Source organism: Vicugna pacos, chromosome X (genome assembly GCF_048564905.1).
Source record: "Vicugna pacos chromosome X, VicPac4, whole genome shotgun sequence".
NCBI classification, from domain to species: Eukaryota; Metazoa; Chordata; class Mammalia; order Artiodactyla; family Camelidae; genus Vicugna; species Vicugna pacos.
Window position 1 is genome coordinate 83,384,659 of NC_133023.1, and position 72,089 is coordinate 83,456,747.

Consider the following 72,089-nt stretch of genomic DNA (forward strand, 5'->3'; position numbering starts at 1 on the left):
TTTTAATTAGAATTTAATTAAATCTCTAAGTGAATTTAGGGAGACTTGACACCATTGCTTATTAAGTTTTCCTATACATGATCATATTTTGTCCCTCCATTAACTTAGGTTTTCTTTAATGTCATTCAAAAAAGATTTCCATTTTTCTGCATATAGGTCTTACACATCATTTATAAGATTTATTCCCGGGTGTCTTTTAGTTTTTGTTGCTATCATAAGCTCTAACTGTTGCACTATTGATTTTTTTTATATTGCTCTTACATCCTCAAACCTTCTTATTTGTTTCAACAGTTTGCACAGTCTCTTGTATTTTCTATGTAGATAATCATGCCATCTGTTAATAATATTTGTATTATATTATTGAATACTTTTTATTTATTTTCTTTTTCTTACTATACTGACTGGGACCCACAGTACAAGTGTTAGTTTTGCTCCTTTATTCTATTAGTGGTGATTTAGTAGATTTCTCTTATCTTAAAACATTCATATTACTGAGGTAAATGCAATTTGGCCATAATGTATTTTTTCCATAATGTATTTTTAATACATTCTTATTTCTGATTGTCAGTAGATTTTTATGGATTTTTGCATATATATTCATAAGTGAAGTTAGCCTGTAATTTTCCTTTCTCATAATAGCCTCGCCCAGCTTGGCATCAAGGTTATGCTAGCCTTATAAAATGAGTTGGAGAGCATTTACTGCAACAGTTTATACAGTATTGAGATGATCTGCTCCTTGAACGTTTGTTGGAACTCACCCATACAACCAACTATCTAGTGGGTATATGGTGAGTGAAGTATTGCGAGTTTGCTGGTTCGTTGGTAGACTTCAACCACTGTTTTGATGTCATTAATAACCATAAGCCTGCTCCATTTTCCCATTGCTTCCTGAGTCAACTATGGTAAATTGTAGTTTTATATGAAATTATCCATTTCATTCAAATTTTCAGATTTACTGGCATAAAGATGTTCATAAAGTTCTTTTATTGTTGTTTCAATATCTTATCTACTGTATCAGTTATGTTACATTTCTTTCATTTTTATTATTTGTGCCTTCTCTCCTTTCTCCAGAGAGTTGTCTGTTTTATTCATCTAGCTAGAGCATTGTGTGTTTTATTCATCTTTTTCAAACAACCAGGTGTTTATTTCTTTTCTCTGATTTGTGAATGCATTTACAGGATAGACTTAAAAAGGTTAAATCACATTTAATTCTCCATTTAATGAATAACATTTCTTAAAATAAAATTACATGAGAAGAAATACAAACTTTAACAATAATAATTATCTGTTATCATAACAGTTAAGTCTATGAGATCAAGCCTATCCTGGCATATCTAGTATGTATATTTGTCATCTTTATATTCATATAAAAATAGTATTTTATTTTGTTATTCCTCTTGATGTGGCTTGCTGTTCTGTTTCAATAATTTCTGCTCTTACCTTTTTGTAATTCTCTCCCTCTACTTTCTTCGTGTTTTATTTCTAACTTCTTGAGTTATTTTTTAGCCTTTCAATATAAGAACTTAAAGCTATATATTTTCCTTTTGGTACCACCTTTATTGTACCCTCACAAGCTCTGATATCTCTTATTTTCATTGTTACTCAGTTCTAAATATTTTCTAGTTTCCAGTACAATTTTTTCTTTGACCCATGTGATATGGGATTATAAATATCCAAGTATATGTGGCTTTAAAATTATCCTCTTGTTTATTATTTCTAATATAATTTTACTGTGATCAGAGACTATGATTTCCATAATAAATATTCTTTGCTATTTGTTATTTGGTTTGCAAGTTAATGATCAATTTTTTCAACTATTATATCTGTGCTTGAAAAGAATATGTATTACCAATTGATAAAATGTAAGGTTCCATATATGTGCAGTAGAGAAAGCCTCTTAATTGTGATTTCAAATCTTTTATACACTACTAATTTCTTGTCTGCATAATCTCTCAAATATGAAGAGAAGTATGCTGAAGTCTCCCCTATTTGTGTGTATTTCTCCTTTTCTTCTTGTAATTTTGTCCATTTTTGCTTTTTTACAATAATATAATTAGATACACGCAAGTTTTGAATTTTTATATCTTCCTGATGAATTGTTTCTTTCATCAAAATGTAGTGACCATATTTATGCCTAATAATGTTTGCTACATTAAAGTTTATTTTGTCTGATATTAACATCACACCAATTTTCTTTTGGTTATATTTTCTGGGCATATTCTCTTCTGTCTTTTTACTTTCAAACTTTCTGTGTCCTTATATTTTAGGTATATTTCTTATAAATAGCATAGCTGGATCTTTAAAAATGCAATTTGTCAATATATGTTGCTTAACTTGTAAGTTTCATCTGTTTACACTTGCCATTACTAGTTTATTGAATTTCTTTCTACCACTTGAATCTGTGCTTTCTCTTTACCCTATTTTTTCTTTTTTTCTTTATTTGCTATTTATTTGTGCTTAGAGTATTAGTATTATTTTTAATCTATGGCTAGGTTTGTGGGGAGGTTAAGCAGAGGGGTATCTGCTTTTACAGGAATCATTTTAATCTCCTTTTACATTTTGTAAGGGTTAGTTTAATTAAAACAAGATCATATTATTTATGAACTCACTTAATTCAACATAGTAAATGATAAAACCTTGCAATACACTAGAACTAAATGAACCTCTTGCACTCCTAACTCTGTCTCAGTATCTCCTTCCCAGAGGACCTGAACTGACACAACTGGTACTAGAATTGGTCTGAGAAAGCAGAGGTAAGTTGGGTCTTTGGGACTGATCACTTACTAGGCGAAATGGAATGAGGACCTCATCCCAGGTAGCATGTGGGCCAAGGATAGTTTCTGGCACAAGATGGTGGTCCAGTTGCTAAAACTTTCACTTGGTAGTGAGTGGGGAGAATGTTCTGGTGAAAGAAAATGCCCCAGTAGATGCAATGAAAAGAAGATGTGAATAACATTGTTTACAAGGACAGTGGGACTGTCTGACTGTTATTAAATTGCATTGACACCCTACAGAGGAATTATAAAACTGCTGAAGGCAATTAACAGCAAAAAACTGTAAAAGCCACAATGCCTCTTTGGTAGCTCACAAAGAGATCCTTATCTTCTTCAATGGGAGAGCCGAAAAACCTAAAGGCCAAACTCAGAACTTAATCATTAGAGTCACCAAGCTTCAAAGATGACTGAATGCCTATCCAAAGCAGACCTGCTATGCCAAGGCCAGGGCTCTAGATGGGAAAACCCAGGATCCTGGCCAATGGCATAGGAACATCTACGTGGGTGCCTCCAAACATTTTTGGCTCCCCAGACTGCTCTGAATCCTCAGAGCCTGCAAAGATAAACCACCCTTCCCTATTAAGGGATAGCATTTACCTCACTTCTTTAGGGAAGACGATACAAAGGCCTCTCCCTTATAAGACAACAAGATCTGCCTTCACCTCTCTTCCTGGTTATCAGGCCAGTAACTAGGGTATAACCCAGCCAGGGATGTACTGGGCTTGGTAAGAAAGAAAAGGGTCTACATACACCAAAAGACCTGCCAGATCAAGCCAACATACACTGGAAGAAGCCAGCGAAATCCCATGAATTGGTTACAAGGATTTTTGAGCAATGAGTCCAGAATTTAAGACTGAATAACGGAGAGTTTATTGACTGAGGGTATTCTCTCAGGATACAGGTCTTAACAGCTCAGCAAGGACCCTAGGGGCAGGTACAAACCCACTGTTACGGTGGCTCCTAGAAGCTGCAGGGAGTGGTAACCCACACTGAGTGAGGTTAGAATGCCTGAATTGCCACAGCAGAGAGTAAAGAAAGGAATTCAAAGACTCAGAGAAGTGAGCATGCTGGAGTAGATATGTCACTTGAGGCCAGAAGATCCACCAGAGAAGGATGTTGCACAGGAAGACTCAGGAAACACACCATTCACCAAAGCCAAAAGGAATGCACTGGTGAGATGGGTGCCAGCATCACCAAGAAGTTCCAAGGTGGCTCTTCTCAGCAGGCCAGGAGAGATGGTAGGAGAGGCAATCACAGAGTTGGGTTCATTAATAGAGGCCAAAGTAATAATGACCAGGTGGCTATGTTTAACTGCCCAAAGCCATGAGGCCACAATGATCATAATGACTGGCAACATCCAAGGAACAGCCAAGAGGGCCTGACCCTCAGGGAGTCAAGAGGACTAATAGAGTATGGTGCCTCTAGTAGCAAAGAGATGCACAGCCAATAAGGATATTATTTAATTACATATTTTTTTCAGAGCAGCAATAGAAAAAAGGCTGAAGGTTAACATCCCAACAAAAAGCCATGATGCCCTGCCCAGTTCCTAGACCTGAGTCAGTTTTCAGACCCAGAACCCATTGACTGCAGAAGTGGCTAGGCCTCCAGGAGAAAGAAACTGCATCACCATAGCAATTACATATCATAATAATAGTTCCAGTCCTTCCCCAAAAGAACCTATGGCCCTTTACTTGGGTGACTGTATGCTGGGTAAAGGGGAAACATATAGAGGACTACTGGACATTGATATCCAGAGACCCAAAGTGTCTCTCTAGTAAGGGACTCCAGGTAATAAATAGGGATGTAGAACACCGAATTGGATAAAAGATAGTTTATAAATATAGGAGTAATCTCCTGGTATACAAGATTTAACACCCTGGCAGGGACCCTGAAAGATGGTACAAACATACCTAGAAGGTTGGATCCTAGAAGTATGGAAAACATGTTGGTTGATATTAACTTTGGGTAGAAATGCCTGAATTGCCATGACAGATGATGCTTAGAAGGCTCAGGGAGGCGGGTATGCTGGAATGGGTCTCTTATGTGAGGCCAGAATACCAACTGGAGGATTATACTATACAGAGCAGCTTAGGGAACACACTGATCACCAAGGCCATGTGGAATGTGCTGGTGAGAGGAGCACCAGCATCACTAAGAAGTTCATGTGACTCTCCTCTGCAGGGCAGTAGGAGGGGCAGCCACAGACCTGGAAAGGAATTCATAGGCTCAGAGAACTAGCAATAGGGATGATAGGGCCTATTCCATCCAAGAATGATCAGAAATTCATTCTCATAGAAATGGACATATATTCTGGGTGTGGTTTTGCCTTTCCTGCCCACAGAACCTCAGCCAGTACCACACTATCCAGGGACTTAAGGAGTATCTGATTGTGCACACCATGGAATCTGACACAACATAGCAGCTGACCAGAGACCTGCTTCAAAGCAAAGGAAATGTGGGAGTGTGCCCGTGACCATAGGCCCCCCCAGCACATCACTTTCCACACCATTCAGAAGTAGCCACCCTAATAAAGCAATGAAATTGTCTGCTGAAGGTGCAGCTGAAGCACCAGCTCAGAAGCAATACTCTGCAAGGATGTGGTACCATCCTCCAGGACACAATATAAAATGCTAAATCAGAGACCTCTATATGGCACCAGCTCCCTCAGAGGAAAAATATATGGGTGCAGGAATCAAAAAGTGGAAGCAGGAGTGACCCAATATACAGTTATTCCCAATAACCTACTAGTAGGGAGATATTGTGCTTTTGATCCCCTATAATTTTGAGCTCTGCAGTGTAAGAGGTATTTGTCCCCAAAGAGGGAACACCCTTGCCAAGGGCACAGCAAGAATTTCACTGAACTATAAGCTGCCACCAGTACACTTTGGAGGCTAGAGGGATGGGAAATAGGAATCAAAAATACTCTTTTATAAGGTACCTGTACTACATATGAAGCAGTATAGTATTATTTGAAGGTGGACTTAGATTAGTTAAAAAATGTATATTATAAACACTAGGGCAACAATTACAATTGGTATACCAAGAGAGTAAGCAAAGTGGAATCATATAAAAAGCTCAATTAAAACTGTGGAAGACAGAAAAAGAGGATGGGGAGGAAACAGAGAACAAATGCAACAAATAGGATACAGTTACAAAGATGACAGATAATAATCTAACTATATCAATAATTACTTTAAATGCGAATGCTCTAAATGCACCAATTAAAAGACAGAAATTGTCAGAGTGCATGAAAAATAAAACTCAACTATATCTTGTCTATAAGAAACTCACTGTAAATATAAAAACACAGGTAGGTTAAAAATAAAAAGGATAGACACAAATATACGAAGAAAACACTGACCAAAAGAAACTTGGAATAGCTACATTTCTATCAGATAAAGTAGGCTTCAGAATAAGGAATACTATCAAGAATAGAGAGGCACATTGCATAATGATAAAGTGGTCAATTCCTCAAAAGGACATAACAATCCTAAATATATATGCACCTAACAACAGAGCATCAAAATAAGGTAAAAATTGATAAAACTGGAAGAAGAAATACACATACTCACTATCAGAACTGGAGGCTTCAATATCCTTTCGTCAGTAATTGATAGATTGAGCAGGCAGAAAATCAATTTGAATATAGACTGGATAGTGGAGGAGGGAGAAGATAAGAAGCAGTGGAAGCTCTGAGACCAACTGCAGCAAAGTGAAGTTCTTCCCACTAACCTCTTCTATGTTTACCATCAGAAAGAGAGGCTCATAGGAACACCATACAGGTTTGGAGAAGTGAATCCATGTAGCACAAAGGAAGGAATGGGTAGGCATAGAGGTGCATGGCTTAGATCTCCCTTCAAGAAATAATCTGCCATATATCTGTAATGATCAAAGTTGGCTGCCAGCCTCCAGCTGCAACACCTTCCAAGATCAGCTGCAGCATTCTTGAAGAAACCATGCTTTTCCTTGGAAGATTCCAGTCAATGATCAATCATAGTGGCAATATTAGGGCCTGGCCATTTCTGTCCAACCTAGGACTCTAACAGGCAGTCTTTCTTTCAGAACTCCCCACTGGGTTGACCAGGACTTTGTCACATCTGCTTTGCAGCCTAAGGCACCAATGCCCAATTCCCCTTCCTCCCCCAACCCTTTCACATGTGTCAGATCTGCATTATGATCTAAGGGTTTTCCTTGCCCAATCTTGCTCCCTCCCCTTTTATCTTTCACAGGAATTATCCCCAATCAATATCTTGCATTCCTAACTCCATATTAACATCTGCTTCCTGGAGAACCCAAATTAGCACAATTAGTCACTCACCACTGCCATCCACTTTGAGAAATTCTGCAAAAGACACTTAATCAAGCATTTCAAGAGTCTCTTCATTATCATCAAAATGTTTTCAGCAAGCTCCCTCAGTTGAATTCACAACTAGGTAACTCAGACAATGAAAACCATTTAATACCTCGAACTCACAACCTCCATCAAAGCATATGTGCTACAGCTACAGTTTTTGTAATCATTGCATTCAGTTTCTCTTGCATGGTACCACACTGATGAAGCTTGTCATAAAAGCATAAATTTGGGTTGTTCAAAATCAATCCAAACCAAATTTATGATCATTCAAACTGAAGGGTTTTTTTCCCCTAGAAAGACACAGATTCTTCTTGAAACTCAAATATTCAAGTGATGATTTCTCCTTATGAAAGAGTGACTTTCTTGAGCTAAAGAAGTTATTTATAGTCTTTTCCCATCTCTTCATAAAGCTGAGAAAAAAATCCTTAACATAACTGACAAGCAATTAAGTGCTTCTCTTAAATCTTCATGTATTATAGCTCAGGTGGAGAGGGCTTTCCTGTGGATAACAGTGTAAAGATATGTTAGTCAGGGTACATTAGACTCAGCTGTGGTAACAAAAAAAAAACCTGAAATTTCACTGGCTTCTTAACACACAGGTTTATTTCTCACTCATACAAAGTCCTATGAGATGGTTCTTGTCTGAACAACTCTCCTAGATAGATTTCCTCCAAGTGGTGAACTCAGGGATCCAGGTTCCTTGCATTGTGCTCTGCCATTTCAAGTCCTTGGCTTCCAGCTGTGCCAATAGCAGAGCATTTCAGCATAAAAAATTATGAGCGCTATTGTATGGGCCAGGCTTGGACGTAGCAGTTATCAATCCTATCCACATTCTATTGGCCAGAACAAAACCATATGGCCCCATTTAGCTAAAAGGAAAGCCAAGGGGAAATAAAGAGGAGCACATGGATATTGATGTACAGTTTCTGCCATAATAGACTTTGCTTTTTGTGTAACAGCTTGAATACTTGAAACAAGCCCTCAAGTTGGATTTGCTACAGTTTTAACACCCTTCGTACTCTATCCTTATACATCACTTCCAGTCTAAATTACTCTCATGAAGTCCTTCCCTATCTTTGTTAGTTGCATCACTATCCAGCCATTTAATCAAGTCCAAAATTTAGAAGTTATCCTTGCTTCCTTTACATGAAAACTAGAAAAAAGAGAGCCATAGCCCAATGCAGGGGTAATTTCAAAGCAGCTTCCACGAATATTACAGTCTTTAGAAGGCATATTCCTATAACCCAAAGATAGATTGATTGCATTAACCAGTAAACAGTATCCTAAATTTCCCTAACTTCTCATTGTAGTGTGATAGCCCATCAAGACTCCCCTAAAGGGGGTCATGTCAAGATGGCAGAGTAGATCGACTCACAGCTCACCCTCTCCCACAAATATACCAAGAATTACATCTACAAATTCACTGAATCGCACAGAACACCTAGTGAACTCTGGTAGTGTCTCTCACTTCGAAACACAGGAGGATTCTCACAAAATCCAGTAAGAGAAAAGAAGAAAAAATCAGTGCAGGACCAGTCCTACAGGGAGGGAGCAGCAAAGGAAGAAAGGCACCCTCACACTGGGACCCCTCCTCTCCAGCCAGGAGGTCAGCAGGGAGAGAAGTGGAACTTCCAAGGCTCAGAGGAGAAAGTGGCAGCTGCTTGGCAGACAGAACTAAGATAAACTGGCACGAAGGATCCTGCAGTCCCCAGCCCTAGATGCAGGCTGGTAGGGACAAGCCGGGACTGGCTGCTGGAGATCGGTGAGGAGCCTGGGGAGAGGTATGGAGTCCACTGCACAGAGGCAGCCTCAGGGGTGGTGTGAGCTCTGGCTGGGGGTGTGTGTGGAACAGAAATATCTGGGACCCCCATAAAAAACTGCTGGTGTGAATGGTAGGGGAGGGGCACAATGCTGCCACGCCATAGCCCCATCTCAGCTTGGCTCCATTGTTGGTGTGTTGAGAGAAGAGAAGTGGGGCCCTGCTGCGTGAAGGCAGGGCTGAAAGCTGAATCCTTACCCAGTGGCCCTGCAACTTCACAGGTGGGACTAAGATTTGTTTATAGCCCCAGGCAGAGAGGGTGGATTTCCCCTCTCTGGACTATTTGTGGACCCGTGCCTCTGGGACAAACAGGCAGTGAGCTGAGTTCTGGTGCATGGCGGGGGCAAGTACAGGTATTTACAACAGGCCTGCACACCTTACTGTATACAGAGGTGGGGCTGGGGCCTGCATTGACCCTATGGAGTACCATGGATTCAGGTGTATGACTGCATGCTCGCTACAGCGGGTCCTAATGCCTGACATTGGTGGATCTGCACTAGTGGTTCCTGGGGCCCAGAACCTGGGGACACCAGAGTGGGTGGCCAACATTCCTGCAGCTAAGGCGAGGACAAGGTAGTACCAACAAAGAGTATTTTCTAAGCCCACATAACAAGTGACAGACAACACAACAGAGGGCAGCTCCCAGTGGACATCTCCTGCGGAGGTACACTCAGTGACACTTCTTCCCAGCTGAAGCACTCCAACCCTGCCCACCACACACCACAGCTCAGAAACGGGCCTAGACGCCTCTATTCCAGCAACAGGGGAGCATACCTGGCCTCTATCAAGGCTGTGACAACCACAGAACAAAACAGGAGGACCTGTTCAACAACAGTCAGGGCAGGCTCTGATCACCACACCAACCACATCCCCAATCAAAGGGATGACAGCCAACACACATGGAAGAAAGACGTGGCAACCATCCATTCTAAGCACAGCCCTCACAACAAAACTATTAGATGCACACAGTCTACACAGGAATGCTCCCACTTTAAATAAAAACAAACAAAAATAAAACAGCCCTTCAAGACCACAGTAGATCACTGATACTCCTAAATCCATAAAGCCAGAGAAATATAAGTAAAATGAAGAAGCAGAGGAAGCACTCTCAATTAAAAGAACAAGAGAAGTCCCCTGAAAGAACAATGACATAGACCTTGACAGTCTACTAGATCATGACTTCAAAAAGGGGGTGATAAAAGCACTGAAGGAAATAAGAGACTATGAATGGAGACAGAGAATACTATGAAAAGGAGAGAGAAACCATAAAGAGGAGCCAATTAAAAACTGAAAACTCAGTGGCTGAGGTAAGAGCCGAGCTAAAGTCAGTCAAAAGCAGACCAGATATTGCAGAGGAACGAATAAGTAACTTTGAAGACAGGATAACAGAAGTCACCCAATCAGAACAGCAGACAGAAAAGCAAGTAAAAACCAATGAAAGCAATAAAGGGACCTATGGGATAATATAAAGTGTGCCAACCTATGCATACAAGGGGTTCCAGAAGAAGAAGAAAGAAAGGGGGACTGAAAAGGTATTTGAAGAAATCATGACCGAAACTTTCCAAACCTAAAGAAGGAAACAGATATCCAAGTCAGGAAGCACAGAGGGTCCCAAACAAGAAGAACTCAAACAGACCTACACCAAGACATATTATAATTAAGATGGCCAAAGTTAAAGATAAAGAAATGATTCTAAAGGCCGCAAGAGAAAAACAAAGAGTTAGTTACAAGAGAACCCCCATAAGGCTTTCAGCTGATTTCTCTACACAAACACTGCTGGCCAGAAGGGAGCAGCAAGATATATCCAAAGTCCTGAATGAGAAAAGGCTGCAACCTAGGATACTCTCCCTGGTAAGACTATCCTTTAGGGTAGAAGGAGAGATAAAGAATTTCACAGATAAGCAAAAACTAAAAGAATTCAGCAATACTAAACCTATCCTAAAAGAAATATTGAAAGCTCTACTCTAAATAGAAAAGAAGCAGGAAGATATAGAAACGAGAAAACCATAATTGGAAATGTGATAACTACAGTAAGTTGCAAGAGAATAAACATGAAGACGTAAAAAAGTAAAAGAAAGACATCAAAATCATAAAAGATGGGAGAGGGGAGCAAGAAAATACAGATTTTTTTCCTCTCTCTTCTTTTTTTTTTCTGTTTCTTTTTTTGTCTTCATTCTTTTTAGGATGTGTTTGAGCCTAATGACTACCAGTCTAAAACAAACAGATATAGTAAGAGGTTAACATACTTGAAAAACAAGGTAACTGCAAATCAAAAGCATATAATAAAAATATAAATAAAAAATTAAATTAAATTAAAATTAAAAAAATTAAAAAAACAAACAAACAAAGCATATAAAAGAGTCACAAAAACCAAAAAGAAACCAAGCTAATATGAAAGAAAATTATCAAACCAGAAAAATACCATACGATATCACTTATATGTGGAATGTAAAAAAAAGACAAATGAACTTATTTACAAAACAGAAATAGACTCACAGACAGAAAACAAACTTACAGTTACCAGGTGGGAAGGGATAAATTGGGAGTTTGAGATCTGCAGATACTAACTAATATATATAAAATAGATAAACAACCAGTTCATACTGCATAGCACATGGAACTGTATTTCAATATCTTGTAGTAACTTATGGTGAAAAAGTATATGAAAATGAATATATGTATGTTCATGTATGACTAAAGCATTATTCAGTACACCAGAAATTGATACATTGTAAACTGACTTTATTTCAATAAAAATATTTTTAAAAATTCCCCTAAAGGGAAGAGGGTGCCCAGTATTCCGGTCTGCTTAGCAGTCATATTTCTCACAATCAATTAAGAAACAGACATTCTCATGCATATACCAGTATGTTATGAGTTGGATCATTCATTTATTCATATAGTCAACAAATATTTAGTGACTGCCTACTAGGCTACTATGTGCCATGGCACTGTTCCAAGTGCCAGAAGTATAGAAGTATACAAAATAGACAAAACCTCTGACCTCATGAAGCTTATGTTCTAGCGGGCTAAAGAAAGACAGATTTTTAAGAAAAACATAGGATATGTCAGATAGTGATAAATTCTATAGAGAAACATAGAGAAAGCATGGAAGGGGGCAATGATGAGAGTAGAAAGGGCTATTACAAGGAAATTCCAATAATGTAAATGAGAGACAATAAATTTTAAAGAGAAAAATGAGTGTTAAGCACAACTATAAGATTTTTGGCCTGAGTTACTGGGAAAAAAAAAAGCAATTCCATTTACTGACACAGGGAAGACTAGGGGAGAAGTAGACTTGGTGGAAGATCAGGGTTTTGGTTTGAGCCACATTGGGCTTGAGATGCCCAATAGATGTCTAAGTGAAGCTATTAAGGAGGCATCTGGGTATGACTGGGGAGGATTCCAGGCTGGAGATTTGAGAGTCATCAGGACATAGATGGTATTTAAAGCCACAAGACTAGATGAGATCACCACAGAAATCAGTTTAAATAGAGAAGAGGCTCAAGGACTGAGCTTGGAGCACTCCAATATTTAGAGGGTGTAGAGATGAGGAAGAACCAGTAAAGGAGACTGAGAAGTAGTTATTAGAGTCAGCTCCCCAAATCAGCTCATGGCAGGGTACACTGATAAAGCTGAATTTCTGGATCCACAAAGCTGAGGAGCAAATAGCAGGGGCCCCCACCAGGGTACTACTGACCAGTGAAATCTGGCTAGTCAGCCAGCTTTTCCCTTTGACATCTTTGAAATACGACAAACCTCGTGCAAATTAAATGCAAAATAGCAGCAGCATGGCAGTATTGTGGTAGATAGGACTAGTCTCTGGTTGGGGACACTAAACACCAAAACCATGCATGCCACATGTGCAGGAAGAGCTCAACCCTGTGCCCCTTCCAACCAGGCCCTCAGGCCAATCTTGGAGAACATCCACAAGAGACACAGAACCATTCCCAGTGCCCCAACAGCAAACGGCTACATGGCTCACTGCCGCCAGCGGCTGCTACGTTCATCACTGCTGTCAACACCAGCTGATGGAGAAGTAAAGGAACACTTACCACTACATCAGCTAGACCTTACAGCGGCTATGGTGAGGATGAGGATTAAGCTAGGGTTAGGGTTGGGTTAAGGTTAGAACTTTCAGTCTGTGATGCGCTAAGTCCCAATAGTCTTGAACCTCTCCTTGGGATGTGCCCTCCACATCCTACTATAACTGACACCGTGGCTGTCTGCTGACCCCTCTAAAGCACGGGCTGTTTATTCTCTCATCTCCTCACAGCTAAGTGCCTTAGAGCATGCCAAGAGATGGAGCTAGAGCTCTCTTGGCTCCCCAAGGCCGCTTTCTGATCTTTGCTCCTCCCCACTCTTGAGAAATCTCCGGCTCCTCCTTGGCCTCCACCATCCTGTTATTTCATCCTCTCCCCATCCTGATGGTGGTCTTCTGTCACCCTCCTGGTCACTGCCCTCATTTATGAAGGCTTTAGTTCTACTATCTGTACTCTTAGTCCCAACTTGTCCCAACATTCTCAGTGATTTCAACATTCACAAGGTCAACCACCCAGCACCCTGGCCTCTTGTTTCCTTAGTCTGCCCATTGCCAGTGATCGCTGCCACTTTGCAAAGCACTTCACAACACGGTGCACCAGTATGGAGCCCTGTATCTTGAAGGTCCATATACATCAATGCATTCTTTTCATTCACACATCAACACATGATTTCCAGAAGCTGACAAACCTTTAATACAGGAAGTATATAAAGGCACATATAATTTTTATTAGGAATTAGGCCAATGCTTCATTCTTTTCTGTTTTGTTTTCCATTGAACTCACCATAGGTCAGTGTCTACAAATGGGATTTTAAAGTTTAACAGTGGATGAAAACAAACCCTCAACAATACAAAACTACACACGCACAAGGTTATACATTGCAACATTGCTTATAATTGTAAAGTATTGGATATAACCTAAATGTTCATTCCCAGCTGTGTGGGAGAATAAACTATGGTACATCCATACAGTAGAATACTATGTGGCTGTAAAAAAAAGAGTAAGAACAATATCAACCAACTGAGTTGGAGTAACTCCCAGGATATAGTATACAGTGAAAAAAGCAAAGTATCAAAGTTACATCTATAGAATATTACCTTTTATTTAATAAAAGGAGATATTTTCATATAAGCACCTGTACATGAATGCTCACAGCAGCTTTATTCATAAGTGCCAAAAACTGGAATCAGCCCAAACATCCACCAATGGATGTACAGCTAACCAAATCGTGGTACATCCGTACAACGGAATATGACTGAGCAATAAAAAGGAAGAAGCTACTGATGAACACAACAACATGGGTGACTCTCAAAGGCATCAAGCCGAGTGAAAGAGCCTGTCTCAAAAGGTTACACGTTATATGTTTCCATTTATATGACATTCTTCAAGGTCACAATTGTAAGAACAGGCAATAGATCACTGGTTGCCAGAGCTGGGGGTGGAGGAGGCCTTGATGACAAAGGGGCAGCACATGAGAATTCTGGGGGCTGATGGAGCAGCTCTGTATCCTGATTGTGGGGCTGGTCACCCAGATCTATACATGTGTTAAAACACATATAACTAACTCTACACCAAAACAAGGTCATTTTACTATATGTACATAAATTGCAAAAAGTGTAGAGGTGAAGCTGCTGAATAAAATGTGATGAGGTTAGTCCTAGGTCTTTAGATAGGTATTAGAGATGTATCATTTCATCACCTGGACCATCTCTTAGTGTTGTAAAAATACCAGCAGCAAAGAAACTAAAATTATTGTGTGACTACTATGAAAAACCATTGAAATTTGGATTACCATGGCCAGGTAATGGGAGCAAATGAAATTCCATTATGTGAAATATGTCTCCCCAACATAGTTCCTGATACAGAGTTAAGTATTCAATAAACATTTATGGATGCATAAATGAGTGAGTGAATGAATGAATGAAAAGGCTCACACATTTTGATATGAAACTTTCCTGCTTCAACATCATCAAAAATTTTAAAGCAGAACGGAAGGACATTCAAGCATCGCTTCAAGATAAATATAGTGCACCAAAGGAGAATAATGCAAAAGCTGTGGAAGCCACCCTTTCTAGTGTTATATTTAACTGCAAAGGTTAGAGCTGCTGAAGTCATTGTTGACGCACTTGCCAAAACTGCAGCTAAAGACGTGGTGAAAATGATGATTGGGGAAAAGTGTCTCTGGCAAATATCAGAGTTCACTTTAGGATTACAGATGTGAATAGAAATTTAAAATGGCAAATATTCAACTTCTGACAAGGCTGATATTATTCACTGAGAACTAAGGAATCCACCAATCTTGTGAACCTAGTCTTTTGTTATTTATCCTATATGACCTAAATAAATAATTTCATGAAGATATTATGTTCTGCTAATCTTTTCCAACTTCTAGAATTGAAAAAGAGATTTCTTTCTTTCCTTCCTTGCTTTCTTCCTTCTTTTCCCCCTTTCTTCCTTCCATCCTTCTTCCTTCATTCATCTAACTAATGATTACTGAGCACTACGTGCCCATCAGTGTTCCAAGCATAGGGGCACAGATGTGAAAAGAGACAAGATCCCTTCCCTCATGGATCTTATATTCTGGTAGCTGGAAGGAGATGATAAACCAACAAAAGAAAAAGAGCAGATAGGGATAAATGCTACACAGAGAACTGCAATGGGGTGATGTGATAGAGTGAATGAGGGCTGTGTAGACTGGGTGGTCAGGACAGCCCTCTGGCAGAATACAACATTTAAGCTGAGCTCAGAATGACAGGAAAGAACCACCTTTGCAAATATCTGAGGAAAAAACTTTCCAAGCAGAGGGAAAAACTAGAGCAGTGATTCTCAAAAGGAATGGCACTGCCTCCTAGAGGGCATTTAGGGAACTGGGGGGAGGGATGTGGCAGCGGTTGGGGTACTCTACCAGCATTTAATGGGCAGGGTCAGGGATGCTGTGTATCTGCAATGAACAAGACTGTCCTGAATCCCTCATGGCTTTCAAAGATCCCACCAGACATCCATGTCAGTGGAAAAGCTGTTTATAATTATCAGAGTTGAAAACTCTGCTTAACTCATCAAGAAAAAAAGGGAGAGGGCCCAAATCAATAAAATCAGAAATGAAAAAGGGGGGGGAGGGTATAGCTCAAGTAGGAGAGTGCATGCTTAGCATGCACAAGGTCCTGGGTTCAATCCCGAGTACCTACACTGAAAAACCAAATAAATAAATAAAACTACTTCCTCCTGCAAAAAAAAAAAAAAGAATGCTTTAAAACAAAAAGAAAGAAATGAAAAAGGAGAAGTTACAACCAACACCACCAAAATACAAGGGGTCAAGGAGGCTACTATGAGCAACTATACACCAACCAAAAGGACAACATAGAAGAAATGGACAATTTCTTAGAAAGGTACAATTTGCCAAGACTGAACCAGGAAGAAATAGAAAATATGAATAGACCAATTACCAGTACTGAAATCAAATCAGTAATTTAAAAATTCCCAACAAAGAAAATTCCAGGATGAGATGGCTTCACAGGTGAATTCTATAAGACATTTAGAGAAACATTAACCCCTATCCTTCTGAAACTATTCCAAAAAATTGCAGAGGAAGGAACACTTACAAACTCATTCTATATGGCCACCATCTCCCTGATACCAAAACCAGACAAAGATATCACAAAAAAAAGAAAAAGAAAATTACAGGCCAGTATCACTGATGAACATAGATGCAAAAATCCTCAACAAAATACTAGAAAATTGACTCCAAAAACTATATGATCACCTCAATAGATGCAAAAAAAAGCTCTTGATAAAATTCAACATCCACTTATGATAAAAACTACCAGAGAGTGAGCATAGAGGGAACATACCTCAACATAATAAAGGCCATATATGAAAAACCCACAGCTACATCATACTCAATGGTGAAAAGCTGAAAGCATTTCCTCTAAGATCAGAAACAGTATAAGGATGCCCACTCTCACCACTTTCATTCAACATAGTTTTGGAAGTCCTAGGCATAGCAATCAGAAAACAAAAATAAATAAAAGGAATCAAAATTGGAAAAGAAGTAAAACTGTCACTGTTTGCAGATGACATGATACTATACATAGAAAATCCTAAAGATGCTAACAGAACACTACTAGAGCTCATCAATGAATTTGGTAAAGTTGCAGGATACAAAATTAATATACAGAAATCAGCTGCATTTCTATACATTAACCATGAAATATTAGAAAAATAAATTAAAGAAGCAATCCCATCAAAAAGAATAAAATACCTAGAAATAAACCTACCTAAGGAGGCAAAGGATCTGTACTCTGAAAACCATGAGGCACTGATGAAAGAAATTTAAGATGATACAAACAGATGGAAAGATATACCATGTTCTTGGATTGGAAGAATCAATATTGTTAAAATGGCCATATTACCCAAGGGAATATACAGACTTAATGCAATCCCTATCAAGTCACCAATGACATTTTTCACAAAGCTGGAACAAAAAAATGTTAAAATTTGTATGGAAACACAAAAGAACTCCAATAGCCAAAACAATCTTGAGAATAACAAACAGGGCTGAGGGAATCATGTGCCCTGACTTCAGACTATACTACAAAGCTACAGGAATCAAAACAGTATGGTACTGACACAAAAACAGACACATAGATCAATGGAACAGGATAGAAAGTCCAGAAATAAACTCATGCACTTATGGTCAATTAATCTATGACAAAGGAGGCAACAATATACAATGGAGAAAAGACAGTCTCTTCAATAAGTGGTGCTGGGAAAACTGGACAGCTACAAGTAAAAGAATGAAATTACAACATTCTCTAACACCATATACAAAAATAAACTTAAAGACCTAAATGTAAGACTGGATACTATAAAACTCCTAGAGGAAAATGTAGGCAGAACACTGTTTGACATAAACTACAGTGGTATTTTTTTCAAACCAGCTCCTAGAGTAATGGAAATAAAAGCAAAACTAAACAAATTGGACCTCATTAAACTTAAAAGTTTTTGCACAGCTAAGGATATCATAAACAAAATGAAAAAACAACCTACAGAATGGGAAAAAATATTTGCAAATGATGTGACCAATAAGGAACTAATTTCCAAAATATACAAACCGCTCGTACAGCTTAAAATGAGAAAAAAAAAAAGCAACCCAATCAAAAAATGGACAAAAGACCTAAACAGACATTTCTTCAAAAAAGACATCCAGATGGCCAACAGGTACATGAAAAGATGCTCAATATCACTAATTATTAGAGAAATGCAAATCAAAACTACAATGAGATATCACCTCACACCAGTCAGAATGGCCATCATTAAAAAGTCTACAAATAATAAATGCTGGAGAGGGTGTGGAGAAAAAGGAACCCTCAAATACTGTTGGTAGAAATGTAAACTGGTGCAGCCACTGTGGAAAACAGTGTGGAGGTTCCTTAAAAAAATAAAAATACACTTACCGTATGATCCAGCAATCTCACTCCCGGGCATATATCCAGAGGAAACTATAATTTGAAAAGACATATGCACCCCAGTGTTCATAGCAGCACTATTTACAACAGCCAAGACATGGAAACAACCTAAATGTCCATCAACAGATGACTGGATAAGGACACACACACAGACACACACACACACACACACACACATATACAATGAAATATTACTCAGACATAAAAAAGAATGAAATAATGCCATTTGCAGCAACATAAATGGACACAGAGATTATTATATTATGTGAAATAAGTCAGACAGAGAAAAACAAATATCATATGACTTCATTTATATGTGGAACTTAAAAAAAAAGAAAAGATACAAATTTTATTTACAAACCAGAAGTAGACTCACAGACATAGAAAACAAACTGTGGTTACCAGGGTGAAAGCAGGGGAGGAAAGGACAGATTAGGAGTTTGGGATTAATAGATATACATTACTATATACAAAACAGATAAACAATAAGGACCTACTATATAGCACAAAGAACTATATTCAATTTCTTGTAATGAGCTGTAATGGAAAAGAATCTGAAAAAAAAATATATATATATATATATATATATATATATATATATATATATATATATATACACATATATATATGTATATATATAACTGAATCACTTTGCTCTACACCTGAAACTAACATTGTAAATCGACTACACTTCAGTAAAAAATAAGAATTTTTTAAAAAAGGAAAGAAAACTCTGCTTAACTCATAAAGACAAAATATTTTTCGCACAGTGTTTATGTATGTGGAATTTCCCAGGAATGCAATTACCATGTAAATAGAAAGCAGATTGTATTTTGTTTCATTCAGAACCTCACCAAGAGTTGTTCAACATTTCAAAACCAATACCTCCCTGATAGCAAAGTAAATGTCACTGAAAACACTGCCCCTAATGGGAATGCCTTGGAGAAAATCCACGGTGGAGGAGAGATTTCTTTAAATTGATAATACACACCCCTGTTAAAAAGAAAAGAGGGAGAAAGCAAACAGTACAAAAGCGCACACAGGCAAAAGTCAGTCTCCCTTCCACCTCTGTTCTCATCTCTCCCAGTTTTTATCCCTAGAAATAATCCAATTATCAGGGTCTTTTTAATCCTTCCAGAGGAATTATCTCCTTTTTGTTTAGAAGGAAGTGAGGGAGGGAGGGGAAAAATCCATATAAATGAATATTTGTTTGAGCATGGAAAAAAAAAGATGAGGAAGGGTACACATGTGTGCCTGCATGCACACATACACACACACATCAAGCTCTTAATGTTGACTGCTCTAATGTTACCTCAGAACATGTGCAGGGGGAACTTAACCTTCTTTAATACACTTCTGTACTGTTTTTCTCGGTACAACAGGTATACACTACTTTTGCAATTTACAAAATTCCTTAAGGTTAAAGAATAAAATACAAATTAAGAGAGCAGGAATCAACCAATATTGGCATAAATACAGCAAGATAAATTATAATCTTAGAAACATCAGTAAGGTGGTGGAAAGGGATAAACTGGGGGTGAATATGAAAAGGAATAGGTGTATGTATAAATGTATAAGTGAATCACTATGTAGTACACCAGAAATAAACACAACATTGTAAATCGACTATACTTCAGTAAAAAAACAAAAGAAACATCAGCAAGTTAAACTAAGATAATGAGCTGAGAGAAGATTTCACTCAGTGAGACGAGAAACAAAAAAATGAGAATTGGAGAATCAAAAACTGTTGGCACCCCCCAGGGCCTGACTAGGGGGACAGGAGGCTGCCTACTGGCTTGAATCAGCCAGCCACCCTTTCTCCTCATGTTAGAATACTACTTGTAAGATTATTTTATTATTTTATTACTGCCTGTTTCCCTTTTTTTTTTCTTTTTTAGTTATCACACATTTATTTTTAACACAGTATCCCGATTTCACATTATGTGCCTTTCCCAAAGTTGGAGATCCTTAACTTACTATGTTCATCACAGACTCTTCAACAAGTGTGAAAAAGAGGCAAGGAGGTTATCTTGATTCTACAAGTCACAATCCAAATACAGGACACCCTCGGGGACTGATTTATGTTTAAGATCAATCTACATAATGTTGCCAGTGCTTAGCAAATGAATGAGACTGTAGCTGAGTAAAATATTAACACACCTTGTTATGTTAGCACATTATCATGAAAAGACAAAAGGCAGCAAATCAAAATTTTGCTGCGACTCATTTTACTGTTTGATGTACGTGTGTGTACCTGTTGTGAAAAATTGTACACTTTTACTTTAGAGGTTAAAATAGACCATCAACTCACGATCTCTCCTGGTCCCCAGCTATGAAGACCAAAATGGTTTGTCTTGCCTGTGGCTCACTTAAACATCTTATTCGTGCTGGGAAAAAAAAAAAAAGGATGGCAGTGCTAAAAAAGCAAAGGATATACTCTGTTCTCAAGGTGGGTGCAGCTGAATCTCTCACACAAGTTGCCTTAAAACAAAACAAAACCAATGGAGCCAATCTCCATACAATATAGTTATTATATCAACTGTTCCATTCCCAGGGCAGAGCTCCTGGATGGAGCTTTAGAATCTGGTCCTGTGGTCCAACAGAGTGCTTTAGAACACAGCTGGCACCTGAAGTTTCCCTTACTGTAGTCTCCAAATTCCAATTCCAACCCTCTTAAAAGCCAGTGTCCTCTGGTCCTCAGAGTCATAAACCTACTTTCTCCAACCTCCCACAGCTGTGAAATTAGCTTAAGCAAGACAGGAGAATTCACAAAACAAGAAATATAAGCATCCCCAGTGGCTGAGAGCCGAGCAAGGCTTCTGTAACTAGAACAGGTCCTCTCTGTCTAAACCCTGCAACGCCTTTTAGAAGAGATTCTTTTATCATCATGTCTATTAGTAAATGTAGAAAATAACTGTATAAACCTAAAAGCAACTGTGTACCTGGGATGTCTTACACTAACAGACTGCTGGACTGCCTTTTCATTATTATTATTGATATGGCTTTTTAAAAAGTGAAAACAGGAAGAAATTTGGAACTTTTTCAACTTATCAAAACCATTCTTAAACTCTGGCCAAGTCACTCCTAGCCCTTCTTTGCCTTTGTTGTCCTCTTAGCTAACAGAACCACTGAATATGTCCCTACTCGAGTTACACTCTGCAGTGGCAGTGGACGTACAGCATAGCTGATAGTGGAGGTTGGCACAAAACCAGACATAGATTTGAATCCTGACTGCAGCTGTGTCACCTAGAGCAAATCAATCTCTCTGTCTTGGTTTCCTCTTCTATAAAATAGCATCTAATCATAGCTAACACATCTATACACTTACCTATATCATTTACAACCCGTAGAGGAAGAAACTATAGATGAAGCAACTGAGGCACAGAGAGGTTGAGTGACTTCCCCAAGGTCTCACAACTGCTAAACTGCAGAGCTAAGATTCTAACGCAGGTTGGAGGCCAGGCTCTAGCCTCCACAGCCTCTCCAACTGACAGCAATAAATGAGGCACACCTACTAAGGGCTGTTTTGAGGATTAAATGAGATAATGTATGAAAAGCCTAATACTTGATACCGTGTGTATGTTATAGAAGGTTTTTTCCTTCTGCACTGGGAAATCTATAAGGCTCTTTCTCAGGGAAGAAAACAGGTTGGAGGGACGAGAACAGAGGCGAGGGGAGAAAGGGGGCGAGGTGGAATGTGGAAAGGGAGAAAGGAGGAAAACAAGGCGGGAGAGGGGAGCGGGGTGACGCTGAATACTCAGGACACAAGAGGTCGAGCGGGCTAGGCCTGGAGAGAACACGGGGACTCTCAGCGGCAAACAGAAACGGGCCGGCCAAAGAGCAGACATTAAACCGGAGCGGCCTCAGCCCCGGGCCAGCCTCACCTCCAGGCCCGGCCTCCTCAGCCCCTCCCGAGCCTCAGGCAGGCTCGGCCCGGGCGCGGACCCGGCTTCCCGTCCGGGCCGCGGGTCCGCCCCACGCCGGGCGGGGCCTGGCCCGCCCCCTGCGCCGGGAACCCGGGAGCCCCAGGCCCGAGCCACGCGATCTGCGGGCCGGCGGGGGCTCGGGCCGGCGGGGCGCGATGGCGACTTGGCGGCGAGACGGCCGGCTGACGGGCAGCCAACGGCTGCTGTGCGCGGGGCTGGCGGGGTCGCTCAGCCTCAGCCTCACCGCGCCGCTGGAGCTCGCCACCGTGCTGGCCCAGGTCGGCGTCGTGCGCGGCCGCGCCCGGGGGCCGTGGGCAGCGGGGCTCCGCGTGTGGCGGACCGAGGGGCCCCGAGCGCTGTGGAAGGGGAACGCGGTGGCCTGCCTGCGCCTCTTCCCCTGCAGCGCCGTGCAGCTGGCCGCCTACCGCAAGTAAGAGCCGGGCGCGGGCCGCGAGGGCGGCGCGGGCAGCGTGGGCGGGGCCCAGGGCCCGGGAGGCCGCCGCCGGGGTGCCGCGGGGGTTCCGCTGGGGGTCCCGCGACCCGACGCCGCCGAGGTGCCCGGGATCGGGGTCGGGCGGTGCGCCACGGCCCGCTTCCGGATCGCGTAGGAGCCCCTTGGGCCCGTCTGGCCAGACGGCGACATCTATGACCCCCAAAGCTCAGTCCCCAGGTCTTTTACGTTCTCTTAGGATTCCTGCCCCGCCGGGTACAGTTCTGTGGGGGCGCAGCTCTGGCGCACAGAGGCTGACCGGGTGGGAGGAGGTGGAAGGGGAGCCAAAGGAGATTTGGGGGAAGGAGTGAAGAGATCGCCGGAGAGATGGCTCCTAACCCTTCCCACCGTCTACCAACTTGGAAATTTTGCCTTGGCTGGCTTAGAACAGAGATCCTTTTGAAGGTGCGTGTATGGAAGTGTGTCCGTGTGATCAAAGCCCCCGGAAAAAAGTGCTCGCTAGGGGCAGAGAGCCCAATCCATGGCAACAAAAAGGCCACGGAGTTCTGCACCCCACGCCAGAAGCTGGCCTTTAGGGCCCAACAGGCTGCAGCTTCCCCTCCCCAAACTCCAAACAGCCCCACTCGCTGCCCACTGGCCTCCTTTTGGGCTTTTAACATCTTCTCCCACAACAGCTGCCTCTTAGGAAAATATCTAAATATGTAATGCAGGATGAGCTTTAAAGCTTCCTCAGAGCTCAGAGATCTTTGCATTTTAACTAGAAACAAAGACTAAAAGAATGAAATGGTAGTGATGTAATTTCAGGGAGAGGGGATGTTTCTATATTTGGCGGGGGCGGGGCAGGACGGTTTCTGTGTTCCTCATTGGGTGGGCACGGTGCCAACTTCAAAGATGGCCTTGGTTGGGAATTAGAGAAACAGCACACAGTCTTGACCACACAGGTCAGCCTTGGAGGCTGACTGTCAAAGGATTTTGCCTTTGGCTCTGGGAGGTCAGAAGTGGAAGTCTCACCTGGCAGCTGACAAGCCGTAGGGAATCTTCCTTATCACTACTAGGTCTTTGAGGCTGGCGCTCATTTCACTTATGCCTCGGAATAGAGCTCTTTCCCCCCCAGCCCCGTTGCCCTCAGCAGCATCTGGCCTGCAGTCTGTAAACAGTTCTCCTCTGAGTTTTAATGATTCAGTTTCTCCCCACTTCACTCCATTCTCCACAAAGTAGTATGGAAATCTTCCTTTGGAATGTGTACCAAGAGGAGGGAGGCAAAACTTCAAAGGTTGGTTTAAGTATTGTGGTTTTGCTGCTCACCATCTAGAATATATACAGTCATCCCTCAGTATCTGCGGAGGGGATTGCTTCCAGGACAACCCCCCACACACACCCCAAAATCCACAGATGCTCAAATCTGTTATATAAAATGGAGTAGTATTTGCATATAACCTACGCACATCCTCCTACATACTTCAAATCATCTCTAGATTGCTTATACCACCTAATGCAATGTAAATACTATGTAAATAGTTGTAAATACTATGTAAATATTTGCTGATATGCAGCAAATTCAAGTTTTGCTTTTTGGAACTTTCTGCGATTTTTTCCCTGAATATTTTCAATCCACAGTTAGTTGTAGAGCCCACGTATACGGTGAGCTGACTGCATATCATTGGCTTTTTAACAGCTTTATTGAGATACCATTGACACAGAAAAATTGTATACAGCTTGATGTTTTGATATATGTACATTGTGAAATGATCACCACAATCGAGCTAATTAACATATCCACCTCCACCTAGTTACCATTTTATGTGTGTGTGTATCGTTGGATTTTACAACTCTTGCCTCCTGCCCTGTAAGGTCCACAAGGCAGGAAGTATTATGCCCATTTTACAGATGCAGAGTGGGGCTCAGATTGGCCACACCACTCATCAGTAACAGAGCTCAGCCCCACCACCTGGCCTTCTGACTCCAATTCCCATGCCCTGTTACATCATGCTGCCTTTCTCTCTGCACTCATTAAGTGCCCACTGTGTGCATGATGCTTGAGACAATGCAAGGATGAAAGGGGCATGGTCCCTGTGCCCCAGAGCTTACAGAGCAATGGAATAAGACCATTCTATGTTCGTAGCATGTGACTGCCAAGGATAAAGTCCTATAGAAATTCACACTTCTGATGAGGGAGGAAGAGGAGATGTGAAGACTTCACAGCAGAGAAAAACCATCTGAGTTTGGGCTTGGGAGAATGAGTAGGAGTTTTCAGGCAAAGATGGGGAGAAAGATACTGCCAGTAATGCCAAGAGCAAAGGCACAGAGGTGGGAAGGCATGCAGCCCGACTGGAGCATAAGGTGTGTCTCTGGCTATAATGGGAAATACAGCCAGAAGAGCAGGTTGGAATGAGATCTTGGAGGGCCAGATTAAGGAGTTTGGACTTTACTTGGAATGCAAAGGTAGCTGTGGGGGGGGATTGATGGGAGGAATGCTGTGATTAAAGCAGTTCAACAGGGATTACTGTCACCTGGTAGCAGGCGAGGATGACTAGAGAGGAGGAAGACTAGGGGTGGCAGGACCAGTTAGGAACCTGCTGCACTAGCCCATGTGGTGGCTGAGGGCACCTGAAATAGGCTGGTGACAGTGGGAATGGAGAAGATGAGATGTGTGGGAGAGAAAGAATGGATAATTACCCAGGCTAGGTCTGCTAATTTTTTTCTGCAAGATTAGTTTCTGGAAACTAAAAAGGAAATATTTCAGTGATGGACAGCAAAGTGATTGATTAATCATGGTGCCATCCTTCCTACGTAAAGACAATACCTTTGGTCCATCATTATACTGACTAATCTCTACCCTCCTGACCATGAATTTGCAAAACAGTTTTTTGAGGGTAATAGTACAGCCTATGATTATGGATTTGAACAAAGCAGAAACATCCAGAATGTTCAGGGAATGGAGCGGTTCAGTGATTTGTCCACAAACACAATTAATGGCAGAGCTAGAGCTTGAAACCAGGTCTTCTTGCTCCTTAGTCCAGGGCTCTGCCCAGCACTGTGATGCTGAAGTGTCTCCTTACTTGGATTTCCAACTAAAAGGATCCACTCAGTAGAGTCTATTAGGAACTAGGTCCTTGTACTATACAAATAAAACCTAACACAGTGGATGGCTTTCAAAGAAATCACACAGTAAACCCTCACCCAACGTTATGCCACGACTGTTTGTCTAGCTGTAAAAACATTGGTTTGGGTTGCTGAAACTCTGAAACTGTTCATAACCAACACCATTTCCTTATTGTGCAATGGACTCATGAGCTTGTGTTTGGCTGTTAACCTGTGTTAGGTTGAAGTGTTGACAGTTCTAAGTACATGTAACCAGGGTGTGTGTAATATCCGTGTGCCTGAAAGGAAGGGGTTACTGCTGTTCATCAGCTTATCCAGTCTCGCTGGAAGAAGCTTCTGTGCGCGTGTGGGAGTGGGAGGAAGAGCAGAAAGGGGAACACTGCTGCCCCAGCCAATCAGACAAGAGCTTAAGATGCAGGGACCAGGATGACATCATTGATGGCCTATCAGGGTTGCCTGCCTTGACTCTGATTATAGGAGGAACGATGTGTAGTCCTGGTCTCTATCAGATAGTAAGAGTCTGAAAAGAAAGGACTTTCTTTGGTTTTTCTTTTTAATTTTGTGTATTGGATAGTAAGACCCTACTTTATCAAACAAACTGATAGAAGACAGGGTTCCTCTTCCCAATTTATGTCATTCAGTGAACCAAGGGCCTAATTCCCCTCCTGTTGCCCCTATTAGTCATCTCTTTGGCAGGACTGCTGAACCCTCTTATGATCGATGCTGTATATGAGCACAGTGTCTGGCACGTTATGGATGTTCAGTGACTGGGTAATGAATTCATTAGTGTCCTGGAAGTGGCGAGTGGGGTGGGGAATAAGGGTGAGGTGATAAGAATGAACAGTGTTTCTTTTGGCATTCAAACTCCTCCTTCTTCTAGGTTGTTCCAGCTTGCTGCAGACCAGCCCTCCAGACAAGCATTTCTACTTCGTCTCCCCTCCCCCTGCTAAGGTTCCTCTTGACTGGCCAGGGGAGAGCAGAGGGAGAAGCAGGGAAGGGTGCAGGCACTGAAACTGAGGCAGATGGCCCATTGGTGAATGCTAGCTTAGTTACCTGCATCTTTAAAAGGTAGCTGGTCATCTCAAATGACTGTTTCAGCTGGCGCAGTCAAGGTCAGTTGACAAAATGAAGTCAAGACTTTCCTATAGCTTGAAGGAGATGTTTTTAATCAATGAGGGTTGACTTGAGAGCAAAGGAGCTGTCCCAGATCCCCTTCAGTGATGTCACCCGAACAGCCACACATCTTATTTATCAGGCAGGGGGCCCTGGCCTGGGCCAAACTGAAAAAGCAGGAAATACACCTTTTCACTGGAGCTTTGAAAGCCAAAGAACTGGGATGCTCTCATTTTTTTCAAAAAGATACAATGCCTTTATTTTAGCCTAGCTCTGTTCACTTTCCTTTTATTCAAATCCTTGCTCTCCCTCTCCTCCTCCCTCACTCTGACAGAAAACATTATTTTTCATGGTTTCCAAGCCCTTTTGTATTTTGTCTTCATCAGCAAGAATAAGCAAAATTCCTTTGCTTTCTGGCCAGGGAACGTGCACCGTGTACAAGTGCCCTTACGATTCCTGCTGAGGTGGGCCCTCATGACTGGGAATGCACTGCTTCCAAAAAGAGAGATTATAACAGAGTGACTTTCTGTTTTGCATTTAGAAAAGTCCACCCAAAGCCACTTTTTACTAAATTATGAAACTGCAGAAAAACACAAAGAATAGTCTAGCAAACACTCAACCCACCATGCAGAACTGACAACATGAAATATATTTAGTTTAAAAGATACTTCAAGTATCTCTTTTTAACACAAGAAATAAAATACTAGAGATAAAGCTGAAGTCCTCTTCATTCTCATCCCCAGTCCCATCCACTCTCCACCTTCCTGGAGGTCTGTTTTATAATTTTTCATGTGTATCTATAGCTATCCATGATTACTCTAAGATATGGTTTTGTGGATGTGTTTCTTAATTTAAATATAGTCAGCCCTCTGTATCTTCAGCTTCTGCATCCATGGAGTCAACCAATCACAGATCAAAAATATTTGGGAAAAAATTCCAGGAAGTTCCAAAAAGCAAAACTTGAATATGCCATGCTCCACAACTATTTACATAGCATTTACACTGTATTAGGTATTATAAGTAATCTAGAGATGATTTAAAATATACTAGAGGGCAAATACTACACCATTTTATATGAGGGACTTGAGCATCCACAGATTTTGGTATCTGTGAAGGGTCCTGAAACCTGTGGATATAGAGCGACAACGTGACATAGTTACCATACACTAAAGGTCACTCTGCAGCTTGCTTTTTTTACTCAACTTTATGCTTTTTATAACTTATCCATGTTAATGTGTAGTTCTAAAGCTCATTCATTTTAACTGTAGTATCCATTGTGTGGATACAATTTATCAATTCCCTTCCCAATGGACAGTTAGATTGTTTGATTTTACTTACAAACAACACACACAATGAAGTATGTGTCTTCATATGTACATGTGCAAAAGTTGCTCTAGGATATGCACCTAGAAATGGAATCACTGGGGTCAAAGTAGGCATTCTTGCAACTGTACTAGATACTTCAGTGACCTACCAATTTACACTTCTACCAGCAGTGAGTGGGAGTTCCTGTTTCCACACTTTCTCACCATCGCTTGTTATTATCAGACCTTTTAATCTTTCCCAGTCTGCTGGGTGAGAAATGGTATCTTGTTATTTCTATTTGTCATTTTCCTGACACTGGGTGGGGTGGCATATCATCTTGTGTAATTATTAAACCAATATATTTTAAAAACTCAATAACTGGGGATGCTCAAATTCACCATTTCAAGCAATTTCATTTCAGTTTCAACAGAATCAAAGGAGGGCATTCCAGTACAGCATTTACCAAGTACATCTGTTCCTTTACACCCCACAGGCAAGCCAGGAATGACAAGTTACACAGATAACAGGGGGAAATGCTTAAGATGAAGTGGGAAGGACTTAGGGTAGGTACAAATAAGAGGGTTAAGAATCTCCTCCTTAGAGCTGACAAGAATTACATAAATATAGTAGAACTGAACATGTTATTCACTAATCCTAATATATTAGTATAGTAATTTTCACTTTGTAAAGGATTTCCAAATGCTGGAAAATGTTGCAGTAAGTAGTGTAGAATAAATCAGCTATACCTAAATTTTAAAAAAATTTAAATAAGTAGCATAGAGTACTCTAGCACAATCCATAGCTGATTCCCTTGGGCTTCTCTCCCTGTTTTCTCCCAGGTTTGTCGTGCTGTTCACGGATGACCTGGGCCATATTTCCCAGTGGCACTCCATCATGGCTGGGAGTCTCGCAGGCATGGTTTCCACCATTGTGACATATCCTACCGACCTCATCAAAACCCGGTTAATTGTGCAGAACATGCTGGAACCATCTTACAGGGGAATCTTCCATGCTTTTTCTACTATTTATCAACAGGAAGGCTTCCTGGCCTTTTATCGAGGGGTTTCCCTTACTGTTTTAGGTAAGATGGAACTTTTCACCTTGTCCAAGAAAAGGCTGTGATATATGTTCTTTGATATATACGAATGGATTGTATACCTTTGTTGGTAACCAATTAAATCCATTTTACTGACTTCAAGGGATATATATGAATGTATTATAGACATTTGTAACCAGTTAAATCCATTTAACTGAGTCCAAGGTCATATGGATTCAATCCATATAGAGTCAATTAGCTTCATTCTATTCCAGAGCCATACACCCTACTCCTAACATTGGCCTGGTAAACATCCCTGGGAGGTGGGTAGGACAGAGTGGAGATGGCTCAGCATAAATTGATGGGAAGACAATCCCACCCACTCCCCATCTTACTGAGGAAGGAGTCTCAATGTGCAGCCATGCATGTATGAGCACAACCAGGGCAGCAACTGTAGCTTCTGTGATCTTTGGAAATTTTGCCAGGTCACTGGGACCCCCGTTGCCAACCCAGTACACTTTCACCTTTTATCTGACCTTTGTTGCAGCATTTGATGAGATTGATCACCCTTTATTCTGGAAATTTGGCATCTAGGACTCCACTGTCTCCTAGATGTCTCTCCCACCTCTCTGCAGCTCTTTCTTGTCTGGCTCATCTGACGCCACCAGCCCCCTACATGTCGCTGTTCCCCCAGCTCCTTCCTTAGCTTTCTTCTCACACTCCGTACCCTCCCTAGGAGGCCTCATCTAAGCTAGTGGGTTGAACAAGCATCATTATACTCTAATGACTCCCAATCTCCTCTCTATAATAACAATGACTAACATCTATTGGTGTTTACTATGTGCCAGGCACTGTGCTAAATGCTCTGCATACAGTTTCTCATTTAAACCTCACTTTACAGATGAAATAGATGCTTAGGGACGCTAAGTAACTTGCCCAAGGTCACATAGATAGAAAGTGGAAGAACCTAGCAATATAACCCCAGAGCCCTCTCTCTTAACCACTGACTACTACTAATTCCCAATGGCAGTACAAATGCCTGCTATTGGACACCCTCACCTGACGCTCCCTTGGCACATCAAAGTCAAGGCTAAACCTGATGTCTTCATTAGTGGCACACCTGCTCCCCTCATTTGTTCCCTAAAGAACCAAACCACCTTTCTTTCACTCAGTGGCCCAAACCTGAAGAAACCTAGAGTCGCCTCAACTTGACTCCTCTTCTCCGCTTCAGCTGCCAAGTGCTGTCAGTTTCACCTCTTTTAACTCTCAAGTCTGCCCCCTTCTCCATCCCCATCTTCTCTGCCCCAAGTGACACTCTCATCATCATCCTTCCTACAGACACTTACTAGAGGCTCCTACCTGGTCCCAGTCTTGGGTCTCTCTGCCCAAGTCCACCCTGTGCCCTGCTGCCAGGGTGTGGTGATCTTTCTAAGTGCAAGTTGATCATTTCACCACCCTCTTGCCCCTTCCCTCCTTAAAAGCCTTCATTGACTCCTATGAACTACAGGGAAAAGCCCAGATTCCTTATGGCAAACTAGATCCTTCAGACCTGGCCTTGGCCAGCCTCTCCTACCCAATCTCCTGCCACGCCTCTACTTGCACTCCTGCTTTAGCCATACAGAAATACTTGCATTTCTTGGAAATACCACTCTCTTTGTACATGCTGTTCTCTCTGCCTGCTCTCTCGATATCTGATGAACTCCTACTCGTTCCTCAAGACCCAGTTGAAAAGTTCTGTCTTCTGTGACATCCTTCCTGGTTCCCCCAGGCAAAATTCATCCCGCTGATCCTTGTGTACCTAGAGCACTTTGTACAGCCCTCCTGTTATGGCACATATCAGCTGTCTGTCTCTTCCACTAGATGGTAAGCACCTCCAGGAATTAGCCTACTTACCTTCTTTGTCTTCCTGGCACCTGGCATAGGGCCCATCACATAGCATAAGCTCCACATCTGTTTTCTTTTTTTCTTTTTTTTTTAATTGAAGTATAGTCAGTTATAATGTGTCAATTTATGGTGTACAGCATAATATTTCAGTCATACATATACATACATATATTTTCATATTCTTTTTCATTATAGGTTACTACACACGTTTTCCGAATGAAGGAAGATACAGAGTTGGTGCATCATTTTTAATGTGTTTATTAAATAAGTATTACATCTTTCTAAAGATGAGCAACCCCACTAGTGTTAGCCCCTCTTTTAAATCTCATTTTGAGGGAGAAATTTAGTCCCTGTGTAAACTTGAGATTGCTCCCAAAGTTTCTGGAAGTTTCTAAGTGCCAACTCTTGCCCTACCTGCTCACCATCTTCCCTGAGAAAGATGAGGCTGCCACACAGTGCAGGGTGCCCACTGGACCCTGTTATGGCCACATCATTCCTAGAGGCCAGGTCAAGTAACCCCCCTCACCACTACTGTCTCACTTTTCAGTTTTTAAGAATGTTTCTTCTCAGCTAGAGATGAGTCCCTCCTAGCCTCCTAAACTTGGTTAAGTGATGCCCACTAACTTTTTTTTAATGAATGATTTTTTTTTCTTCAACACTCTTACGTTTTTAAACTTCAAATACCCAGAAAAGTTAAAAGAATTGAAAACATCCATATACCCACCATATACCATATCCTTCAGTTAATGTTTTGCTCTATATCACAGCTATCCATCTCTGGCCACTCATCACTCATATATTTTTTAGTAATTTCCATGTAAGTTGCAAACATCAATACACTTTGCCCCTCAACCCTTCAACATGCATATCATTAACTAGAGTTCAATATTTCTTTATGGCTCTTTTAAAAGTAAAATTTACATAGACTACACAAACCTTTAGGGAACCATTTGATGCATTTTGACCAATGACACAACCCCTATCAAAATACAGCATGTCGTCCTCACCCAAGAAAGCTCCTGCTGCTTCGGCTGGAATGATTTTAACAAGCCCAGAGATGGCCCTATTTACTTTCCCTGGGTTCCCCACAGGCATTTATGTTCTCAAGCCAGTGTCTCCCGAGACATCACAACCTCTCCCTGGTGTTGTTTTTCAGGTGCTGTCCCTTTCTCTGCTGGCTCCCTTCTAGTTTACATGAATCTGGAGAAAATCTGGAATGGACCCCGAGATCGATTCTCTCTCTTCCAGAACTTTGCCAATGTCTGCCTGGCTGCTGCCGTGACCCAGACACTCTCCTTCCCCTTTGACACTGTGAAGAGAAAGATGCAGGTGAGGAATTATGTTTGAGGGGGTGCCTTGAAGTGTTTGTGGGTGGGTAACAACAGCAAAGAACACTGCGCCTGAGCAGTGCCAGGTTTCCAGGGAGCTAGTGACTGCTCGTACAAACATTCTGCAAACCCCTGTTCCGTGGCATTTCTGCTGCTAACTTAACCTCAGGGCAATGGGCTTGAGTCCAAGCCATCTCCCCATTCCCATCCTCTGCTTTTTTAGGTCTCTGATGAAGCCTCCAGAGGAGGCCCATTTTTCTTTCCTCTCTTCCTCACGGCTGCCACTGCCCAGTACATCAGTGCAGCCTCCCATGTCTCCCTCTTCCTGCAGCCTTCATGGCGAGGACACGGCACTCTCCTTACCTCAGTGAAACAGACAGGAAAGAACGAAAATAAGCCAGAGACTATCAATAACAAGGGCCCAGTGGTCCCTGATTCCCCTCTTGGGGAAGTAACTGCATTTAAAATGTGTTGGTGTCTTGGTGGGATTGGACCTGCATTTTCCTAGTTATTACCTAAGAGACTCAGTTTCTCTACAGGCCACAGAAGCAAAAGCCTGCTATCCAAGGTCTCCAAGTGAGGAACTGGCTTAGCCTAGGATCAGCCAATTTTTATCAAAGAAAAATCAGAATGGTCCAAGTCACGTTGGGGCTTACAGGCAGGTCCACACAGTGGGGTGGACTCAGAATCAAGCAGGGCTTTTCATCTGCCCTGCTCACTCACTGCTAGCCTCCCTTAAAACTCCACATCCACAGGCTTGCCTGCCTTCCTGGCCTCTTCTGGGCAAATCCTGATTTATACAATTGATATATTCCTGAAGAGCTGCGCGGATATTAATTTGGGGCCAGCTGAATCCAATTTTAAATGATCAGTCCCAGGTGAGTTTGTGTTTCCCCGTGGCTCTAACTTGTCCCTCTGCTATCTCAGTGGCCCCCAGCTTCCCCTCATGACTTTCTCTGCCGGGCCGGGCCTCATCTCCCTCAGCACTAAAAAGCCAGCAAGTACTTATTTCCACCTAGAAAGAAAAGCTGCTTTTAGAATAATAACATCGCGATTACACCCAATTTTGCTGCTCCAGTCAACCACAATTTTCATCTGTCTGGCTTGTGTTCCTTTCTTGTCCTTTGTCCGAGCAAATTTTAAAAATTGTCACAGTATTGTAATTGTAACGTAGATACAAGTTTAGAGCCTGCTTAGCACAGACTTCTTTATAAAATCCATTATTCCTAATTTTAAGAATAATGTACATACACTTAAAAATGGTCAAAATGGTCAATTTTATGTTATGTCTGTTTTATCACAATAAAAAAGGGAATGTGCATAGATCATAGAAAATTTGGGAAATACAGAAAAGCACGAAAAAGAAACAATAATTACCTATAAGCCGAATACCTATGCACTTTAATGATTAATAGTTTTATTTGTGCGTATATTCATATGTGTATGTATATATATGTGTGCATAAATATAAATAGATATAATACATGTACATGGAAAGTTATTTTTCTACAAAATTGTGTTCCTATTGTATATAAAAATTAGTATCCTGCTTTTTTCGCTTATCATTCAACGGATATTGCCTCAGGCCATCAAGTGTTGAGAACATCTTTTCTAATTATCACGTAATATTCTACCATATGGATGTACTATAATTTTTTTAAAATAACAGATTTATTCTCTCAAGGTTCTGGAGGCTAGAAGTTTAACATTAAGGTGTTGGCAGAGCCATGCCCCATTTGAAGGCTCTGGGGGAGGATTCTTCTTTGTCTCTTCCAGCTTCTGACAGCCCTAAGCATTCCTTGGTTTGTGCAGAATAACTTCAGTCTCTATCTCTGTCATACCATAAATAACAATTTCTCAGTTTTTTAATATTTAGACTGTTTCTAATTCTTCAGTGTGATAACACTGCAGTGAAAACCCTTGTATTGTTTCACATCTGTGATGACACTCTTTAGCTATATTCCTCGAAATACAGGTCACAAGATAAAAATAATTCTAAGGCTCTTAATGAAGTTTGCACCCCAGAAAGGTTGTAAGTTTCCACGTGCACCAGCCATGAGTGAGGGTGGTTCATCTCCTCAACTCCTGTCAAGAGTAATTCTTATCACTTTAAATCCTCGAGAACCTAATAGCTGAAAAATGCTATCACATTGTTTCAATTTGAATTTCATTGATTATAAGCAAAGTGCATGTTTTTCATATATCTCTTGGTCCTTTGTATTTCTTTGTAAATTTTCTACTATGTCCAAATTGCCTATTTTTCTAGGCTGTTCAGCTTTTCCTACTAGTTGGTAAAAAGTCTTTATGTGTTAAAGATATTAACCCTTTGTCATACACTGCACACATTTTTCCCAGTTCAACATTTGGCTTCTGATGCTGCTTGTGTTGTTGTACATATTTTTACATTTTTATGCAATTGTATCTATTACTGTTTTTTTGTTTCTAACTTTGCTCTTCTGTGTAAAAGGTATACCCCATCCTCCAATCATGTGACTTATGAAAAACAATATTTTCATTGTAACTTTTACACTTAATACTTTGACATATCTAGAATTTACCTGCGGTGCGATGTGAGGTAATCAACTGATTTTTTTTAAGATAGTTTACCAATTGTTTAAGCACCATTTTTAGAATAATCTTTCTTTTGCCCACTAATTTGTGATGCGACTTTTACCACATCCTAAATGTTCCGGTGTGCTAGGGTCTGTCTCAGGGCTGTGTATCCGGCTCTGCAGACTTGTCAGTCTGTTCTCATGCCGGTGCCATGCTATTTCAATTCCTAGAGCTTTATAATACCTTTTAATATCTGGCAGGGCATCTATCCCCTCACCACTCTTCTTTTCAACATTTCCTTGATTATTCTCAGGCATTAGTTCTTCCTGATGAACTTTAGAATTACCTTGTGATTATGACTGGAATTGTGTTAAACCTATATATTCAGAATAATTTGTGTAAAATATTCTGCTTTTTATTCAGGAATACATCTCTCCTTTAGTTTCAGTCCTCTTTCTTATACTGAACCATATGAAATTGCCAACATCTTCCCTTTGTGACATACCCAAATGGCAACTTCATATGGTCAACTCTTAGGAAAGTTGATTTCTTCATAGGTAATTATGCTGTTTCTAAGATAGCTCCTTTTAAAAAAAAATCCAGGGTGAGGTTGAGTGGGAAGGAAATATGATATACTATAAGTTTTTAATTCATTTTTTAAAATCCTGGCCCTAAGAATTTCTCTTCCTGTCAGCAGTGAGAATGGGCTCTCGCTGGTTGACCATCAGAAGATGGATGAAACAAAGGCTACTTATACCCTGGCTTCCACGCTTGGAAGATCAGTTTTTGAACTAGTAGAGTCAGAGGCATCTCTCCAGCAGTTTCTGCCACTTCTTATAACTGAGTATTCTTTATGCATATAGTTCACGGCTTGTTGAGCCCAGCTTCCTCCCCAGAGTGAGCCTGCCCAGACCCAGGGCCTTGAGCCTGAGGGTTGGGGTACTCAGTGAGAAAGGGTAAGATTCTGGGACTGGCTCCAATGTGTGTGTGGGTTTTTCCCCCCACACCAAGCAATTCTCCAATGCCAGCTGAGTGTTCTGCAATTCAACTCAATTGTGGCATTCTCTGCTGGGAGATAGCATCATATTCCACAGGTTAAGGGCTCAGTCCCACAAGACTGCCCCCCACTTTGGATGCCAATCTCAAGCCTAGGTTGTTACCTGTGCTTCTGAGGTATATATAAGTGAGAGGTTCCCACAACCCTATCCTTTGATTAACCTGATTAAATTGTTTGATTAAGAAAAAAAATTGCTAGAGCACAGAACTCAGGAAACCAGTTTACTCACTAGATTACTGGCAACCAGCCCCCATCTTTAAGTGCTTTCCAGAAGTCACCACATTAACATAAACTCAGGTGTGGTTGAAAGGGTTTTTTTGTAAGTATCAAGACACCTTTATTGCTCTTGTCACTTAGGAATCCTAATTTCAAGGGTTATAGGAACTCTGTGCCAGAAATGGGGACAAAGACCATGTATATATTTCTTATTATAAATCACAGTATCACAAAGGGTTTCAGATGAAATTCAGTGACAGCTAAATGTGGGGGTGGAGGTTTCACCCTTCACCATTAATTTTTGGCTTTCCTTTCTCCACCTGAGAGCTAGAACAATGACCTCTTCTGGGAGAGAAGCCACCACTACTTACTGGGAAAAGCTAGCTAACACTACATTCTACTCTAGAATATGTACTTACCACAACAATCTTCTGTACACTAGAAGTGGGTATTTGGGGGTAAATTTGATAATCTTTTCCCTTGCATGGAAACCTTCTGCATACTGCATACACAGAGCTTCAACAAGAAGCTTTAAAATAAATGCAAAGTCATGATGGTTGTTAAGGAAAAAAATCCAAAGAGGCAATCGTGCAGTTTTCATAAAGTATGATCAGCATCCAGTTATGAATGACAACATAAATGTCATCCAAAGATACAGAAGCTAATTCTTAGGGTTGTGGTCAAAGTGTTATTCTACAGGGGTTAATAAACAATAATACCTTGTCCACGCTACTTAAAAAAAAAAAAGACACCCCCACAAGACAGAATCACAGGCTGCTTTTAAATGCAAACATGCATTGCTTTCTCTGGCCATTAGATGTCGCTGCAGTAAATGGAGCATATCTGAGCACTACCTGCCAATATCAGACAGAGCCTTGCAGCTAGTGATCGGTGTCCAGTTAACAGTCTCCCTAATCCCTGCTCGAAATACATCTTCAGTTGGGAGGATAAGGAGCCTAGAAACAGCAGGCTAACCCAAAATTCTGTTGTGGTTGTTTGTTCCTGCAAAGCACACAATCCAACTTCTCCAAGAAGAGAGAGCTTTAATAACATTCATCCCCCACTGGAGCCGGCTGGGTTTGCCAGCAGAATTTTTGAGAGAGCTTTACAGGGCAGCCAGGCTCCTCTGACCTGAGCACATTTAATGGTAACATCTGCATTCCATTGGCTTTCCTCCTTACACTGCCCATCAGGAAGCAAATCAAAGTCAGGTGTCTGTTAGATAACCAGCTGGACAGGGAATTTCCTCAACCCCCACACTGGCTGGCCACTTTGTCTGAATGTCTCTTTCTCCTAATATATGCTTTTACCCAGACATACACATACACACACAATCTGCCCGTTTAATGCCACATCAGGTTGGAACTCTCCTGAACACTAATGACAGTAATTGGAAGTCTTGTTTAACCAGCTGAGCCCTTCCATCACCGTGCTTACACTCATTTTATTCCTTTTTCTTTTTCTTACCCTGGCTCCTGGCTGGCATGCTAGAGACTGGAGAGGTAAATAAATTATGCATGTGCATGTTTTGATGGGGTGGTTTCCGGTGGGAAGAGGGGTGGGTCAGTCTTATGCACACATGGGATGAGGTATCCCCACTTGGTGCGCCTTCCTGGAGCCCAGGACCACCCAGCCTGAAATCCCCTGGCCACACACTTCAGTGCATTTCAGCTCAAGCTCTTCCAGGGACGGCCCAGGCTTTTCGCCTTTGCCTCTCGCATACCTGGCCCAGAGTTTGGGTCTGAAGAGGCTGGCAGCACTTAGTGTATTGAGAGAACAAGTAGAAGAGTAAAATATTGATGGAGATTCATTTGTCTGATTAATCTGTGGGCCCCTTGTAAGGACCAAGGAGTCCAGTGCACATGGTTCTCTGGACAGTTCATGTGGAAAAAGAGGGAGATAAGCTGCCGGGAACATCAGCAGAGCAGATGAGAAGGTGGAGCCTTGGAACATGGCGGGCCTTCCGAGAGGACCAGGAGGGAGGCACCAGGCACAAGCTCGTACCCCCACAACTCTGCCTGACCCCCTCTCCCCACGGCCCATATTAGGTGTCTGCATTTCATCAAACATAAAACCGAGTGTCAGCCTGTTGCTTACTACCTCAGGGGACTTTGACCCCATCAGGGCTCACAAGGCAAGCAGGATTGGGCCAGGTCAGCATTTGAACTGAAAGCACACAAGATGAAGGACAAAGGTAGTGTCCAAGTGGCGCAGCTGACTGAGCAGAATACACACGGTCCCTGAGTGAAGAGAGGCCCCAGCTGTTCAAACAGAGATGCTAAACCTCCTGAGATGCTGACCTGGGTGCACAGCTTCATCCATTCCCTCCAGGGTGCCCCTCCCCTCTGGTGGTTCCTCAGGCTCAAGTCTACATCCTCGGGCCTGAGCCACATCTCTTGAGCCCTAGTCCAACACTTCACACTGCTTGCTGGACACTGCCATTTGGCTATCACCTCTCCAGGGTCACCTCTAACTTAGGCTGTATCAGAGTGTCTTCCCAAGTTTTCCATTTCAGTGCCAGCATTCCCCCAGTTACCCAGGCTGGAGATCCAGAAGTTGTCTTTGACTCTTCCTCTTCCCCATTGCCCAGTCAACCCAGTTGGACCCAGTTGGGTCTTCATTCCCAGTGCTCCCACATTGGTCTTTTTTTTTGTAACTGTCCCTGCCTTAATCTATGACCTTATCAGCTCATACCTAGGCTATTGCAGTCATCCTCTCCTTGGTCTCAGGATTCATTTTAAAAATGATCAGAAGCATCGGGCACTTATGTGCCAGGCACTGGGCTAAGTGCTTTCTGCTCATCATCTCATTTAATCCTGGCAGCAACTCTACTAGGTGCATACTGTTCTTATCAAGCCCATTTGACAGAGGAGAAAAGTGAGGCACCAAGAGGCTCTGTTGCCTGCCCAAGTCTACCCACTCAGTAACTGAGTAACTTGAGATGTAAGACTGGGTAGCTTATCACCAGGGTCAATATTCATTTCAGTCACCTCCAGCCCAGCCCAGGGGCTTCTGCTAGACGAATTTTAAGATCTGCCTGTGTTGTGTCCTCTATTGCCCTGAGAGAATAAAGGCTGAGCCCCTTGGCCTGGCATGCTGCCCTTACCAACTTTGCCACCCTCACTGTGCTCTCTATATCAGGAGTTGCAAAATCAGGTGCCGGCAGGAACTTGGAAGTAATGGAAAAAAGAGAAAGTAGGGAAACCTAGATAACATGACACACACCCTCTAAAAAATAAGCCTTCAGATACATTCGGAGCCACCCTGGCTTTCAGAAGCCTTCCAGAGAACTAACAGCACTGTGCTCACAAAATGTGATTAGCATCTAAATATGAACTGCAGCGCAGAATAAAGTGGGCCAGAGGAGGCTGCAGCAAGGTCCTCTCCTCAAAAGGATGGATGCCATTTAGAAATGTGGGCTCACTTTCCAAGGGAACCTAAAATCCAGATGTTTACATGAAATCTCCCAATTTTTCAATGTTGGCAAATAAAAATTGTTAAATCCTGCCTGGGCCAAACAAAACATGCCTCTTTCTGACCTCTGTTCTGTTCCCACCTGCAATTAAATCAAAATGATCTTAGCGTCACCCTCCCACATCCCCCTAAAGAATAAGTGTATTTCACATTTCTATCTATCACCTCTGCCTGGAGCATCATCTCCCCCTCAACTGAGATCTGCCTCGTGGTGGCTGCCTCTTCTGACCTACAGTAGCACATATCTGTTGCTTTCCTTTGATAAATGAGTTGGTTTTTCCCAACCTCCCCCCACCACCACCACCCCCACCGACAGCTACCCTATCGTGACAGATAAAGGCAGGTTATTTCACCTTTGTAGAACCACAATGAGGGTGTTCCAGACCACTTTGGAGGGGATGCAGGGGCAAGAGAATCCAAGTTAACTATGTGCTCTGTCAATAACTGCAAACGCTGTGTTTTTACTGTTCCCCCCCCCACCCTACCCCTTACTTCATAGTGTCAATAAAGAGGATGGAATGGGACAATAAAATGCCTTGTCCATATTAAATGACCAGTAAATGGTAGTTATTATCACATTATTACAATTTCTTATTTCCAGGGAAGACTTTCCTTTTGTTACCTCCTCCAGGGCATATTTTGTTCCAAGAGCTTTGCGGGTGCACAACCCATTTTAAATGATGCTGTTTGCCTGCATGTGTGCTCTGATCCAGCCAGTTTATTTTGTACATGCCCCACCTTCTGCCATCTCTGCACCATTGCTCGGCATTTCCACCCTGTCAGAGTCCCCTCCTGAAGTTTCTTCTCAACCCCTGAAGAGGAAGGAGGCTCCCCATCCCAAATGCCCATAGCTCACTCTCGCTGTAGTCACATGCTTCCTTGTGTTGTAATCTTCTGTGACCACTATTCCTTTTAGACTTTGAGCTCTCTGCCTTTGGGACGTGTGTCTTACACATTTGTTATGTCCCCACAGCATGTAGCCTCATGTAGCAGGCACCTGATACTTGTTAAAAAATGAATGAAGTTCAGGGCTGGCTTATAAGATCTCACTGCCTTCTGAGAACAGAACTGAACCTTAGCTGCTGCTAGGTGAGCCTCAAGTCTGTGTGCTCGTCCGCACCTCTGCTGAAGGTAAGAACAGCTGCTCCTTCCCCAGCCTGCTGACGTAAGGAAACCTCTGCTTGTCCCCTGTCTAAAGCTGCCTACAGTCCTCGCCCCGATAATGTGCTATCTCCCACCCCCTGCCTTAGCACTCAGGTTCTGTGTATCTCATCTCCAGCTGTGAACATTTCAAAATAAGTAAATACACTAAAAGGACAGAGTAAAACAGTCTTGACACCGTTTTGATGAACACCCTCCGTTCATTGAACAAACAGACCATTCAAAAAGGTCTTCAAACCTCACACCGTTTTGTGTGGTACCTAGAAGTGCTTGGAAAATCAGCACCATAGAATTTGTATTCATTACCTTGTTGATTTCAGTAAACGTGATGGGATATGAATGAACAGGGCTAAATCTGTGCTCTCCTTTGGTGGGGAGACCTTTGTCAGGGGCAAGGATGGGGACAAAATATGGCTGTAGGAGGTAACGAAAGGGAAGTCTTCCCTAGGAATAAGAAATTGTAATAATGTGATAACTACCATTTATTGGTCATTTAATATGGACAAGGCATTTTATTGTCCCATTCCATCCTCTTTATTGACCCTATGAAGTAAGTCCTGTTATTATTCCTAGTTTCTAGTGAGGAGATGAGGCACAGAGAGGGTAAGTAATCTGTCCAACAGTCATTTAGCTAGCCAGGAGGGGGGTTGGGATTGAACCCAGGTCTCTCCTTCAGACCCATGCTTTATCCACTTGGACTACAGGGGCTTGTTCCTAGATGTTAGGTAATCAGTTAATTTTTTTTCAGTTCCCTTGCCCCGGGTTTGGGAGTAGAAGATGAGGGAGAGAGGGAAATCTGATCTTGTGACTTGGGAGCTCTCCACCTTAGTTGAAAAAAACAGTAGTGCACAGGCTCAGAAACTAGCAGGAGTCTGGCTTTGGCCAGGGAATGGTTAACTCAAGTTGAAGGGAAGAAAATCTTTAGAAAACCAGGCTGTCAGGGGCTCTGGCTTTGGTCGCTGGCAGCCTGACAATGGAAGGCTTGGAGCCGGCAGATTGGAATGAGGAGCAGAGAACATTCAGCAGCCACGGACCTTTGGCCTGCTGCAGACCAGCCACACTGCTCGGATGGGCTGGGAAGAAAGCCACCCTGGCTCGCCGAGCCCCTAGGAGAGCAGGTGCAGAGCCCCAGGAGGGGAGAGTAGATTGTCCTCATCATACTTGTCAGGAAGCACTAACCCAGTTTCAGGTTTTCTGCCTGGTTCAACATTTCTTGGTTGACATTGCATCTATTCTCAGTAGGAACAGAGCTGAAGTACGAACACTGCTGGGTTCTAAGCTCTTGGGGTCCTGGTGGAGGATGGGAACATTACCTTTAGTTTGCTGCATCTTCAACTCTTTGCCATCATCTTACTTTGAGGGCTGGCCCCTTTGGGGACTGACTTCTGCCTAAGTCAGCAGCTTTGCCTTGGTATTCTAAGAAAAGGCCACTTTTCGGATCCAGGTAGATGTCTGGACATCCCTCGGGCGAGGTGGCTTTGTGTGAGCATCACTGTTAAGGTGTAAGGAAAGGAAAAGCCTCCCCTTTGTTTTCGCCAAAGGTGTAGCGTGCCCTAAATACTTCAGGGATGGCAGTTGTTGATCATGGAAACAAGACTGTCCCCTAGAGGGCAGGCAAGGAGGGAGTAGGGAGGGGCCTTCCTAACTCCTCTCAGTGTGAAATCACTCTGCCCTTTCCTCCTGACCTGAGCCGGCTTATCCCTTAGGAGAGATCAAGTCTGGGAATCAAAATGGCCACCCTCTGCTAAGTGGACTTCTTTGAGCTCCACCTGAACAATAACAGCAGCTACGACAGGAGCTGCCCCCCAACCCTGACCCGCCTCCAGAGTAGGGGTGAAGAGAGGAAGGGGAAGGGGGAAAGAAAGGTCCTAGAAAAGGCCTGCTGTCAGCCAGGAAAGACCCGCTGCTGTGAGCAGTCATCTGCGGCTCTGCCATCAGGAGGAGTTGAACACTGGGGTTTGCCCATCCCTCTGCTGGCCTCACGCCAGCTTTAGAAACACAGCGCCACTATTCACCTCCTCTTTCCCGTGTAGCTGTTGCTCATTTGTTTTTGACAGCTGTATTCATCTCAAAGCTTTCATGGACAGACTAGCTCGGTGGCCCAGAGTGGGCTCTGGATGCCAGCTCTGTCCCTTCCTCCTGCGTGAACTTGGGTAAGCCTCATTTTCCTCATCTGTAAAACACAAGGAAAAGCCTAGCGCCTGGCTCAGATCCCCGTGGAGAAGACTGAATTGGGTTAATACAGATACAGAGCTGGACACATGATAAATATTCAATAACGCTGAGGTACTATTGTTATTGTTCTTGAAGCATCTCTTCAGAAGCTACGCATGGCACCGAAGGCCTGATTAGAACTATAAAAGCCGGTCCAGGTGTGTTTCTGTGTTTCCTGTGATCGCTATAAACATACAATGCGCTAGCATCACAAAACCTCAAAAGATCCTCCATCCCTATAGATAATGGTGAGCAGGGATGGTAGGAGAGTTGCTCATTTGTTGGGTTAACACGCATTTACCTAGAGGTACTGTATATGTCTCTGTATTCCCAGTCTTCTGAAAACTGTCATCTTCCAAATCTTCTCCCTCACCCTTCCTACCCAATCTTACTCCCCATCAAGGTGACACTAAAAGTTGGCTCTGCTGCTCTGCATGCGCCTCCAGGGCCTTGCTGCTCACTTGTATGAATCTCAATTGCTTTCTGGCCTCGCTGCATGTTTGGTTTCCCTGCCCCCAACCCCAGTCAGCACACAGGAACTTTCTCTTCTCTCTTCCCAAACAGAATACTAACCTGCTGTCCATTTGCTCGCTTCCCTCGTGTCATCGCGGGCTTTCCGAGCAGCTAGTGGGTCCTCTGGCTTGCTACTGAAATGTGCGCATGCACTGAAGCCGGATGAGGGGTGGCTTGTAGGTGTGCCGAGCCCGGGACACCACTAACACCCACTGGTGCAGACATCCCCACCGCAGAGCCAGGGGGCTTCCCAGCTGTATGAGGACAGCTCTTGGGGACCTGGCTCTGCCAAGAGAAACTTAGGCCATGTGGCTCACAGGACATAAAGGTCCTTTTACTTCAATACCACTGGCTTTTTTGTTTGTTTGTTTGTTTGACTATTGGGGATTTGCCAAAAGACAAAAGCCTCCTACCACAACTGCCTTCCACACATATATGTCCTCAGATGGCTTGGGAATTGGACCGCATGGTCTCCAGGTTATGTCCTATACGTCTAGGGAAGATAAAAGTTGTTTCCAAATAACAAGTGAAAAGTTCTGAGCTCCTGTTTGCTCCAACTAGGACTCTTCTCTTTTGTTCATTTTCTTTCTTTTGTCTCTCCTTTTAAATACTTTTTCTTTCCTTAAAACTTTAGTTTTTTAAGAGCAGTTTTAGGTTCACAGCAAAATTGAGAGGATGGTACAGAGATTTCCCATATATCCCCTGCCCCAACACAGGCACAGCCTCTGCCACTATCCACATCCCCCACCAGAGTGGTACATTTGTTACAATTGATGAAGCTGCACTGACACATCATAATCACCCAAAGTCCGAAGTTTACTTTATGGTTCACTCTTGGTGTTGTACATTCTATAGATTTGTACAAATGTAAAATGATGTATCCATCATTTATAATATACACAGTATTTTCACTGCCCTAAAATTCCTCTGTGCTCTATTCATCCTCTCCCCCAAACCCCTGGGAACCACTGATCTTTTTACTGTCTTCATATTTTACCTTTTCCAGAATGGCATATAGTTGGAATCATGCAGTATGTAGCACTTTCAGGTTGGCTTCCTTTAATAATGTGCATTTAACTTTCCTCTGTGTCTTTTTGTGGCTTGATAGTTTATTTCTTTTTCATGCTTAATAATATTTCATTGTCTGCATACCACGTTTTTATTTATCCATTCACATACTGAAGGACATCTTGTTGCTTCCAAGCTTTGACAATGATGAATATTGCTGCTTTAAACATCCATGTGCAGGTTTTTGTGTAGACATAAGTTTTTACCTCCTTTAGGTAAATCCTAAGATCTAATCTAATCAACACAGCTGTTAGATCCTATGCTAAGAGTATATTTAGTTTTCTAAGAAAACACCAAACTGTCTTCCAAAGTAGCTGTACCATTTTGCATTCCCACAAGCAATGAATGAGAGTTCCTGTTGCTCCACATCCTCACTAACATTTGGTGTTGTCAGTGTTCTGGATTTTGGTGTTCTAATTGGTGTGTACTGATTTCTTGTTGCTTTTATTTGCATTTCCCTGATGACATATAATGTGGAGCATCTTTTCATATGCTTATTTGCCATCTGTATATCTTTGGTGAGGTGTCTGTTAAGGTATTTGGCCCATGTTTTATTGGGTTGTTTGCTTTCTTACTGTTGAGTTTTAAGAGTTCTTTGTATGTTTTGGTCCTTTATAAGATATGTCTTTTGCCAATATTTTCTCCTAGTCTGTGGCCTGTCTTCTCATTTTCTTGACTATGCTCTTTTAAAATTAGTATTCTACCTTTTTGCATAGGTAACATATGCAGATGATACAAAATCCAACAGGTACAAAGAGTATACATTGAAAGTAAGTCTTCCCCTACCTTTATTCCTTGGCCTCCCAGTTCTCTGCAGAGAAAACACTGTTGTTTCTAGTTTCTTACCTGAAACTTTCCAAACATAGTCTACACAAGGATACACATAAACATGCATGTGATGTTCTTTTTGTTTGTAGATGACCAGCAGCATGCTACATATACTCTTCTGCACTATTGTTTTCACCTAAAATATACCTTGAAGATGGGACCTTATCAGTCCAGATGGAGCTGCCACATATTTTTTTAACAGAAAAAAAAGTATTGGAGTTTTATTGATTATTATTGGACTTCTAAAGTAATATATTTTAGAAGTATTTCATCTTACAATTTCTAAAGCACTTTCCAATTGGATCCCATAATTTATCTGTAAGGCAGGCATTATAACCACACTTTTTAGAAGTTTCTGAAACTGAGATAAAAACCAGCCTAGTTGTTTAAAGGAAAAACTTAGATAAGTAGAGAATTGCTGAGACTAGATTCACTGGCTTAGTTTTATGCACTCACTGAAAAGGAAGAAAAAAAAATTAAGAGTCTTAAAATAGTTCATCATTCAGAATGTGCTACTGTACAGATTTTTAAGAGTTTTAGAGTCAGTTCCAGCACATAAATAGGGCCAAAGTGCTCCTGTAAAACAGTCATTTAAAAAAAAACATAAAAATACAGAGAAGAGCTCTATCACTCAAATTGTAAAAGGAAGCCTCACTCAATTCACAGTCTTAAAAAAATGCCAATCTTACCAGGTGTTACTCTTGGCAGAATTTTTTAGAGCCCAATGCAACATAATTACTCTGACTACATCACCCCAAACGCCATAATCCATCCTGTACTAAAATCCACTGATTCTGATGCTTTCTCCTTTCGAGTCTTCACAGACACCCACAGTCCATTCAGGCTTGTCTTTCACTTCTACCTCCCAGTAATGCCTGCCAGAGTTATAGCCCTTAGAACCCAGAACACTTGGGCAGAGATAAAATCTCCTTAGGTTATAAGATAAACTTTTCATTTTATTTCCATATTGTACAATTTTTCTATCTTCTGAGACAATAAGTTTACAATGTACTGTTTCAGGATCTAGAATTACACCTACTTGAAATTGCTTAATAATTTTCTTTAGGCCAAAATTCTGTAGAGGAAGACAGTAACCATATTCCTTTAACTGGAATGAAAAAGGTTCAGGAGACCCTGTGGTTTTATATCTAAGGTAGATACTTTTTTTATTAAAGTGTAGTCAGTTATAATGTGTCGATTTCTGGTGTACAGCACAGTGTCCCAGTCATGCATATACATACATATATTCATATTCATATTCTTTTTCATTAAAAGTTATTACAAGAAAGGTAGATACTTTTAACATCTGTCAGTAATTCTAGTTCTGACTTCACATATTTGCTCTCTGTCTCCTTTAATAGATATTTTAATGTGGAAACATGATCTGAAAATTTTGTTAGATTCTTATTTAGTTTTGTTAAAATCTCCGTTTCTTTATCTTATAATTGCCAAAGAACAGTCTTTTGCTCATTTTGGAGAAACAACACAAGTTGCTCAAAATCAGCCTTTGTTTCTTCTCTCCTATCTTTTACCTTCTTCAGTTCCAGTGATGTTCTGGTTTGATAGTTATCATCTTTCAGCTTGTTCCACCCTTTCCTTCCAAAGCTCAGTGCAATGCTCCAATATTTTCCTACGATAGAGGACAGCTTTTTCTATGGGCCAAATGTAGGGATTCTGGTCATCAGTGGAGAAACTGTGGACATAAAACCTCTCGGTCTTTCTGACAGAAAAAGATCAAAACCTGATTGTGCTTTTTACACATAAGCTTCTCTTCCTCCCTTTTCCTCTTCCTTCTCCTCATCTGTAGTAGCTTAGCAATTTCAGTCAAATTGCCCGGCTGGAGACTGCGCATGAATTTCCTTTCTGGATAGCAAGATCTGCAAAAAGGGCAGAGCAAAGCATCATTTAGATCCTTCCAGGACATACTGATACAGGATTGACAAGTTATGCCCACAGAGACAGTCCCTGGGTCTTCCAGGTAGTCCAGACAGATGGGACAGCTCATCCCTGCTTGGAGGTCTGCCAGGGCTGTCACAAACTCCATTGACCCGCAAACAAAAGTGGTAAGGTAACGAGTCCTGTAGTAAGAACTGGGTCTTTGGTGCTCAAGACTCAGTAAGCAGCAGACGTCTTCCCCCAAACCTCGCAAATGGACCAGCTTTCAGTTTCACTGGCTTGGCATGTTGATGGCAGCGTCTACAGGCTGGTTTATTCCTCTCCACCTTAGCTCCAGCGTCTGTTGCCAAGAAGACTCCAACTCCACAGGCTGCAGTCTGTCGAATACTAAAACATAGTAGCTGGGCTTCTGCTCTTCCCACTCGATTAGGTGAAGTCAAGCTTAATGGCTTTCTTGTTCAAGAAAGTAGTCTTAGGCCCAAGATAAGGAATCCTTCACTGTCAGTGGGGAATGTAACTTGGTGCAGCCACTATGGAGAACAGTATGGAGGTTCTTATAGGTCTAGGTAAAAGACTGCTGGGTTGCATGGCCAGTTTCTGATTCAGCTGGTCTTTTGTATTTCTAAGATGTTCCCATGTGATGCTGCTGGCCTGGGGGCCATACTTTGTGAACCACTGGAGAGTGCAGCTCAGTCCTCTCAGGCCAGCATCTGTGAGGAGCCTGGAGGGGCAGGATGCAGGCCTTGTACCCCTGAGTGGCAGGTCCCAGAGCAGAGCTGCCACATATTTTTAAATGATGACATTGTATTTTATAGTACGACATATTGTTTCTTTTTTTTTTATGGAGGTACTGGGAATTGAACCCAGGACCTCATGCATGCTAAGCATGCACTCTACCACTAAGCTATACCCTCCCCCACACCCCGCAGACAAACTGTTCCTTTAACTAGCTCCCTATTGGTGGGCATTTAGATTGTTTCCAGTTTACTGCTGTTACTAACAATGCTGCAACAAAAATCTTTGTAACACATACATCATTTCCCACATACATCTGTAGGATAGATTCCTAGAATTAGGATTGCTTTTGTCAAGAATATATGAGTTTTACATCTTTATAAATATTGTTCAATTACTTCAGTACTCATGGAAAGACTGAACAACCTAAAACATTGCCTCTGTTGGAAGGCCTCTATGAAGTTTATCAAAGAAACAATCAAGCACTTTGCTTTGAAGTATTTATCTTTCATTTCCATCTACCACAAGTTCATTCCTTCTTTCCTTCAATATGTATTAAGCACATACTTGGTGCCAGGCCTGTTGGTAGACTTTGGGGATAAAACCACAAACAAGACAGACATGGTCACTGCCCTCATGGTATGTACAGTCCGGGAGGTTGTCAGGGTAGGGGGTAGACAGGAAGGAAAGAATTATACACTAAATCATTACAAACTGTGTCATGTGCCATGAAGGGGAAGTACAGGGTGACCAGAAGTGTTTACTAGGCTCCTGACTTAGGCTGGGAATCTGAGAAGACTTCCCCGAAGAAGTGATGTTTACTCTGATCAGGAAGAGAGACAGAGGGAATGGCAGGTTTGATGTCCTAGAGGCAGGAAGGAACACGGAGGAGGACCTGCAGCATGGATTATGGGAGCAAGAAAGGGCCTTCAAAGTCATTTAGTTCTAGCCTCCTTACCTGAAATGTGAGGAAGCAAAGGTTCAAAGAACTAAAGGACTTGGTCAAGGTTAAGCAAATAGTGGCAGAGCCAGGACTAGGACCTGGATCCTCTGACTCTTCTCTGAGGGTGTCTGCTGCAGAATGCCACGTGCCAGTCCTGGCACTGCAGATTGGAACGAGACAGCGACGGGATAGTTACCGGGGTTTGTGTGGAGGGAGGATGTAAGTTCAGGGCCTTGTGCTAGTAGCCTGACATGTTTTCTCTTTGCTAGTAACATACAGTTTGGGCAAGTGGCAGTCTAGCATTCAAGCCTAGTGGGTTGGTTTAGTCTGCAGCATACTTGTCACCTCTCCAAGTTTAGATACTAAATAATAATGATAATAATGGTGGTTACTATATGTCAAATGCTGTTCTAAGCGCTTTACATGTATTTCATTTAATCTTGACAACAGTCCTATAAAATAGGTGTTATTATTATTCCATTTTACAGATGAGGAAATTGAGGCTCAGAAAGGTCAAGGCATTTGCTCAAAGTCCCAGAGCTAGTGAGTGGCAAAGCGAGGTCTCAGTCTAAGCAGTCTGGCCTTGGGGCCCGTATGCTTTCCCCAGGCGCTCTCAGCGTCAGCAGCAGACTGGTGGGCTCAGCTCTGAGCCCTGAGGTGCCCTGTGCTGTGGAGGGCCTACACCAGTGATCCTCAACCCGTCTGCGTATCAGACTCATTTGGGGAGCTTGCCAAAAATGCTGACGTCCAGACCTCACCCTAGGTCAGTTAAATTGCAGTCTCTAGGGGTGGATCCCAATCATTGATGGTTTTGAAAAGCTTCCCTGGTTAGCCTAATATGCAGTGAAGTGTTGAGAAGCACTTCTATATAGCCTTACCATTCCTTCTTCCTTTGGGGGTAACTTAGTTTAGGCTGCTATGACAGAAATACCATAGACAGGGTGGCTTAAACAACACACACTTATTTCTCATGGTTCTGGAGGCTGAGAAATCCAAGATCAAGGTGCCAGCAGATTTGGTCTCTGGTGAGAACCCACTCCCTGGTTTGCAGATGGCCACCTTCTTGCTGTGTCCTCCCATAAGGAAGTGAGAGAGAGAGTCTCTCTGCTGTGTCTCTCCTTACAAGGGCACTAATCCCATTCATGAGGGTTCCACCCTCATAACCTAGTCATCTCGCAGAGACCGTACCTCCAAATACCATCACAGTGGGGGTTAGGACTTCAACATATGACCTTTGGGGGCACACACACATTCAGTCCAGGGGGCAACCAGCAATACGGGCTTGCCTTTTTGACCTGGGTATCTATTTAGCATGACCCTTGTAGAGGCATGTATTCATACTGCACCCTGAGCTCCAGTCTTCACCTAAAGAATTCATTCAGTGTGCATGCTGTAGCACCCTCATTCAAGGATGATGTGTGGTAACAAGTTTATTGAGGGCTAAGGTAGTATTCTCAGTTCTGGGCATCAGGAAACAGTGTAGATCAGTGGGGTAGAGCTGGATTCTGAGTCGATCAGACCCAGATTCAAGTTGATGCTTTTTTTCCTATGGTCTAATTTTGGAGATTTATCCTTTCATGGGTTCCATTTTATCATCTATACAATAGGGCTAATAAGTTAATACTACCTATTTCATGAGGCTTCTGTGAGGATTAAATGAGCTGGTACATGCCAAGTGCTCAGTGTAATGCCTGACACCTAACACTCTGTAAATATTGGCCATTTTTTAACTTCATGACCATCCATATGGCTTCTTTGAGCCTGGTCACAGGTAAACAGTTGTATTTAGCAAAAGCTACATGTGACACTGATACTGAGGGAAAGTTTGACATTTAATGAGCGCCTGATATGTGCAATGAAGGGTATTCGATCCTGAAGGGCTGGGACAGTGAGGAAGGCCTAGTGCCTGCTCCCATCAGCTTGCTGGCTGCCAGCCCAGAGACTGCATCCAGATAATGCATACGAGATAGCCTGCGCCACAGCAGAGGTCTAAGCCATAGCTAAGGGAGCACAAACACGAAAAGAACCTAAATTCAAAGACGCTACAAAACGATCCTAAGGCAATTAAGGAAGTGTGAACACTGACTGGATACATGACAATATTAAGGAAAAATATTATAGGTGTAATAATGGTATATTTCTATATACATAATTATTTTATTTTCTATTTTAGGAAGCCATTGTATTTTAGAGAAACATGATTAAATTTAAATGACATTTTGAATTAAAATTAGATTAAGTTAAGATTAAACAGATGAATTGAAATGATGTCTTGCAAGAGGTAGAGATGAAAAAAAGATTGACTAGACATTGCTAATTGTTGAAGCTAGGTGATGGAATTTTACTATCTTCTCAACTTTCATATATGTTTCATATTTTCCACAATAAAAGATTTTTTAAAAAAACAGAGAGGTAAATTTGAAGGAAAAAAGGGAGCAGGGAAGGAAGGAGAGAGACAAGGTGGGGGGGGGCAGGCAAGGAAACCAGCAGTTCCAATTGCAGCATCAAGACATTTCAAAATAAGGTGCCATCTGACCTGGCCTGGGGTGACTGGGATTTTGTCTATCAGAAAGAGTGTACATAGTGTTCAGGAGACACTGAGTGTGATTGGATGTATGGGGGTAGGTATTAGGGTTCTCCAGAGAAACAGAGCCCACAGGATGGGTATGTGTATGTAGAGAAAAAGAAATTGATTTTCAGGACTCGACTCACACAATTGTGGGGGCTGGCACATCTGAAATCTGCAGGGCAGACTAGCAGGCTGGAGACGCTGCAGTTCAAGTCCAAAGGCAGACTGCTGACCAAATTCCCTCTTTGTCAGGGCACCTCAGTCGTTTTTCTCTGAAGGCCTTCAAATAATTGGATAAGGCCCACCCACATTTATGAAGGGTAATTTGCTTCACTCAGAGTGATTTAAATGTTAATTTCATTTAAAAAATACCTTTACAGTAACATCCAGACTGGTTGGTATTTAACCAAATATCTGGGTGCCTAGCCAACTAACTATCATGGGGTGGTAGTGGGAAATGATACTGGGAAGACAGTTTTTGGGAGCCAAATCGTAGATGGTTTTGAATTCTGTTAAGTTTTCCTTGAAAACTTTCCTTCTGGAAGTTTTTCTCTGGAAAATTGGGGTCTGGTGAGGGTTGCTAAGCAAAGCAATGACAATATCTGCTGAGTTTTGAATGGTACCCAGCCGCAGTGTGGAGGATGGATTGGAGAGGGCAGAGACCGGGGGCTGAGTAAGGAAACTGTGGCCCTCACGCAAGAGAGATGATGAGAAGTACTGGCAGTGGAAATGAAAAGTACCTGAAGCATAGAGTATAATGCAGGAAGGAGCAAGTGATCAGACTGAGAAGCAGGCGGAGGCCAAGTCATGGAGGGCCTAGTAAGCCAGATGAAAGAGCTTGGACTTCATTTTGAGGTCAGTGGGGACCCCCTGAAGAGTTGAAGTCAAGGGAGTAGCCTGCTCGGTCACTCTGGCTGCTCTGTGGGGAATACGGGCAGGTAGATGAGCTAGAAGCAGTTGTAGTGAAAGTGAAAGATGATGGTGGCTCGGACTAGGGATGCTGATCGTGGGAAGAAGGAAAAGTGGACAGATTTGGGATACATTTGGAGCACTGGCATGAGCTAGTGATTGATGAGATAGTGAAAGGTGAGGGATGAAGAGAACTTAAGGGGGACTTAGGTTCTGGGCCTGAGCAAATAAGTCAATGGCAGTGCCATTGACTGACATGAGGACAACTCCAGACAGTTAGGGTTGAGGTGGAGTTCTGCATGGGACATATAAAGTTGGAGGTGTTTATTAACCTTTTAAGTGGAGATGTCAAGTAGGTAATTGGTTACATGATCCTGTGGCTCAGAGGAGAGAGAGGGGCCGGAGATAGAAATTTAGACATCATCAGGCAGAGAACAGAAAGAAGGCCAGTGCAATTGAAGTGTAGTATGTGAGCAAGAGAGCGGCACAAGATGAAGCTGCAACTATGTGCAGGCGCAGATCACGTAGGGCCTGGAGCCTTCGAGCAATGTGCTACAGCCAGCTCCCACTAGCTCAGAAGAGCTGGTTATTAAATTGCAGCAAATTTGGGAGCTGATTGACCTTACAGTTGGTAGCCTGGAATCGGCCACAATGGGAGTATTTACACCACTGAAACCAGCAAATGCTACAACTTGGGGCTTCCCCACCCAGAGAACTGCTTGTTAAATATTTACCACTGTGTCACCACTACAGCTTACAGACAACAGTAAGAAATTTAGATTTTTATCCTGAATGTTATATAAAGCCATTAAACTATTTTAAGCAGGTGAGTAAAAAGATCTGATTAAAAAAAATACTTTGGCCATTCTATAGAGAAGGAAGACAAGAAGTCTCAAACTTTTTATGTCCCAAAGAGACAACTAAGGAAGCTGCTGCAGCGATCCGTGTGAGCACCAATGGTGGCTTGGCAGTGAAGGCAAAGTGAAGAAAAGACATGTGGAATATTAAGGTTCTGAGATTGACTATAGATGCCCCTGATTCATCACAACTGATTATAATGGACCTGTCATACAACTCATGTAACTTGGTTAGTGTCTTTTGTTCTAGTTGTGGTGGGGGGCGCCCAGGTTGCAAAATTATTACCTTGACTCATGACTCAGGGCTTTTTGCAGTTCTAGACACCAGCAGGAGATAAATCAATAATATTATCTCATAGCAGAATAAGACAGCTAATTTCCTGCGTGAACACAATCTCTTCATTTCAATATTTCGGTCTGACAGTAGCAGGAGGAACTTCAAGTCTTATAATTAGGCAGATTCTTTTGAAGGGGAAAGGAGGCTTAATATCTGTTTGACAGCAGTTCTTTACCAATGGAGTAAGAAGGAAAGGAGGCTGAGTCGAAACAGTGCTAAGGTAAACGCTTTCAATTAAGACATTCACCAAAGACCCCTGATCATTTTGGCACCTGTAACTCCAGGCTGGAGACTCAGCTGGTCCATTTCTTGTTCTGTTTCTCATACTCTGGTCTGAGAGGTCCAGAAACTTGGTATGAGATGGGTTATGACTGTAAATGCTGAAGTTCCCTACAGTGGTGGTGTGGGAGAGGAGAAGGCACCAGGTGTCCTAGTCCTCAGTGAATGTGGAAGAGTGGCCAGGAGGTCAGTGGCTGAGAGCAGTGACAAGGAGTGTGGTTCAGCCACACAAGCCCCAGCTGAGACCTTCTGGCAGGAGAGTGGAGGAGTCAGGTTCTGGGAACAGAAAAAGGAACTGGAAGAATGCCCTTTCCTCTGCCCCAACCGTGGGACGTCTGTGATGGGGGAAATAAGTGGCCCCTACTTGAGAGCTTGGTTGGGGAGGGATTGGTTATGACAAGGGAATAGGAGACACTTTAAAAAGGGTAAAGGCCTGGGAGCGTGTCTACCATGTCCAGAGGGCATAGGTTAGGAAGCAGCGTTAAGTGTAAAGTTGAGTCTGTCCCAAACGGCTGCTTCCTTCCAAGAAAAAATAGCCACAAATATGTGAATGGGGTGTCATGGCTTTACTGTAAGTTACTATTCATTCTAAGCCCATGGAACAAGTTAAGCCCCATGGCAGCCATTCTTTCTCATCATCTTGGCCAGGATATTGCATCCAGAGCCCAGACTTGAGACCTTGGCTACTTGACTGGAACCTTTATTTCCTGGTGACTAAATCGCCTCATCCCATCTTCTATTTTCTGCCAGGCTCAGAGCCCCTACCTTCCCCACTGTGGAGGAGTAGATGTCCATTTCTCAGGAGCAGTGGATTGCTTCCGGCAGGTAGTGAAAGCCCAAGGGGTCCTGGGGCTCTGGAATGGATTGGCAGCCAACTTGCTGAAGGTGAGAGGAGTGGTCAGTCTCTACTGCTTCTCTGCCTCTTCCAATTCCACCCTTTTCTGTGTCTTTGCTGCTCCCCCTACAGTTGGCATGGAAACACCTCCTCTAGCACTGACAGTAGCACAAGGCCCATGAATGCAGCTGGCCATCAGCCCTGAAGAGAGGGGACCCAGCACACTGTTGGGGCATCTGATACCCCATCCCAGAGGAGCGGAGCATTTAGTTAGAGGTTCCCAACATGAGGGTTCGTGGACTCTAAGGGGAGCTTAACCTGCTTTCCTAAAATTGTATGCAAAAATATGTCTATGGGCATATGTGCATCTATCTCTCTGGGTAGAAGACCCACAGCTTTCATCATATTCCCAAAAAACTCCATGACCAAAAAAAAAAAAGAAGAAAAAGAAAAGGTTAAGTACTGTGGACTAACCTTGCACTAGTTGACACATAAATGATTCCAATCAAGACAAGCATATGTTGGGGGGAGGGTGTAGCTCAGTGGTAGAGCACGTGCTTAGTATGCACGAGGTCCTGGGTTCAATCTTCCGTACCTCCAGTAAAATAAATAAATAAAAATCTAATTACCTACCCCTGCCACACAAAAAGACAAGCATATGCTGACAGGCAGTGTCAGACTGTCTACATGCACATTAACCCAGACCCAGGCTTCCCCAGGGCTTGCCCTTCAATGGCTCTGCCATTCCTCTCCCCAGCTCACACTAAGACAGCTTTTATTTTGCCATCTTCCTTGATTCCAAAAAGGACCATGTTGTATTGTCCACAGCCTTTATCTCGGTTTACCCTGATCCAAGTTGATTGTAAATGCACAGACATTTTTCTTTAAGATTTTAACATGATTTTCATTTTCTTTGTAAACAGATAGTTCCGTATTTTGGAGTTATGTTTAGCACCTTTGAGTTCTGCAAGAGAATCTGTCTTTACCAAAATGGTTACATCATGTCTCCCCTGAGCTATAAATTGACCCCAGGAGTGGATCAGAGTTTGAAGCCCCAGGAATTACGGGAATTAAAGAAGTTCTTCAAAACTGGACAACTGAAGTCTAAAAAACCAACTCTTTAAAACTGAATGGATCTTGAAGTGCACGGACTGAAGGCATGTTACAATCAGAAATAAATGTAGCCTCAGAATTGTGCACGCATGGAGTGATGAGAGGGTGCTCCTGTCTGCTGCTCTTGGAAATGAGAAGATTCAGCCATATACCACCTCTGAGCTCCTGATGGCCCTATGAACACCTGAGCCACCAGAAGGTTTCCCAATATGACCATCTTATAATGGCATCCCACCAGATTTTAGAACAAAACCTAGCAGTAATGAAATGTGTAATTTACAATCTGAATATGAATATGTAATTCACATGACACCAAAGGGGGGCATTGCCATGACTCCTCAAAGCAACGTGTAGTTGAAATGGCTGAGCAGATAGCACATTGTGAGCTCCACCACAGGCTCACAGCTTGCGCTAACGCACGTCAGCCTAGTTTCACCCAGATTAACCCCCGGATTCCCAAAACAGTGGTTCTGGAACTCATAATCTTTGCTGGCTTCTGAGTGCACACACCACAGTGTAAATTATGCTTATCAGAAACTAAGTGAAAATATTTAACATTAAACATTACCACTGTCATAGTAGAACCATCCTTTAAATTTGAAGCATCTTAGGCTTAACATTTTGTGTTTCTGGATGGTAGTTTATACCATGACTGCTTCATTATGTCCCAAAAGACCTTCTTCCGTTGAAGTCATGTGTAGTTCAAGTGGCCTGAATTCTCTGTCTTTTTAAATTGCTTTGCAAGCCTACCCTGAAAATAAATTATTTAGTCAACTTATTCTCACATGTCCCCATTGCCTAGAAAGGATCAAATAGAGCATTTGACATACATACACATGTGTAAACACAAAATGTAACTAAACAAAAACACTTCAGGCTAATCATCTCTACTAGATTTTTTTTAAACCAAATTTCTTGTTTATTCCACCTTAGGGATTCTATGTCAAGTTTATATAACTGTACCTTTTGAATAGTGGTTATCTGTGCACTAAAAAACAATATCTAATGTTAAGTTGTTTATATACACACACACACACACACACACACACACACACAGGCTTTCAGTATGTTGAAAGTATTTTCCCTATTAAATTTATTTTCCAAATAAAAATGATATGTTGGTCATTTATTACTAATTTGAGTTATAAAACTATGGCTAAATATATACTGGCCAAAATCTTTAAACTCTCATAAACTTGTCCTATTGAAATATATCAAAATAACTCACTTTTCCAACTGCTGGGGCAGACTGGATTTTGTAGGGAATAGCAGTTAATACACATGAAAATCTCATCTGTAGCCCAAACTGTTAGAGAAGGTAGCAGATTCTTAACCTATAGTGAATAGTTCATGTTTGTTACTATTTATTTTCCTTGAGGTGAACAACTTTTTAAAAATTATGAAAGCTGCAAAAAATTATCTTAAACCTCTAGTTCTATTCCTAAAAATGAACTTCCAGCTCTTCATATTTTCTCAGAGGTATGAAGGGAGGGTTCTGCTTTTCCACTTTATGGCTGGCAGTGTGCACCACCAAACTGGACTAAGTACTTCAAGAGGATTATAAAGAAGTATGATGCAGTACTGACCCAGGAGTAACTTACAGTTGTAGGGAACAAAACATACCTACATACATGAAAGGACTATCATTACAAAGCAAATATAAGCCAGGGCATGATAATGTAGTAGCAAAGATGTCCAAGATTGCCAAGGGGCCCCTTGTATACCTACTGAATCAGTGATTAAAGGGATAATCATAGGTGAGAAGGGCTACTGATGAGCAGGAAGTTTGGGAGGTAATGAGTCTTGAACTAAGTTTTGAAGATAGATGGCATTTAAAGCCAAGAGACTGTCGAGTGAGACCACCAAAGGAATGGATGAAAAGAAACTCCTAGGGGAGGGGGAAGCAACTAGCAATGACATTGAGGAGATGGTGGCTAAAGAAAGGCCTCAAGACATGGAGGAACTAGAACTCCTGTGCCCTGCTGTTGGGGGTGTAAAATGGTACAGTCATTCTGGAAAACAGCCTGGCAACTCCTCAATTGGTTCTGCACGGAGTCACCATATGACCCAGCAATTCCACTCCTAGGTATCTACCCAAGAGAAATGAAAATGTATGTCCACACAAAAACCTGTACAGGAGTGTTTACAGCAGTGTCATCATAGACAAAAAGTGGAAATGATCCAAATGCCTATCAACTGATGAATGGCTAAACAAAAGGTGGTATAGCTGTACAATGGAGCCACTTAGCAATAGAAAGGAACTATTGATACATAAAAAAAGCATGAATTAATCTCAGAGTGTGTGTGTGTGTGTGTGTATAAATTGTGAGTGAGAGAAACCAGGCCCCCCCCCAAAAAGGGTACATACTATATGATTCCATTTATATGAAATTCTAGGAAATGCAAACTATACCGACAAAGCAGATCAATGATTGCTTGGAGAGGGATTACAACAGAGCACAAGAAAATTTAGTGTGGTGATGGATATGTTCACTATCTTAATTGTGGTAATGGCCCGTTTTTCTTCCCATCCCTTCATGGTCGCCAAAGATGATACAGGAAAAAGTAGGGGCGTGGCACAAGAGGATGGCCATGTCCCAGGTCTCAGGTGAGTCCCTGTGGCTCGCCCCGCCAAATGAAGGTCCTTGGCTTCACGCAGGAAAGAATTCAAGAGCGAGCCACAGTTGAGTAAAAGTAGATTTATTTAGAGAGATGTACACGGGGTGAGGGTGGGGGGTTAAAGTAAAAGTAGATACACACTCCATAGAGCCTTAATAGTGGTGATGATTTCATAGGTGTAGAGGTATGTTAAAAAGTATCAAATTGTATGCTTTAAATATGTAAGTTTTATTGTATATAATTATACCTCAATAAGACTGTTACTTTGTTTTATTTTAAGCCGTAATACCCCAGGCCTGGGATCCATCAAACACTTTCTAAACCGGTCCAAAGGGGCCAGAAACACAGCCCTTGGGGTGGGGGGCAGGGCTTCAAATGCTAAGCTGAGGAATTTAGGATTGACCCACTATGCAAAAGAGAGTCACTGGTTTATTGAGCAACATAGGTGAGGTGATGAAAACTGGATGTGAGCAAGATTGTTCCAGAAGCCAAAATAGAAATGAGAGGCTAGAGACAGGAAGAGAAACGAGGAGCACTGTTTTCTCTTCAGTAATTACACTGCAAACACAAGTGTGAGGTTACAGACTTCCGTATTGCAAATGCGAGCCCAGTCTAAAAAATGAGAGTGCTTTTTCTGGGGTATCTCTTAGAGACTCAACTCCTCCTTAAATGGTCTCTGATGTGGTTACTAGATCATAGGTAGGGTCTTTATCTGGGACAGAGAACTGGCTTACCACCCTACTTAAGCAGGGGTGGATTGATTTGTTCATTAAAAGTCAGAGTTAGTCAACCTAAGTTAGTATTTTTCTTAGGATTAATAAAACCTAACATGTATTGAATGCTTACTATGTACTAGACTGTTCATGCATACATTATCTCATTTAATTGTCCCTATAATCCTTCAAGGTATAGGTACCATTATCATTTACACCTGAAGACATTGAAATTTAGAGAGGTTAAGCAACTTATCCAAATCCTGACAGCAAGTGGCACAGCCAGTGTCTGACTCTAGCAGTCTGGCTCCAGAGCCCATCCTCTTGACCACTGGGCCAAATTACCTCTGTCTTCCTCTTTTGTCCCAGATTTCCAAACCCAGATGCTCAGTCCATTCAATCTTACAGATACAAAGGAACAAAGCCACAGGATCTTAGCAATGGAAGGGTGCAGAGCTCTCCTCCCAGCCAACATGGCAATCTCATCTACAGCGTCCCTAACAAGTGGCCATTTCACCCCATCTCTTAACATTTCCAGAGACAAGTTTCCCACATCATAAAGCAACCCACTCCACCTTTAAGTAGCTCACATTTTAGAAAGTTATTTCTTGTTCAGCTGAAGTCTACCTTCATGACACTTCTACCAGTTGGTGTTGACTCCATACAGAATGTCTGTTTTCTTCTACCTGACAATCCTTCCTTTATTAAGACAGTTATGATGTCCCTCCTTCACTCAAAGCTCTTTCCCAGTTAAATATCTCTCATTCATTCAGCCATTTCTCCTACAACGTGATTTACAGGCACTTCACCTTCCTGACTGCCTTCTTTGAATATGTTCTAGTTTGTTAATGTCCTCTTAAACATGGTATCCAGAAGTGAGCATAAAGCTCTATGGGCCGATCAGCAGAGGCCCAAATGGGACTGAAAGTCCTCTGATCTGTTCATGACCCGCATCCTGACCCAACTCAAGACTCATTAGCATTTTTTGGCACTGCCAACTCACAGTCAACTAAGACTCAGTTCTTTTCACACATGCTCTAGCTCCTTATGCTTAAGTGCCCTGCACTAAATAGAGCATTAGAAACCTTTATTGTGGTCCTTCCCATTTTATAAGCCTGGGTTTATTCTGAACTTTAGCCCTTCTGACTCAGTTCCTAGAGGTTTGTGATACACTTTGGTCTTTGTCCTTGGAAGTCTAGCCCTCACTCTGTCATTTATATATGTACTTTAAAAATCTGAGCTCATCAGAGAATAATCTGGAAGGAAAGCTTAATTTATTAGATATCTCTACCTTTTTAATTTCTCATTGGAATTTTCCAAATTCTACAGGTCTGAATTTTATCTTTGGAATCTCTCACCCTCTTGAGCTATCTTTCTCTTTTGGACTTTGGTCAAGAGATCATATTTATCTTTGATCTTTTTGAGGTCTCACACACACACACACACCCTGCAGGTTAGTTAACCTATCTGACCCCATGCCCAGCATTCTTTTCTTTAACAGATCCAGACCAATCAGTCTTGGTCAGTTTCCCTAAGATTCTTGTCACTTTCACCTTGCTATCCAGATTTTATTTATTGCCAGGATTAAGCCTATTTTAGCAATTTACCTCATTGCTTCTTCAGTCTTCAGAGAACTGTAATCATCGGCAAGAGAGTCAAAAACTTATACAATGTGTTCCTATCAGAATAATGAAACTTACAACAGATAATCAGATGGTTTTTATCTCTGATCAACACTTCTCACCTATGAGCTGGTTTTATGAAGTACTACTCATAGCTCTTATCTATCTAGGCAGTCTCTTATATGCTTCCACAATGGCAATCACTTTCATTTCTCCCTTTCATTTTCACAGAATGCTTTTCACCCTCCCACCAATGAATGACTGGTTTTACCTTCTTGCTTACTATTTGATTACTACTCTGCTCTATTTCTATATGGTATCTCTCTGAACCAGGCTTACCCTTTCTTTTCCAGATACCAGTCAGAAATCCTATTCCACCAAGTTTGAACAATACCTATAAAATTGTGTTTCCTTGCTTGTATTAACATGTTACATGCACTTTATTACCCATACTCTGGGTGTGTTGGTACAAAGATAACTGCAGCCTTAAGGATCATTCCTGACTTCTTCCTTGTTTTTTCTGAGAATTATTAGGCACTGTCTTAGCTTTAGTTTCTCTTTCTTAATTATACATGTATTCTACGTAACTACCAGAAACATAATAGTTACCAACACAGAGCTCCCACTATGTCTCACTGGAGGAATTCGTTTTTAATGAATTGACTAACCATATATCATTACCAACATTATCATTATTATCACTAATATTAGTCTGTTTTCCTGAACTCTTGCTCCTGGTTTCTTTTTTTCCCCTCTTTCTTTTTCTTTTGACTTTCTAATTTTTTAATTTTCAGACATAAAAATGTTGCCCCCCCAAAAAAACTGTAAAGAATTTCTATGTATCCTTCACTCAGCTTCTCCAAATGTTAACATCTTACATGACCACTGTGACCAAGAATAATATTGGCATCTGTCACAGAGAGAGGAGGAGCCAAATGGCAGAGTAGAGGGACTCACAGCTCTTCTTCTCCAACAAATATACCAAGAATTACATCTACAAACCCACTGAATCACACAGAGTGCCTACTGAACTCTGGCAGAGTGTCTCTCACTTCGAAATACAGGAGGATTCTCACAAAATCCAATAAACAACAAGTTTATACCGTTTAGCATAGGGAACTATATTCAATATCTTGTAGTAACTTATAGTGAAAGAGAATATGAAAACAAATCTATGTATGTTCCTATATGACTTAAGTATTGTGCTGTACACCAGAAATTGACACAACATTGTAAACTGACTATACTTCAATAAAAATATATTTTAAAAAAAGAATAGTATTGGTAGAATATTATTAACTAATCTGTATTTCGGTACCCAAATTTCACCAACAGTACCACCAATTTTCTGGTCCAGGATCCAACCCAGGTTCACACATTGCATTAACCCGTCATTGTCTTTAATCTCCTCTAATTTGTGACAGTTCCTCAGCCTTTCTTTGCCTTTCATGACCTTGACACTTTTGAGAACATCTGACTCCTTGAAGTATACCTGGTCACAGGCAACCAGGAGAGCTCCAGCTCACAGTTGATTTAGCAAAATACAAAGTCATCACATGAAGTCACTTTTAAATGACCCATCTTGTATTGCAATTCAGTAAAACTACACTTAAGCATCCAAAGACTCAGAAGGGACAAATTCTATATAAGTATTTGACCATCGTTTTGTGCAGAGAGAGAAATCTAACAGAACAGTAAATGTGGAGGTGCTTGAAACAGTAAAAGAGCTTTGGAACAGAATATGGTAGGTCCATCATGCTCAAAGGGAATAGCAGATGTGGTCACTGAAAAGTAGCAAAAGGTACATGAGTTATGATGAGGCAGAGTAGAGAAATTAATATTTGAATAAAAATGCATTAATCAGAATGTCAAAAGGTCAAACTAGAAAGGTTTTGAATTTTATTTTGAAATGCATTCTAAAAACCACCTCCCTTTAAATAGGATGCTCCATAGATTTTTGTTTGTTTGTTTTAGCTATTAATTCTCTTATTGTAGAGTTAGAGGAGTGACTATCAATTTCAGAGAACATACTCTACCACTGAAACTGCACAACAAGGCCATTTCTGTATTCAGCTGCATTACTGTTACAATCAGCTAATGATAACGTAGCGGCCTCTCACGAACACAGGTCAAAGATAGGCCCCAGAATCAACAAAGCTAGAGTCAAAATTGCTCTTCTTTGAACACTTGCTGTGTGTGCTCATCACTTCGAATTGCTGGGGTCCTTGGGAAGACTAACGAACTGCAAAGTATACTTAGAGGAAGGACCTGATATTCCTGGAGGAACCCTAGAATTGGATCCTTTAAGAGGCAGAACTGGAGAAGATGGGAGGGGAAAAGCAAGTAAAGTGAGGGGTACGCCACCTATGTTTTCAGCATGCTGGGCACCTAGGGTTCAGCTGCAGCTGGAGTTTTCAACAGTTAACCTTACTTTTATAAACATGGTTGTGATTACTTAGACACAGGATTTGTGATGACTCTCATCTCCTTGTTCTGAATCTGAGGGGTTGCACTCAAGTTAAAAGTAAGTTTTTAAGGACACATGTGGCAAATGCTTACCCAGTGCTGGGATTAAGGAGCTCGGTAAGCACTTGTCCGTTGACAAAATGGCTGTCAATCTAATTCTATTGATTCCTCTAAATTTTTCTGGAGTTCAGGAATTTACCGAATTCAAGAGCACTTTACCTGGGGTCCAGGGAGCCAAATACCAACTTAGTTCACACAGACTCTTAACCTTCCTTGTATCTTTGGCTTCCGGCCAAAATAATTTCCCCAACCCCAGCCAAGTCCTTTGGATCCTCCTCTGCCAATTCCTGACAAGATCTTTGTTAAATAGCATTTGCAAACCGGGGTCTGGTGCATGCTGACAGTGTCCCAGTTCAGCTGCTCCCTCAGTTTCCTCTAGCTTCACCGGCAAAAGCTCCAGCGCCAGGTCTAGGGTGAGAAGAGTGAGGCACTTGACCTTGGCGCCAAATGTAAACGGGAGCCAAGCAACTTAGTAACCAAGATGAATGATTTTTTAACGCACTATTTTAAAAGCTCAAAAGTCATGCAAAAGCCCATGATGAACAACGTTTCGAAATTTAAAATAAAGACAGGCTCCCATCTTGCACTTGCAGGGCTCTGCCTCAACTGCCTCACCGTCATCCCAGCCCTGGGGTCCCAAGTAAACTTTATTTACAAAAACAGGCGACAGGCCAGCGCGCTGTAATTTGTCTATATGAATTTTTTTATATTGCATTAAATAGTATTTATCTTAACTACCAAGTTTTTTGGGGGGTGGGGGTTTTTTGTTCTTTGGAGTCCCCTTAAATACTGCGCCCTACCCTTATCCAGGCACCCCATGACTTCCCGGTCCCTCCGCGCCCCAGGGCCCCCCCCCCAGGGTCCCGCGTCGGGACCCAGGTACTCCCTGGGGCCGCTCCTTCCTCGGGCCGGGTCAGGTGCTGTGGACGAGCCCCGGCGGCGCGGAGGGCGGCCCCTGCCCGACTCCCCGGCTCCTCCCTCCGCGCGCGGAGCCACTCAGCTGCCCCGCCGCCCCGCGCGCCGGGACTCGGCGCCCGCCCCCGACGCCGGCCGCCCGGGCGCCGACTCCCCCTATATAAATCGGCCATTTGCTTCGCTCCGCCCCACAGCCTCGGAGTCCGAGCTGGTCCCTTACCGTTCTCGCAGTCGCCCGCTTCCTCTCGCCTTCCAACATGACAGATGCCGCTGTGTCCTTCGCCAAGGACTTCCTGGCAGGTGGAGTGGCCGCGGCCATCTCCAAGACCGCAGTAGCGCCCATCGAGCGGGTCAAGCTGCTGCTGCAGGTACGTCCGGGGATCCGAGAGCCCGACCAGGAAGTGGGGGGAGGGGTCGCGCGGGAAACGGTGCCCGGGGTTGGGGGCAGGGGCAGCTAACCCTCCGGACCAGGGAAGTGGCAGCGTGAGGGCAGGAGTGGCCGCAGGGTTGGACCAAAAGGCAAACTTGAGGGCAGTGCTTATAGTGGCCTGAAGTTAAGGATCTAGGAAGGGGTAGGGGCGCGGGGGAGGGCGGGGAGGAAGACCAGGGCCTGGGCATCCCTGAGGCCGCGAACTCGGATGGGGCAGCCCGGTAGTAGCTGGCTCCCAGGCCTTTGGGTCAAGGGCAAAGCCTGAAATTCGTCACTGGGAAGACGGACACCTGTCCTTACCGAAGACCTCAAGGTCACGGCAAGGAGATAACAGCTTAGGGGAGGCCATGAGGCCGGTAGAGCGGCCTCGCAGCCGGCAGCCGGCAGGCGCGCTCCGACCTGGCCGGGCCGGAAGCTGGCGCCGGGAAGCGCGTGGCCCTACTGCGTCCTCCCCCGCGCAGCCGCCGCGGCGTCCCCGCGGCCTGGCTTCTTGCGCCGCGCGCTCTCCCGCTCCGGCTCTAGAGGGCGCGCCGGCACGGGCGTACGGGTGGCGGCCCACGGGTCACCTCCGGGAGAGGAGTGGGGCCGGAGCGGGAGGGAAGCCGCTCCGGAGACCTGAGGCGTGGGCCACGGTCACCCAGGTGACCGCGCCCGACGTCGGACTCACCCTAATGCCTCTGAACGTGGGTCTGAGGTAATGACCTTTCTCCTAGGTCTAAAGGTCATGGGTTCGCTTGAGGGTGCCCCCTCCCCACCCAACGGGGTGGAGGCTTAATGTCTCTGATGGTACAGGTCATCTCTTCCACCTGTGAAAGCGTCAGAGGATTGGGAGAGTGCAGCCTGTGGGACGTAGAAGACTAGATATGTGGCAAGGGGAGCCAACTAACCTTTAAGGGTGTCAATTGAGATGATACATTTTCTTCTCTTTCCCTTCTCCCTGGTTATAACTCTCCCTGTTGGCCTCTTTCTTGTCTGTCAGGTGCAGCATGCCAGCAAGCAAATCACTGCAGATAAGCAGTACAAGGGCATCATAGACTGCGTGGTTCGTATCCCCAAGGAGCAGGGAGTCCTGTCCTTCTGGCGTGGTAACCTGGCCAATGTCATCAGATACTTCCCCACCCAGGCTCTCAACTTTGCCTTCAAAGATAAATACAAGCAGATCTTCCTGGGTGGTGTGGACAAGAGGACCCAGTTTTGGCGCTACTTTGCAGGGAATCTGGCATCAGGTGGTGCCGCTGGTGCCACATCCTTGTGTTTTGTGTACCCTCTTGACTTTGCCCGTACCCGTCTAGCAGCTGATGTGGGCAAAGCTGGAGCTGAAAGGGAATTCAGAGGCCTTGGTGACTGCCTGGTTAAGATCTACAAATCTGATGGGATTAAGGGCCTATACCAAGGCTTTAACGTGTCTGTGCAGGGTATTATCATCTACCGAGCTGCCTACTTTGGTATCTATGACACTGCGAAGGGTAAGTTTGTTGTGTGCTTTGATACTGTTCTTCTGAGACCATTTAACATGTTGATCGCCCACTGTGAATCAGGTACCCCTGAAGAAACAACTGTCACCCAGATTTGGGTGACGTGGCGATCGACGTGTTAAAATATCATTTGCCATCCTAATTTTCCAGGAACCAAAGGGGTTTTTTGCTTTTTTTTTTCTTTTTGTAATTGCTGAAGGAAGTCAAGGTCATCCCGTACAGCCCTTGTGTACAGAGGAGATCTTGAGGGTGGGGGGTGTGGAAAACAAGTCAGGGAGACTGCTTTCTGGTAAAAGTGTTTCTTTCCGATTCTCAGGAATGCTTCCAGATCCCAAGAATACTCATATCTTCATCAGCTGGATGATTGCACAGTCTGTCACAGCGGTTGCTGGGTTGACTTCCTATCCGTTTGACACCGTGCGTCGCCGCATGATGATGCAGTCAGGGCGCAAAGGAAGTAAGTTCCACTTGAGCAGAAGATAGATATGGGACATGGGCACAAACTAGTGATACCTGACTTTAAAAACGTCAGTCTGGAGATCGCGGGTGGGGTTGATTGGTCTGTGTGTACTGCACAGTTAGGTCTGAGTGGGCCCTTTGGATGCCTATGATGAGGGTGTTAGAGGTTAAGACTACTAAGAGTTAGTCTACATACCCCTGTTCTCTAGTCACCAGATTGATATTTCAGTATTACCCACACCAGTGTTTAAGTGTTGATTTTTTTCTGAACTGACATTAGCTTTTAGATAAGGTGGGGCTCTGGTTTAGTCTAGTAAACGTAGGGCCTTTTCATCAGCCTGGGGTCACCAACTCCTTGTCTTTGTTCTTTGCAGCTGATATCATGTACACAGGCACGCTTGACTGCTGGCGGAAGATCGCTCGTGATGAAGGAGCCAAAGCCTTTTTCAAAGGCGCGTGGTCCAATGTCCTCAGAGGCATGGGTGGTGCTTTTGTGCTTGTCTTGTATGATGAGATCAAGAAGTTCACATAAGTTATTTCCTAGTTTTTCTCCCTCTGTGAACAGGCATGTTGTATTATATCACATATCTTGAGCATTCTTGACAGACTGTTGGCTGTCTATTTATCAATGGCAACTACTTACTGGTTGAAATGGGAAGCAATAATATTCACTGGACCAGTTTTCTCTTAAAGCCATTTCCATGATGATGGGACCCAATTATATTTTTTATTTCAGTCACTCCTGGTAAATAACAAATTTGAAGAAATAAAAAATATCTGAAACACAATTTTGTTTGTGGTTTATTTTCATATAAAAATACATTTTATAATTGTAAGTGCTACATTTGAGTAAATGCTACTACATGTTTAATAAATGCTACAGTATCTCCCAAGATGAAGAACTTTCTTCTAAAACCATCCATTTAGCAAAGAATAACTTGGTTGTGTGATCCATCAGCATTCCCAATACATTAGCAAAATGAAGTTCAAGCCCAGAGCATCCAAACACCATTGGTCTGTTGCCTGTGGACAGTCTTAGTTGATGAGCTTTCTCCAGAAAGTACTCTGTACCCACCTTTTGTATCTTGTGGTTATTAGTCAAGCAATACAAGCTAAATTGTTAACTTTAAAATTCTATGAATTTCATCTTATGTAAACAAAAAAATGTAAAATATGAGGTAATGATAGCAAGTTTTGTCCAGTGGCCTTGCCTCAGCCATCTTCACCTGTCTCAAGTCATTTTAATTTAATCCTATTCAAAGCAGAGATTAGAGCTGGCACAGTGCTGAGATGGCAGTGCTGTTAAAGATAATGGTGAGAGCTGCCACGACCTCAAAACTCATTTTACAAAGAGGAAATAGAGCATCTGCGTTTTGCCTAACATGCTAGTAATGATAAGCCCAGTCAGTGGAGGATACTTGTGTCTTTTGAATAAACTCTTTGGGATCCATGTGAGAATATGTTTGCAATTTCTATAGCTCTTGATTAGGACTCAGAAATTCAGTGGATTTTGCCTGTAACATGAGGTTTGAATGAAGAATAAAACACCATGGCTGTCAAGCCACAACATTCAAAGTAGAAAATGATAGGATAGGTGAGCCATGCACACAGGGAAAACTCATTCCCAAGGAACATTGTGCACACTGGCATGTTAAGGCGCTGCTCTGCATGGCAGGCATTAATGCCCAGGGCATCCTAGAAATTTTTGTTATGTGCCCCCTGGCCAACCACCTAAATGGTATAGCTTAGTTGTTGAGAACTATTCACAATGTATACACATATAAAAACATCAAGTTGTCTACCTCAAATATATACAATGTTTGCATGTTAAAGGTGTCTGAATACATAGTAAACAGTCTTATAGGGGAAAGGGGGTGGGAAAGGATAAATTTGGGAGTTTGGGATTTGCAAATGTTAACCACTATATATAAAAATAGATTTAAGAAAACTATAGCACAGGGAACTATATTCAATATCTTATAATAACCTTTAATGAAAAAATATGAAAACAAATATATGTATATATATGCATGACTGGGACATTATGCTGTGCGCCAGAAATTGACACATTGTAACTGACTAAAATTAAAAAAAAGATACCATAATAAAGTTGTTTAAAAAAGAAACTAAAACTCTACTGGTATCAGAGAAGCCTGGATTCTGCCATTTACTGTGTTACTTAATTTCTCTAAGCCTCAGTTTTCCTCATCTACAAAACAGGGATAATAATAATGCCTGCCTCAGAGGGTTGTTTCAAGGATTAAAGAATGTATGCAAAGCATCTACCACAGAGCATACATAATAAACAGTCTATAAATGATAACTATGATCATTATTAAGAGACAGTTAAGATTTCAGGGGCTCCAGAAACAGAAGTATCCAGATTTGAATCCGGGCTCTGCTGATTACTTACCTGTATGGCCTTGGCTGAGTCACTTATCTTGAGTCTCAGTTTCCTCATCCGTAAAATGGGGGTGTAATAGTGCTAGCTGTATTTGCTAGAGGTGTTGGGAGTGAGGGTGAAGTAACAAAGCATGTACAGCAATCAATATGGTGACTGGCATCTAGTAAGCATTCCAAATATGAGTTTTTCACAATTAGGCATCCATTTTGTTGAATGAAGAGCTGCACAAGCAGAGAACTACATAAGAATGAATTCAAACCCTCTTTTCTTTCTCTGCAACAGCCTAGATATACTATTTTGAGTAGAATTTATATAAAATAAACTTCAGCTCAGGTCTTTTTCAGAGAATTTGATCCTGAAAGGGGATAAGAGGCTCTCCACTTAGGGCTGCAAACCACAATACAAGAGAACCCAAGCCCCCTTTATAGTTATCACAATAGATGTGGACTCACAGAGCTAGCAGCTATTAAAATAAACCTAGGACCGAGCATTAATGATCAGAAAGCAAGAAGTGGGGCCTCCTACAATTGGGCGGCTGACATAGATGAGGTTTTTTTCTCTCTCTTCTTTCTATTCTTGTTGTTCAATGATTTTTGAAATTTAATTTAAAGACAAAGTGGTTTTAATCTCTCCAAGCTGTGCAGGATAGTGCTATAGCATTCATTATGTCCATTATGCTCGTGCGAACATTGATGGTACACAATCTTAGCAACCTCCTAATTTATGCCGTTGTTTTGTTACTATTCAATGCCTAACAGAATCCGTGAAGCCCAATTCCAGGTGAGAGAGCCAGAATACAGGTCAGCACGTACACAGCCACGTTCCCCGTTCCAGGGGCCACTCTTTTCAATCACTGGAGGCAGTGTGGTACGGGTGCTCCAACCGCCGGAGAAAGAAACCAGGGGTGTCTCCTCATAGGGGCAGTTGTCGTGGATGGTAAGTCATTTGAGCCATTATTCTTGTATTAAAAGAGATGCAGATATGTTAGAGAGTCTATTGCACAATTTGAATGCATTTTAAAGCTGCAAAGAGAGTTCTTGTGTACAGAGGACCATTTCTGGCACTGCCCTCAGACTCCAGGGGGAACCCTGTCAGCCTCCTCTGCCATTGTGCATAGTTCGGTAGAAAAAATTTTCAAGTATACTGCTTTACCGGATAACAGATTTTATTCTTTTTTTATTGAAGTATAGTTGATTTACGATGTTATGTTAGCTTCTGGTGTACAGTATAGTGATTCAGTTATCCATACATGTATATATTCTTTTTCATTATAGGTTATTACAAGCTAGTGAATATAGTTCCCTGTGCTATACAGTAGGACCTGGTTGTTTATCTATTTTATATATAGTAGTTAGTATCTGCTAATCCCAAACTCCTAATTTATCCCTGCCTCCTGTTCCCCTTTGGTATCCATAAGTTTGTTGTTTATGTCTGAGTCTGTTTCTGTTTTGTAAATAAGTTCATTAGTGTCTTTTTTAAGATTCCAAATATAAGTGATATTATGATATTTGTCTTTCTCCGTCTGACTTCTTCACTTAGTATGATAATCTCTAGGTCCACCCATGTTGCTGGATAATAGATTTTCAAGCATCAGTGTTCCTGGGGTAAATTTCATTTCTCCTGTGAAGTTTGTGAGCATAGGATTTCTTATTTGTTTTTAGGTTTTAACACAGTGTCTGTACATGGTAATCAAAGTTGAACAGTAGAGAAAAGACATCTCCTGTCCTCCCTCTGCCATCCCTAATCCCCCTCCTCAAAAGTAACCATTATGAACATTCCTGTCTATCGAACCAAAAAAATAATTGATGCATATTGTTGTAAGAGTAGTTGATTTGTTTTTATCTGAATAATATTCTGACTGCTTGGATTCAACACGGCATGATTCTTTTAGACCAGTGTCAGACTGTGGGGTACCAGGACTCACAGACGCTGTGGGAGGCAGGAGGGTGGGGAAGGGGTAGCTTTTTGACCCTGAGCGAAGATTTCCAAGTGTGATCCTGTAATAAAAGCCTAAAAGGAAGCCAGCACTCTCCTTTGCGGTTTTAGTTTTGGTTGCTGAGTGACCCTGGGGGCAAGTCACTTCTAACATCAGAACCTTAGTTTCTCCCCTAAAGTCCCTTCCAGTTATGTTCTCTAGCTCCATCATTTTTACATAAAGCACAATCTGTGAAAGGACTGGGATTAGGTGATTTAATCCTTCCCAAGGACATTTTAACATATCTAACACATTCATAAGTGAATAGTCTCTGACTCAGAACAGTCATTTGCAGACTGTGTGGGTGGGTTGGCATTGGCAAGTAAAATTACAAATGTAAAGATTTACATTAGTTTCGGGACCAAGAAGCTGAGCAGCAAAATTACCACTCGGAGTTTGGGTCAAAGGTGATCTGATTTACCTCGAAATAATTAACATCTGTCTTTTCAAAGCTTCATCTCATTATGTGTAATGTGCATTTTGGTATGCAGGTGGAGATTTATTTGGACAACAAATATCGGACGCTGCAATTTCTGGACACACAAAAAACGCCTTGTTCCACTCAAAATGTTTGGAGGAGCTTTCCCTTCGTTTCAGCCATTATTTGTTTTAAGTGCAGGTGAACAATTTCAGATGCATGGTGCTCTTCTTAGCCAAAGGCTTAAATTAAAAGAGCCTTTGGTATCCCAGCAACAAATCTAAACAATGCTCAAATAACAGATTGGGCAGTCTTTTCCCTGTACCCTCTTCGAAGACACAACTGAGTTAAATGAAAAGAGTAGTAATCCATGGCT

The 72,089-nt window shown here is 42.3% G+C and overlaps 2 protein-coding genes and 1 pseudogene across 3 annotated transcripts; 2 read left to right on the forward strand and 1 right to left on the reverse strand.

Annotated features, from left to right (window-relative positions):
• Positions 1 to 22,440: 22,440 nt before the first annotated feature.
• SLC25A43 (solute carrier family 25 member 43) lies at positions 22,441 to 57,262 on the forward strand. Of its 2 annotated transcripts, XM_072955781.1 has the most exons (5): positions 22,441 to 22,811; positions 29,192 to 29,433; positions 32,429 to 32,601; positions 54,960 to 55,094; positions 55,968 to 57,262. In XM_072955781.1, the coding sequence occupies exons 1-5, from the start codon at positions 22,537 to 22,539 to the stop codon at positions 56,166 to 56,168; spliced, it is 1,026 nt and encodes a 341-aa protein (XP_072811882.1). In that variant the 5' UTR covers positions 22,441 to 22,536; the 3' UTR covers positions 56,169 to 57,262. The 2 variants fall into 2 exon arrangements, with proteins under 2 accessions (XP_072811882.1, XP_072811883.1); XM_072955782.1 differs by lacking the exon at positions 54,960 to 55,094.
• Positions 46,183 to 47,728, reverse strand: LOC102530294 (tripartite motif-containing protein 60-like; annotated as a pseudogene).
• Positions 57,263 to 64,722: 7,460 nt separating the features above from the next.
• Positions 64,723 to 67,704, forward strand: SLC25A5 (solute carrier family 25 member 5). Its single transcript, XM_072955783.1, has 4 exons — positions 64,723 to 64,920; positions 65,962 to 66,448; positions 66,774 to 66,914; positions 67,291 to 67,704. Exons 1-4 carry the CDS (start codon positions 64,810 to 64,812, stop codon positions 67,446 to 67,448), a joined length of 897 nt encoding a protein of 298 aa, XP_072811884.1. The 5' UTR covers positions 64,723 to 64,809; the 3' UTR covers positions 67,449 to 67,704.
• The last annotated feature ends 4,385 nt before the right edge of the window (positions 67,705 to 72,089 follow it).

What these genes read in the sequence shown, in the direction of transcription:
- SLC25A43 (XM_072955781.1), top strand. Translation starts at nt 22,537, where the DNA reads ATGGCGACTTGGCGGCGAGACGGCCGGCTGACGGGCAGCCAACGGCTG. An exon ending in CTGTGAAGAGAAAGATGCAG is followed by an intron (nt 32,602 to 54,959) that starts GTGAGGAATTAT and finishes ATTTTCTGCCAG; the next exon opens with GCTCAGAGCCCCTACCTTCC. An exon ending in TGGCAGCCAACTTGCTGAAG is followed by an intron (nt 55,095 to 55,967) that starts GTGAGAGGAGTG and finishes CTTTGTAAACAG; the next exon opens with ATAGTTCCGTATTTTGGAGT.
- SLC25A5 (XM_072955783.1), top strand. Translation starts at nt 64,810, where the DNA reads ATGACAGATGCCGCTGTGTCCTTCGCCAAGGACTTCCTGGCAGGTGGA. An exon ending in GGGTCAAGCTGCTGCTGCAG is followed by an intron (nt 64,921 to 65,961) that starts GTACGTCCGGGG and finishes CTTGTCTGTCAG; the next exon opens with GTGCAGCATGCCAGCAAGCA. An exon ending in GCAGTCAGGGCGCAAAGGAA is followed by an intron (nt 66,915 to 67,290) that starts GTAAGTTCCACT and finishes TGTTCTTTGCAG; the next exon opens with CTGATATCATGTACACAGGC.